Below are 72,089 nucleotides of genomic sequence, written 5' to 3'. Positions count from 1 at the left end.
CCTTTAATCACAATTAAATCGTTTGACCAACCAAAACACCTCCAAATTTGGCGTGGTTGGACTTTCTGAAAACTAGACTCAGAGTACTACCTTGTAGACTCATAATTTGCTCAGTTTGCTTTTATATTCAACAAGTTACACATCATTCAATCTTAACAATCACTGCTGTCAAAAACTCAGCAAGCCTAAACAATCATCTAACATGCATCCTAAGCATACGACATAACCCAAAACATGTAATACACATAATTAATCATAGAAAATCAGTAGCAACCCTCTAGGGTTTACAAACAATCAACGATTCATCAATCTTTCACCGTTCAAAATCACATATGATCCTCAATATCAACAACCAATACATAATCAATCATCCTCTAGCAATAATCAATCATAAGAACACTTAATATGATATTCAATAGTTAGGGTTTCATATTTATACCTTAAAACGCAGAAATAAACCAAGGGAAACGTGAGGGGTGCTTAGAAACGAGTGTAGGATGCTCCGATTATGAAGAATCAAGCTTAAACGAGTGTGATATGTGTGTGTGTGAGGCTGCCGTCGCAAGAGGGAGGGGAGAAAGGGGCTGGCCGATCGGTTTTGTGAGGGAGAGAAGGAGGTTAGGGTTTTAATATTATTAATAATAATATATTACACTTTGGTCCCTCAACTTCTAACTTGTACTTTTCTAGCCTAAATTAACTAGTTTGCATCTTGAGTTAGCGTTTTATACTATGTTATCACATAACACATAAGTCTAACACATAATTATCACATAATTATTGTTTTGACGTTTTTCGTTTATTCACCAATCGTTTGCGTCAACTCGTTTGCGTTTCGGTGCAATTCCCGAAAGACTACACATGTAATAAGTGTTAAGCGTCATTTAAACCCTAGTTTAAATGTAATGAGGTGTGCGTTATAGATTCAGTGATCTTTAAGTTTGAATTGACGGAGTTGAGTTAACGGAGTTAACCTGAAATTGACGATTGTCACAGGCAAAGACCTTTTAGCCATACATTTAAGCCGAAGTGTGGCAAATCGCCCAGACCACATGTGTGGCTAAAAGTCGATATTCACGTAGTGCTATCTCAACTTGCAAATCATCATATTCATTGTCAGTAACAGCATTGAGAGTGAGTGTAGTGGGCTCAGGATCTTCATGTGTAACTTCAATGTTATCTGAATTATCTGTTTCATAACCACATTCTCTTGGAGTTTTCACAAATGAAGTTGTGCTTTGGCAATCAACCATTGCACTGTTGCACTCTTGAACAACATAGTCCTTTTTGCTTGAATAGTCACTCACATCAGTATTCTTCTCCTCCTTAGCTTCAACCTTAGGTTTCCAAAGAAATCCTTGAGGTTCAAAACCATGTTTCAGCAGAAACTTTTCAATACCAGTTAGTTCAGTTGGTTTCTTTCTAGGAAAGACACCTTTGATTCTTATCTTTTCTCTACTTGGTGATCCTTGAGAATCATCGGTCTTAACTAATTTTGTGTCTTGTTTGGGGATAATTCTCAAGGGTTGAAAATTCTTTTTGACAACTGTTTCAAATTTCTTGGGAGATATACTTCTTTTGACTGGTTCAGCCACATGTTTCTTTGGTTTTACATCAACTTTCTTTTCCTTCTTAATTTTCTCTACAGCTTTCTGAACATTTTCACTCACAGATTACTTTCCACACACCTTTCCTTTGCCCAAGTATTCATCATACATTTGTTTGTACAAAGCAAAATCTTGACCAAATTTTGTCTCATCTCTTACATGAAAGGGCTCGAATTTGAATCTTTCATTACAAGAGTCAGTGTGGTGACCATATTCATCACATTTCTTGCACCACGCCTTTCCTTTCAAACTTTCATGAGTACTTCTTTTCTTGAATCTCTCACATGGTCTTGTTGGTTTAACACCAAGTGTTTTCTAAGTTTTCAAATTATCAAAGTCAATTGAGAAAGGAACAAACTCTTCAATCTTGATATCTTTTCTTTCAGTCTTGCTCTTAAAAAAGATGATTTTCTTCATATTCATAGGCTCTTCATCTAGGCTTCCCTTATGCCTTGACTGCCTCTTCTCATACTCCTCCATGGTTTCAACTTCACCAATGTCAAATACTTCATGACTTGAGAAAACTGGGTATACTGGAATGAAGTTGTCACTAACAATTGTTTCATCTACCTTTTTCTTGTTCTTCTCTTCCAATCTCTTCAACAAAGTTTTGCTTGGCGGTTTGACAGCATTGTAACTTACTTTTGATATTTCACATATGTCAAAAGACATATGCTCTCTTCTCATTTTTTCATTTATCTTTGCCATCTTGGGAGTCAGTTGTAACATCCATTATTTTTCAACCCCGGATTTTGACCCGTTTAAATTTTTATTAACCAGACGTTTGTTTATTTATTAAAACCAATAAGTTATTAGTTTAGTTGGTCATTGATTATTTATTTAAATTACACCACTCGTATATGTGTCGTTTAATTAATAGAATATTAGAACTATCCAAATTGTACAAAAATCACCCTTTTTTTTCATGTTCTATCCTAACTTGCTAACCACCCAAACCCGAAGGACCATTCTGAAAATTATTAAATTATTATTTTTTAAATTCATCATTTTCTTCCCCTATCATCACCATCGAGCTATACCCCCCCCCCCTTTTTGCTTGTTCCTCAATCTTCGACGTAATTGATCATTACCAAATCAATCCTTGATCCTAAACGCGTTCCACCGACACCCTAATTGTGGTAAACATCAACTAATTAACAGCTAACCACTACCTTAACAAACAGCGGATCAAACCGACTCTAAAACACTATATATACTCAGCCATAATTCAATTAAATTACACCACATACTCCTCACCGTATAACGACTCTAGGCCCTAAACTAATTTCAGCAAACGAAGCCACCAGGTAGGTTTTGATAAGGAATTTGAGCCGCAAACCCTAGCTCGTCGACCTATACCCATTCGTCACCTATTACGGTAATTAAAACATGCATTTGTTTCGTTTTTAGCAAAGGAACGTTAACTGTAAACAAATTTTAATCACCATCGCCGTATTGTTGATCAATTGGAGCGAAATGCATTTAGGGTTTATCCTTTAAGCTGGGTTATGTATTTGGCCGCCTGTTCTTATTTGTTTTCTGTTAATATATTTCACAAGTGACACCCCAGCACAGTTGGTCTGGGGTGTGGGTGTTAAAACAATTAGAACCGGTCCAGGCGCAAGTTCGAACCCCCTGGACCCGGTTTTGAGTTTCTATTTTTTATTTTTCTTTTTATTAATATTATTTGATAATATTATAATTAGATGTCACTAAATAAACACTATCTTGTTAAATCAAACCTCCCGCTTTGTGTTATTTTGTACTTTTGAACTTTTGATTCGTAATTAATCTATATATATATATATTATATACCAAATCTATTTTATTCATTTAAGTATCTAACGTAAATAATAGTAATAATAATAATAACAACAATAATAATAATAGTATTAATAACAATAATAATCATAAAAATGGCAAGAACGTAAACTATAAAAGACTCCAAAATTCTTTTAAACGGATTTGTAACCGTTATGTCATGTCTTCTTATTTCTTTTTAACTATTTCTACCCTCTAGTTATATTATTTACAAATTTGTGAAGATTGTATTTAAATCCTATCAAAGCCCATATCCGTCATATGCCTTGTTATTGTTTCTTTAATCTTAATTAGTTATATTAATATTAACTAGGAATTTTGTCAACGTATTCTGAGGACTCTATCTTATCTTCTTACCGCCGTCTCATCATTTATTTTCACTCGTTAAGGTGAGTTTACATACCCCCTTTTTTCAATCTTTTATATTTTGGGGTAGCATGTATACCTTATTCAATCTTTTTATTGTTTTATTTCTACATCTACTTCAAACACAATTCGTTATATGTTCATGTGTGATGATTGCAATATCAATGACCATGCTTTATGTGTTTAAGTGTTTATTTTATATTTGGTGGTTGGTATCTCATCTCATTTATTCTCATCTAGTATGATCATACATTTACCCAAATACTTTGATTCTGTATCAATAAGAACGAGTCCACATCTATTTAGTTGTTTACATTTTCATAAGAATTGTAATACCCATCATTTACATATGAATTATGGTTTTTATCTATATATGTATCTCAACTAAAACTTATGTATTCTCATCAACATTCGTGTTGACAAACTCTATTTTTATACATGCTACAGGTACAAGTAATTTACATTGATCAAGATTGAAGATATTAGTTTTTACCTTAGGATATATATTCAAACAATAAATATGATGTATTTGTTTTGATTATTATATTTATGTACCTGTTTAATGTTAATGAAGTTAAATAATTGTTAACGCTTTAATTATTGTCTTCTGAGCTACTGTCCAATCAATACGTTACGCCCCGGCATGTTCCGCCTTTGGTCGGGGTGTGAAAGATTGGTATCAGAGTCGAAGGCTATAAGATAGGTGGTTAGATTTAACGGCCTAGTAGCATGCTTAGATACTACTATTGAGCTATTGTCCAATCATACGTGATATGCCTTTACGTGTTTGCACCCTGAATTATACTATTGATTGCAGTAGCTTAAATACTATTTAATGATTTAATATTATTCTTGTACACAAAAGCACACACTTAATCCGAGGCTATGCCTCACTCTCAAAATTGTTTTTAAAACTTTAGGACGTTTGAACAAAAAATGGGAAATTCCTTAAGAAATCCCACCTTTTCACTCCCTTCTCTTTGAGGATGATTCGTGGGACAGATATGTTGTAACTGTAAGAGGGACGCACTTGTTAACCGAACTCTTGACACCAAGGCTTGCGAGCCTAAGGAAGTGCAATGCGCATAAATCTCAATCAACCGCGAGACCTGGTTGCCTTCCTAGAGTGTTCGGTAAGGGTGTGGAACTTATTAGGCCAAAGAATATCACACCAAACGTACCCGAATCTGCTACCCTCATTGTATCAAACGTGGTCATGTGACGATCACACTCTTAAATCAATGATGATATTTTTTTCCCCAAAATTGTTTTTTTTAATTTTATTAAGCATGAATATTCTCTCAAATTATCAATTTCATCATTAAGCTAAGTTAAGGTTATTAAAATTTTATTTTGTATTCTCATGAATTTTCACAAAACTTGAAATTTCACATAGTTATACAATTTTTTTTCCAAAACATAATAAAATTTTTTTCACGTGTCGTCATTATAGCATGTCTTTTTCCCGCCTTATCAATCGTAACCGTCGCACTGACAACTTAGGATGTAGCATGTCATCCCGCATCGCTAAGGGAATCGTGGAAGCCCTCCCAACGATTATCTCTCAACTCCAAACTCTGAATGTCCCTACATCATCCACAACACCGAACCTAATTACTTAACCCCTCAAACAATTCAAGAGTGCCAACTCGCCTGAATACTTCGGTATCGACGGTGCTACCATTCTCCTCCAATGGTGCGGAGAAATTGAGAGCATATTCCTCCATTGTGAATGTCACGAGGACAAGAAAACCACTTACGCCTCGAGCATGCTCAAGAAGAATATCCTCAATTGGTGGAACGGTGAGAAGCGCACGCTTGGCGCTGAGGTTGCCATGGCCTTGCCATGGGATGACCTCAAGAAACTCATGCTCAAGAAGTTTTGCCCGAAACATGAGCTTCGGAAGTTGGAATAAGAGTTTTGGAATTTGAAACAAAAAGTGGAAATGACGCCGTCTACAATGATCGTTTCCATGAACTGAGCCTTCCCATCCCTCACATGGTCACTCCCCTTGAACGTTCAATTGACAAGTACATATCGGGTTTGCCTATGCAAATCCAAGATTCCGTCCTAATTCGTAACCCTCAAACCCTCCATGATGCCATCACCTTAGCCGGTACCCTCACCGAAAACCACGTTAAGGCCGGGACCTTGACGCGGAAAAAATCCAAAAAGCCCAATGATAAGCCTGCATCCGAGCCCACCAATGAACCCAAGCCGGAATCTCCCAAACCCGAGTCTTCTAATAACAATAACTCTCCCCACTACCGCAACAATAAAAGAAAGTCCAATTCTCAAAACTATGTTCTGGCCCAATCGCAAGCCCAACCCACCAAGAAGACCTACACAGGACCCCACCCATTATGTGATATGTGTAACTTTCACCATTCGCCTAACCTCAAGTGTCGACAATGCACCCATTGCAATCGATTTGGTCACCTCTTTACCACATGTCGTGAATGCAACCAACTTTTGATGCAACCATTTACCTCACCTCTTACCCAACCCCAAACTTTATCTTATGCTCAACCATTTACTCAATCACCCTCAACTATTGGAGCTTGCTACAATTGTGGAGACCCTAGCCATTGTCGCAATTCATGCCCAAGACTCGCACACATGAACCAAATTCAATCCTACCCGACCCAAACCGCTTAATATCAAGCTTACCAAGCCCAAGTAAATCAGCTTCAACCAATCCAAGCTCAACCCATCCAAGAAATTCAAGCCCAACCAATTCAATTCAACCAAATCTCAATCAACCAACCAACCTCAAGTGACCAAGCAACTCAAGGACAAGTGTGTTACATCAACGGTTCCCGAGTCTAAGCCTAACCCTTCACGAAGACATGCTACGCAAAAGACGTTTCTTTCATTTAGTTCTTTTCATTTAAATCTAATGTATTGACTTCCTTATTTCCCCAGTTTTGTTATGAATGAGAATTATGGTTATTTATAATAGTATTCAATCCCCCATTTATTCCTATTTTGTCGTTTAATGCACTATTTATTGTTACAAAATTTATTATCATGATTTAAGTGGTCTATGACCGGTTATTTTCCGGGACTATGTGCACGGTGATGTGCATAGTTATCTAATGGTACCGTATTTGTAACATAAACTACCGATTTCCTACAAACGTTTTGGAAATTGGGACTATGAACATGTGTTGTACATAGTTATCTAATAGGAGTCACATGTACAAATTTTATTTCGATATTTTAATACATGGCTACCTAAACTCCTCCAAACTCACCTCATCCTCATGGTACTCTTACCTCATCCCATCGATTTTATAATCTTGATTTCAACCCTCAAGTATTATTATATTCATAAGTCATGTGATTTACATCGTATGTGTAAGTTACTTATATAATTTTCCTCTATCTATTTATTCCATTTTGTTGTTATCACTTTCGATGGTTAACTTCAACAATTTTGTCAATTCTTATTTTATTTATTTATTTATTTATTATTATTATTCTTAAGACTATTTACTAGTTATTTATGATCATTAAATTTTCCATATTTACATATATGTTCATTGCTCTCGATCAAATGATTCTATAAAAAAAGGTTTTATTTTACCCATGCTTTCAAACCCGCACAATGGGACGAACCATGTGCATCGTGCGACGATCTAAATAATTATGAGTGCACGCATAATTATTGAAATCCTCGCATGGAACTCATGGTGACTATGGTTGTGTGCCATAACTCGGAACCTAGAGTGATTTTGGGTAACGATACAACTATTGATGTGATAAGGGCATGGTGGATACGCCGCTGGTACATCCTATATATAAGTGTCCTTATCATATTTTCCGTTTGTAACGTTATTCGGGTCACTCGAAAGTCTGTGTTATTTTTATATATGTAAAAAAAGGGGTTAATCTTGGTACTTATTTCTTCTTTTATGTTATGGTTTTACTTAAATTTCGGGACGAAATTTCCTAAAAGTTGTAAATACTGTAACATTCGTTATTTTTCAAGCCCGGATTTTGACCCGTTTGAATTTTTATTAACAAGACGTTTGTTTATTTATTAAAACCAATAAGTTATTAGTTTGGTTGGTCATTGATCATTTATTTAAATTACACCACTCGTATATGTGTCGTTTATTTTATAAAATATTAGAACTATCCAACTTGTACAAAAATCACCCTTTATTTCATGTTCTATCCTAACTTGTTAACCATCCAAACCCGAAGGACCATTTTGAAAAATATTAAATTATTAATTTTTAAATTCATCTTCTGTAGGTTCCCAGCCGGATCTACACGGAAATATCTCGTATTACGTAGGTGCGGAATCCCTACGTAAGACGATACGAGTGTTAGATGCGATATACGTTAAACCCAAGTACAAAGACACGTTACAATACTCAATAGACACGTTGTATTGCAACTCCTTTAACACGTGATAGCCAAATCACAATTACACGTACTGAACCACTGTATCCAAAACAAGCCGTAGCCTAAACATATATACCCTTCGACAACTTCGCCTAACATGCTAGGCGAAGTTGTCAATAACTTCGCTTGTTCCACAAGTTCGCTTATAACAGGCGAACTTGTGAGACAACTTAACTAAAACAAAACAAAACCAACTAACACGATTACAGACACTAGATACTGAACTACTGACATCATGTACCAACAGACTCCCCCTTGGCAGTAGCTTCATATCTCTAACTTCAATCACGTGTCTTGTAACCCCAAAACTCGAGTCACCCGTCTTCAAGCATGAACTCCTTCTCTAACACAAACGGAAACTACTCTCTGATATTTCTTGCCTTCTTCTTTCCATGCCGGAATATAGAATATCTTTTTCTCATTCAGCACCTGCAAGTCAGCTTGAGAAAAATTCACCAAGTACATTGGATCATACACTCTCAGCAACTCTTGTTCATCTTCATCCTCCATCACCGCTTCAGCTGTTTCACTATCAACATACCACCATTTCAGATTCTTTAAGACATCCTTGGGCATTTGTTTCATCGGCACTTCTATTAAACACCGGATCGGCTTATACTTCATTATCATCCAAGGTTTGCCATCAGCTCTCATACCTCTGTCTTTATCTTCAACGAGCTTTCCTTTCTGCGGCTTTAATAACTCGAACTTTTTCTCTTTGATGCTTTCTTTCCACACGATCTTTCCAATAATCCTAGCCATATTGTCATCACTCCTATTTATCAACCCCAACTTGGCTAAGTCCTTCACCTCACACTCCGGCAAGGTATTCAACGATCTCAACAATCTCTTGAAATACTGAACTCCGTCAAAACGTTTAATCACAAACAGCCTCAACTGCTCATCGTATAACCAGCATATAATCCCCTTCTTCGATTCAGCATATCCTTTGATGTTATAACTCTTCTTGAACATAGTAGGAACCGCCGGTTTCTTTGTCTTTAGGAACCATTGAGCGTAGCCTTCTTTCCATTTCGGCTGCTCTTCCCATTCAGTCTCATCGCTTCCCATATCTTGGCCCATATCTGACTTATCAACTTCGGGAATTTCATGCTCAACGTTTTCTTCCACAATCTCTCCCTCTTCAACCTCACTGTCAATCACAATCTCAGCCCCTATCTTTTCAATCTCTTCAATCGGTAACACATCGTTGTCACCTGCAATATCAACATCCAAACTTTCCTCATCATCTACTACCACCACGTCATCACCGCCCGATTCACCAGTTGCACCAGTAGACTCCCCCTGAGATGTGGAAGTCCCAAGAGCTTGTTTAGTTCTTGGCAACTCACCACCTGCACCTTTCGATGCATTGGGATCATCGTCTCGATCATTCCTCTTCTTCGTCCTCAACTCGTCGCCTTTGCAGCTCGTCTCCCCCTGAGATGCCAAGAACTGTTTCAAGGCATCAAAAAGTTTACTGTGCTCAATCAGGAGGGACGACTGAGTTTGATTCTCTGCAACAAGGCACTGAATAGCGTGAGTCTGGATCAGATTTATTCTCGACTGTTCCGCCACGACCCTTTCAAGAGCTGCTATTTTGTCCGAGTCAGATAAGGTTGCATCAAAATCAAAACTCATATGAGAGGTGTCTTGAGCATACGGTGAAGGGATCCCCAAAGTAGCTGGGACATCAGAAACAGGTTGAAACGTAACCGCATGTGGTATTGTAACAGATAACCCTGCGGTGGCAACCAGCGTCGACTCTACGAATCTTGCAACAACCTCCGATGGAGTAAGTGTAGGAGGTGGCAGGGAAACAATTTCTGGGGGCGTAAGCTGAAATGTGGTCGGTGGAATGCCAAAAGAAGATGATGTTGTCAACACGAGGGCACCTGAGGTGATTGGTCCTGTCACAGACACCGATGCAGGGACCATGGTCATTCCAGATAGAGCAGGTGGTGAGAAACGAACCACCCTCGAGCTTTCACCAACTCCTGAACCTTCACCAGTTCTAACCCTCTTAGATCGACGAATCAAACGACCCAACTCCTCCTCAAAATCGGACTCACTGTCATCTGTATCTTTCTTTCTTTTCCCATGAATCCTTTCTTGAGCGACCAGTATTTGTCTTGCTTCAGCAACATCATCAGCTGAGGAGTCAGAGTCGGTTCTTTCAGAATCAGCTACCGACGTAGCTACCAACAGCACATCAGCACTAGAAACTTTCGCAACTGAGACCTGAACTTCTTCCTCAGGATCAACTCGTTCCATGTCAAAAAATCCTTGGCCGCCAAAAGCAGCTTCAAGGTCTACGTGTTCCTCCGGTGCCACAACAGGGGCAGCAGGCAAAGCTTGTTGTACCACAGGTGGTGGTTGAGGTGCTTCAGCCTGTTGTGGTGCCGGATCCTGAAACTCGTCCCCACGAGGAGCAACATATGCTGGGTTGATCAAATAACCAAATAGCGGAGTATGTCGTGGACGTAGCTCTGGTTTACTTCGAGCACTCGATGCTCTGCATTGTGTAAATATTCTCTTGCTGACACTCTCTATATAACGAATCGGTCGGCGCTGAGGTAGCGTAGGAGCTACGTGATTCAAGATCATTTGTAAAAATCTTGGATACATCAAGAATCTTTCGCGAGCCACCGCACGTCTCTGACGGTCTATCTCATAAAACACCATCTGACTGAAGCTGTAACGCTTGTTGTAAGTCAGTGCTGTCATTGCCGATTGCATCGTGGCACCCATACCGTCCGTTCCAGCCTTACGGCCCGACATGCATACGATCATCACATGCATTAGAAAACGCCATTGGTCCAACAAAAATCCCTTACATCTCTGAGTGTCACACAAAGGACCAGAATATCCCATTCTTAAATATGCACCGTCTCTGAATGGAGCAACAAAGTCTGTAGGATCATCTCTTGTTTCATTCCCAAACTGCAAAGCGACCCTTATCTGTTCCGATGAGAATTGCACCACCTGATTGTTAACGGTGGCGCGCATTACTAGGGGCTCAACTCTGCAATCATACTCAACCATCTGCCAGAAGTCTTCTATGTTTGGCAGAGAAATGGGCAGGGTTGTAGTAATAGCATGGAAGATACGCGAGCGGATCAGAAAAGTGATGATCTCGCGATAATCATCAACACCGCTAGCATCCGGGTCCAGTGTTATGTACATATTGTGCCCCGGAAAGAATTGGCGGTTGTTATCACCACCTTCGTCACCACCAGCACCACCGGCGCCTGCTACAGCTGCCATATCTGCACCACAAACGGTCTAAGTTAGAGAATCGTCAAGGCAGATCGTAACTTCGCTTATTACCATGAGCGAAGTTAAGATAAACATTGGTGTGCGAGCGAAGTTAGACATAGGGCGAAGTTGAGCACAACTTCGCCTATACAGTAACTTCGCCTGACAACAGATTAACTTTTAAATAATATTTAAATCATCAGGCAAAGTTAAGCCTAAGGCGAAGTTAAGGATAACTTCGCCTAATCATAACTTCGCCCCTTGAACAACTTCGCCCCTGATTAATTAAAATTTAAAGTAACAGGCGAAGTTAAGCCTTAGGCGAAGTTGAGAACAACTTCGCCTAAACTATAACTTCGCCTGAACTGAAACGGCAAAGGTTTAGACGGCCAAACGATGTGAATTTGGTGAATTTGGTGATTGTGGACAATAAAGACATGATACTAATGTTGGAATTACGTATGCCCGAGACACGTATTTAGATTAATGTGGCTAACTGTGCTTGATCCAAGTCGGGTCATACCCAATAACGAGCTAGATAGACACCGGATTGTATTTGTTTAAGATATGATCTTTAAACGAATACCGAACACAAAGTTTAGGAAATCGGTTTTTCTAAAATTGCACTTGAAAGATTAAAATAAATAATTTGGATTATTTATTTATTTATTTATTTAATTATTTAATTGGTTAAATAATTAAGAAAAGATTATAAAATAGTTTTATAATAGTGTAGGCTAGTTTTATATATGTGATATATATAAATATATAAATCAAAAAAAAAAAAAAAAAAAAAAAAAAAAAAAAAAGGAGATGGGTGGCCGGTTTTGGGTGGGACCCATCACCACCCCAACAAGCCAATATGATCAAAGTCTCTTGGTTATATTTTTGGTTAAAATCCCACTAGCCTACACATGCATTGGTGCACCTTTCATTTCATTTTTCAAGTGCAAGAAAACTCCCACTCTCCCTCTCTTTTTCCTCTCGGCCGAAACAAGCAAGGAAGGAGGGCTCGGGTGCTCGGTTTTCTAGTGTTCTTGTCCTAACACTCATCCGGTGTTGCTCGTGGGTATCACCTCTTGAGGCATCCTACTCTTGGAGGCTAGTCCATCTTCCTCTTCATATCATCCTACTCTTTTGAGGTAAAAGAGTTATTGTTATTATTAATTTTGTAAGCCTTTTGTTCTTGTAGATTGATCCTATTTCGGGTTTTAGCCTTGTTACATATTGGTATGTTTCATAAAATTAACAATGGGTTGTTGATATTATCATGCTTCCGTTGCTAGATTAGTAAAAATGTTTCAACTAATACTCTAAAATAGATACTAAAACCCAACAATTGGCATCAAGAGCCGGTTACAAGGACATAGGTTTACTTTTAGTTTTTCCCCTTTGGTTTTATAAAATTAACATGCATGAGATTTTATAAAACCCAAGATCTTAACATATGGATGTTAAAGTTCAAAAAAAAAAATTTGGTTTTTGGCCAAATGGGCCGAAACCCATTTGGGCCGTGAGGTTAAAATGGGCCGAAGCCCTTTGGGCCGGTTTTTTTTTTTTATTGGGCCGAAGCCCAATAACTTTTGTTGGGCCGAAGCCCAATAACCACCGTGAGGGGTTTTTTAGTCTTTAAATATATATTTGGATATGTATTTATTTGTAAGTTAGTCCCTAAACCGAGCCTAGACCGATGTGGATGTTGTGATTGTGTGTTGTGATTTATCTATATTATTACTCATTTGGAATGTAATAGTAATTAGGGCTTGTATTTATTTTTTTACAAATGGTTGTAATAGTAAATAGGTTGTTTGTAATTTTCTTTATTTTTAGACCAAATGTATTAGGATATATTTGTTGTAAATTGAAGAATTACAAGGTTTTGGTGGATTGGGCCTATTGGGCTTATTTGGGTTAATTGGGCCTCACAAGCCCAATTTGGGATTCAAAGCCCATTAAAGCCCAAATTCACATTTTGGGCTCAAGGAAGCTTATGGAAGTCCAAGGCCCACTAAGAAGCCCAAGTTGAAATCACAACAAATTAAAGAGGAGACACTTGAAGCATTGGATGCAAGATCAAGTGGGAGCATATCACTCATCCTTGTGTCATGTTTTGTCCCTTAGGATAAGACTAGGACACACACTTGTTTCGGCCAACAAGTGTGGTCCGCTTAGAGGCTCGTGTTTATGGTTGACCTTATGATGTTTGTATGCTTGTATGATTATGTTTGATTGTGTTTGAATGGTAGATATAGGATATCAATCCGTCACATAGATCTTTTAAAACAAACATATAAAATGGGTTCTAATAATTATTGGTAATTGACGTGACACGTAGTATTTATAAAATAATTAAATAGCCGTCTCACGCCTATAATAAAAATGGTTTTATTATAATTAGAACCGGTGAAAATCGTTTTCATATAACCGTGTTACTAAATGCATGTTAGAACATGGTAAATAGTTTCCTAAATCTAGAATATTGGAAAACTTAAATCCCTTTTTTCATAATTACCAAGGAAACAAGTCTAACACCATCCTTTTGTAAGACACTTAACGTATTAGGAAACTTTAAATGGGATAAAGGTCACCTAACCATTTTAGAGCAAACTAATATACTTAAGGTAATATTAACATATTTGTGGGATAAAGGTCACCTAACCACTTGTATGTTAATCTTACACGTTTATACAAGTAGGATGACTTGAATTGGAAACCATGTGATAAAGGTCACCTAAGCATGGGGTCCAATGGTGTTGATGGGATAAACATGCCAACACGAAATAAGGATTTCGAATGGTCCCATACCTCTAGAAGTTGCAAAGGGTTGCAATTGTCAAGGTTGACTACCTTGTTAAATCAAATAACGGGATAAAGGTCACCTAACCGAAATTTGATTTATCGTTGGATTCTAGAATTTAATTATTATTTTAAAATTTGGAATAAAAGGGTATTAATAATTAAATTGTTTATAATACTAAAAGGAACTTTGTTAAATTTTGTAGATGGCCGCTAACAATGCAAACACCTCTACCCATAACACCCGTAACCTATCCTTAAGAACCATCCTTGAAAAGGATCGTCTAAACCATAATAACTTTATGGATTGGTATCGCAACTTGAGAATAGTTCTCAAGCAAGAAGAGATATCATATGTCTTAGACGATCCCATTCCCGACGAGCCTAACGTGGAAGATGAGGAGGCTTATAACGATTGGGTCAACTACACCAAAGATTCGGTGCAAGCCTCTTGCCTCATGTTAGCGACTATGATTCCCGAAATTCAAAAGGATTTCGAGCATCATGGGGCATACGACATGATAACTCAATTGAAGGAAATGTTCCTTCAACAAGCTAGAGCGGAACGTTTCGAAACGGTTCGAGCGTTTCATGCATGTCGTATGGAGGAAACCCAAAGCGTCTCATCTTATGTCCTAAAGATGAAAAGCTACATTGAAAAGCTTCGTAGGTTGAATTGTCCCGTCTCAAATGAGTTGGCTACGGATTTGATCCTCAACTCTTTGACCAAAAGGTTTGAAACCTTTGTCATGAACTATAACATGAACGGGTGGGACAAAAGCATTGGTGAGCTTCACGCAATGCTAAGAACGGCCGAAGCGGGAATGGGTAAAAGGGTTTTACCCGTTCTAACAATCAATGAAGGAAAAAGGGGACATAACTCCAACCCCAAAGCAAGTGTTGCTAAGGGCAAGGGCCACGTCCAAGGAAAGGGAAAGAGGAAAGCCATCACGCCCACCAAACCGAAGGAAAAGAAGCAAAAGGTTGCGGCGCAAGATCCATGCTTTGAGTGTGGAGAGATAGGTCATTGGAAAAGGAATTGTCCGACCTATCTCAATGCGTTAAAAGATAAGAGGGATGCGGGGCATACCTCAGGTATTATCTTTACTATACATATTGAACTAAATGTTATTTCTTCAAATACATGGGTACTTGATACCGGATGTGGAACTCACATTTGCAATTTGTTGCAGGGGTTCAAAAGAAGTAAACAACTCAACAAAGGGGACATTAGTCTCTTTATGGGCAATGGAGCAAGAGTTGAAGTCCAAGCCCAAGGAGACTACTTGTTAAAGCTTCCAAGTGGTTTGGAAGTAATTTTGAAGAATGTTTTGTATGCTCCTAAGTTAAGGAGAAACATTATTTCCGTGTCTCTTTTAAAACAATGTGGCTTTGATCTTAAATTTATAAATTGTGATATTCATGTTTTGATGAATGGCATGTTTTATTTTAAAGCTATACCCATGAATGGTATATATGAAATAGATCAAAGTGGTATGTCACATAGTAGTTCAATGTACAATGTCAACACCAAAAAACTCAAGAAGGACTTGGGTGATTCCTATCTTTGGCATTGTCGCCTTGGACATATAAACAAGAATCGCATGCAAACTCTTCGCAAGAGTGGTATTCTAGAAACCAATGAGTTTGATTCATTTGATGTATGTGAATCTTGTTTACAAGGCAAAATGACAAAGCAACCCTTTAATAAAACTTTTGAAGGGTCAAAAGAATTATTGGGTATCATACATTCGGATGTATGTGGTCCTTTTAGACCAATGACTAGGAATGGTGAAAGATACTTCATTACCTTTATTGACGATTATAGTCGATATGGTTATGTGTACTTAATGAAACACAAAGATGAAGCTTTTGAAATGTTCAAAGACTTCAAAGCTGAAGTAGAAAGACAACTCAAGACCACAATCAAAGTACTTCGTAGTGATAGAGGAGGTGAATACCTAAGTGGTATTTTTCAAGATCATCTTAAGAGTTGTGGAATTATTTCACAACTTACTCCACCTGGAACACCGCAACATAATGGTGTGTCTGAAAGGAGAAATCGTACCCTATTAGATATGGTTCGATCGATGATGGCTAGAAGCACTTTACCTCTATCATTTTGGGGCTATGCTTTACTTTCCGCTGTTCGCATATTGAATATGGCTCCAACCAAGAAAGTGGAGAAGACACCTTTTGAAGTATGGCATGGAAAGGCTCCATCGCTATCATTCTTAAAAGTTTGGGGTTGTGAAGCTTATGTAAAGCAATACACCCCAAACAAATTAGAAGTCCGATCCACTAAGTGTATCTTTATAGGTTATCCTAAAGATGATTTAGGATATTACTTTTACGATCCTAGTGAGCAAAATGTTATTATTGCTCGAAAGGGTAAGTTCTTGGAAACTAAGTTCCTTGAGGAAGGAACTAATAGTAGAACAGTGAAATTTGATGAGGATCAAGAATCACAAGATGATACACAATTGGTTGATACTAGCACTCAACAAGAGGTTGTTGAAAGTGATCAAGTGGTTGATCAAAACACACAAAACGTTCGCAGATCTGGTAGAATTAGCAATCCACCTGAAAAATATGGATTTTTTGTAGAAGGTTGCTACGTGGTAGATTCGGATGAACCGACCACATACCGTGATGCAATGTCCAAGAATGATTGTGACAAATGGCTTGAAGCCATGAACGTTGAGATGCAATCCATGTATGACAACCAAGTTTGGGAATTGGTTGAACCACCACTCAACTCCAAAGCTGTTGGAAGTAAGTGGGTTTTCAAAAGGAAAACTGATATGCATGGAAACTTGGATACTTATAAAGCAAGACTTGTAGCTAAAGGTTTCACTCAAACTCAAGGGGTTGATTATGATGAAACTTTTTCGCCTGTGGCAATGCTAAAGTCTATTAGGATATTATTTGCCATAGCTGCACATTATGATTATGAAATCTGGCAAATGGATGTCAAGACCGCTTTCCTAAATGGATATCTTGAGGAAGATGTCTATATGGTTCAGCCTGAAGGTTTTGTCGATCCAAAACATCCTAATAAAGTATGCAAGTTAAAGAAATCAATCTATGGATTGAAACAAGCATCTAGAACTTGGAATCATCGTTTTGATGAAGAAATCAAAAGTTTTGGATTCATCAAGAACGCTGATGAGGCTTGTGTGTATAAGAAAGCTAGTGGGAGTATAATTACCTTCTTAGTATTGTATGTCGATGACATTCTACTATTTGGAAATGACATTCCAACCATGGAAAGCGTTAAGGCTTGGCTTGGAAGTAGATTTTCCATCAAGGATCTAGGTGAAGCTGCCTATATTTTGGGAATAAAGATCTATAGGGATAGGTCAAGGCGCTTGATAGGTTTGAACCAAAGTACATACATTGATAAAATCTTGAAAAGGTTCAAGATGGAAAACTCCAAGAAAGGTTTTGTACCTATTCAAAGAGGGACCATATTGAGTTCAGCTCAATGTCCAAGCTCAAAGGGTGAGCAAGACATGATGAAACAAATCCCATATGCTTCTGCTATAGGATCCATCATGTATGCGATGATATGTACTAGACCGGATGTGTCATGCGCTTTGAGCATGACAAGCAGATACCAACAGAATCCAGGAGACAGTCATTGGATGGCTGTTAAGAGCATATTGAAATACCTTAGGAGAACTAAGGATATGTTTCTGATATATGGATCTGGTGAGGAGGAACTCGCTATAAAAGGTTACACAGATGCGAGCTTCCAAACTGATCGAGATGATTCTCGATCACAATCTGGGTATGTGTTCACTCTTAATGGAGGAGCTGTCTCTTGGAAGAGCTCAAAACAGGAAGTGGTAGCATTGTCCACTACAGAATCAGAATACATCGCCGCTTCATTGGCAGCTCAAGAAGCTGCATGGTTGAAGAAGTTCATTTCTGATCTAGGGGTGGTCTCTTCCATTCAAGACCCCCTAGAAATCTTTTGTGACAACGAGGGTGCGATTGCACAAATCAAGGAACCTCGTTCGCACCAAAAGACAAGGCACATAGAGCGGAGATTCAACTACATAAGGGATGAAGTTGAAAAAGGAAAGATATGTATTCGCAAAGTTGGAACTGATCAAAATCTTGCGGATCCATTCACGAAGCTCCTAGAAAGACCGAAACATGAGCGTCATGCGAGTGGCTTAGGACTTCGATATTCTAGTAATTGGATTTGATCTATTTTGTATTAAAGTTTAAAAGACTTTTGTAATTTAACTCTTTTATATGATTATGGAATCTTGAGTTAAATTCTAATTTTGCATGTTTAATCCATGAATAAGTTATCTTATTCTAAAAGTCCGTAGTCGATCACATTTGTGGGAACAAATATGAAGCAAGACTATTATGAACTAGGATTGGTGGATATTCATAAGGAATGAATATGGAGCATAGGTTTGCTGCCAAAGTTCATAGATATTTGTGGGATACAAATATTGGACTGACCCGCTCTCAATATTACTACATGGAGTCGATTGACTTGATCATTAGTAATTTTGAGTAAAGGAGAATTTCATATTATCCTTAGACCTGAGATGTATACTGGGTCTTGATTTTCACCAAGTATTACACTTTGACTCTCCCCTTTGCTATTCGTAAAAGATGGTACATAAGGATGAGCTCAGGTGGAGTATAAAAGTGATAGTGAGAGGCGTATACAGTCAAGAAGGAATTTGTTCCTCTTATGTGTTGAGAGTTTAGATGTCTAAGGCCTGATAAAGTTGAATTGAAAAGAGAATGATCACCTATGTCTCTTAGATCCAACATGACATCTAGTAACAAAGAGATATAATGATAGATTCACCTAAATCATATCAAGTAAGGGACTTGAAGGGATGATGTTATTGAATGGCACTTCGTCAAACACATTAGGGGTGGTGAACTGTTGTTAGGCGGTATTCACCACTTGCATTAATTTTCTATGTATCTCGTGCAAGTGGGAGATTGTTGGAATTACGTATGCCCGAGACACGTATTTAGATTAATGTGGCTAACTGTGCTTGATCCAAGTCGGGTCATACCCAATAACGAGCTAGATAGACACCGGATTGTATTTGTTTAAGATATGATCTTTAAACGAATACCGAACACAAAGTTTAGGAAATCGGTTTTTCTAAAATTGCACTTGAAAGATTAAAATAAATAATTTGGATTATTTATTTATTTATTTATTTAATTATTTAATTGGTTAAATAATTAAGAAAAGATTATAAAATAGTTTTATAATAGTGTAGGCTAGTTTTATATATGTGATATATATAAATATATAAATCAAAAAAAAAAAAAAAAAAAAAAAAAAAAAAAAGGAGATGGGTGGCCGGTTTTGGGTGGGACCCATCACCACCCCAACAAGCCAATATGATCAAAGTCTCTTGGTTATATTTTTGGTTAAAATCCCACTAGCCTACACATGCATTGGTGCACCTTTCATTTCATTTTTCAAGTGCAAGAAAACTCCCACTCTCCCTCTCTTTTTCCTCTCGGCCGAAACAAGCAAGGAAGGAGGGCTCGGGTGCTCGGTTTTCTAGTGTTCTTGTCCTAACACTCATCCGGTGTTGCTCGTGGGTATCACCTCTTGAGGCATCCTACTCTTGGAGGCTAGTCCATCTTCCTCTTCATATCATCCTACTCTTTTGAGGTAAAAGAGTTATTGTTATTATTAATTTTGTAAGCCTTTTGTTCTTGTAGATTGATCCTATTTCGGGTTTTAGCCTTGTTACATATTGGTATGTTTCATAAAATTAACAATGGGTTGTTGATATTATCATGCTTCCGTTGCTAGATTAGTAAAAATGTTTCAACTAATACTCTAAAATAGATACTAAAACCCAACAACTAAAGAGATCTAGATGATCACATTAGTTACGAACACGTTAAAATAAGTTTGAAGAGTGGGTGTTTAAAAGTTTTGCAAGAACGAGATCTCGAATCGGACCGAAACGGCATCTTATTAACGTGATTAACATTGATTATACATTATCCCGACCCTACACACCTTTAATACGGATTGAAATTGAGAAAAAATAACAGGTGTTGATTCGAGTAAACAAGTTCGCTGAGGATAATGATAATTCGCCTGAATTTTGAGAATATGAAAGGTTTGACTAAGTTGACCCTTATATAGGATTTAAATTATACAGGCAAAGTTAGGGTTAACTTCGCTTACCCCTTAACTTCGCCTGTTATCAACTTCGCTTAGTTTTAGAATTTACACAACAATCCTTATAAATTTGAACATTATTCAATTGTCCTTTAAAAACTTCCTTTAAAGAGTTAAATGTTACGATCAAAGACCAAGTAACCAAGTTTTCAACCATAAAACAAAATATGCAATGAAAATTTTAGAAGTAAAATACACGGGATCAAATTTCAGTCTTGACAGGGACTAACATGTTTTAGAAAAGATCTGAACAGGAATCATACTAATTAGATGGCTGTTACATAGATCCATGTTCAGCTGTATTATGACATAAAGAAACAGGTTGTAAGCAGATAAACAACTTAGTATGGTTTTCATCGCTTCTGTAATACGGGTTGGGTTCAATTAAGCTCAAAATATAAATGGACACCACATCAGAGATTGTGATGCCTCCTATCTATTCTCAAAGTGTATTTGGCTTTCCCCAAGTCATCCCGAGTTGACCTCGACCCGTAGTGTCTGATTAAGCTGTAAATACATCTTGATCTTTTAGAGTCTTCGTCTCGTTCTCGTTCTTGCCTCTTGATTGATAAGTATAACAAAATAGACTTCAGAAGGCTTAATACATTTTTTTTAATAACGATTTACATAGCTTCAAACAGTAGACTACTGCAAGTCCCGAATCTGGATCACTGCAGTCTCTTGACGCACTATCTTCTCGGGAATCAGAACACTCACGGGCTCGTGTATGACTGGGTAATCACTTTTCTGCCTATCATTCGGAAAGATATATATGGAGACATACACAACTCTTAATGAGTTGTCTCTTTAAATCGAGAATATTTAGTTAGTATCACTTCTACTTTTACGCACCATAAAAAGCTACCATAATATACAATGACTGTTCTAGAGTCTTTTAGGCCTAATAACTTCACTAGTTAAGCACACAGAAATAGTTTGTGAATCATTCTCCAAGGTTGGATCAATTTTCTTGTAAACATAGTATTGAAACTTCTTACGAAGTTATAGACTTGAAAAATTATTTCATCTCCTCAAAAAAAAATTCAAATTCTATCGCCCCGATCAAGTCAAAGTCATCAGGTAAACGGCTACCCTGAAGATCCAATGGATCAGCTGGAATGACCACATACGAATATGCGTCCTTTTAACTAAGTATGAACGACTACTTTTCAGCGAAAGAATAAAAACACATCATAAACCGCCCCAGTCGCTTTCAGTCATCTGGTTAATGGCTATCCTCATAATCTACTAGTAGAAGTGAGGACCAAACACATCCGAAGATATGTCCTTCAAACTGAAGCAACCGACATAATTCTAAGCGATAGTGACGTTTTTTTTAAGTAAAAACTAAAAATACGGTTACTCGGGATTGATCATCCCATTAAACTCAACAAGGTTTTGAAAACGAGTTCTGTCAAACGCATTAGTAAAAAGATCAGCGAAATTATCTAACGAATCAACTTTTTCGAGCACTATTAATTTCTTCTCAGCACAATCCCGTATAAAATGATGACGAATGTCAATGTGTTTAGTTTTGCTGTGCTTTACGGGATTGTTAGTTACTGAGATCGCTGCAGTGTTATCAATGCAAATAGGAGTTTGAGTGAAATTCATACCGTAATCGCGCAATTGCTGTTGTATCCAAAGAACCTGGGAGCAGCAGTTTGATGCTGCCATGTACTCTGCTTCACGGGTAGAAATGGCTACAGAGGTCTGCTTCTTGCACTGCCACGAAACCAATCTTCCTCCGAGAAACTGACATCCACCAGTCGTCGACTTCCTGTTCTGATTGCAACCTCCATAGTCAGAATCTGTATAAGCGACCAAATCCAAGTCTCCCCCTTTCGTATACCACAATCCCAGCTTAGGCTTGCCTTTGAGATACAGCAGTATTCTCTTCACTCCCTTCATGTGAGATTCCTTTGGGCTTGCCTGAAATCGAGCACAGAGACAAACTGCAAACATAATGTCAGGTCTAGATGCAGTTAAATACATTAAAGAACCTATGATTGCTCGATATTGGGTGGGGTCCACATGTGCGTCACAGTCTGAATCAGCACCCAGCTTATGGTTGACGCAAACCGGAGTATCAAATGGAGTGTTGTCCTCCATCTTGAAGCTTTTGAGAACGTCTTGGACATATTTAGTTTGATGGATGAATATCCCCTCCTTCTTCTGATCAACCTGCAATCCTAAAAAGAAAGTTAATTCACCCATTGCACTCATTTCAAACCTCCTTTTCATGACTTCCTCAAATTCCTGACACATGGCGACTTTTGAAGCAGCAAAGATGATGTCGTCCACGTAGACTTGAACTAGGAGAAAGTCTCCCCCCTTATTCTTGACAAACAGCGTGCTGTCGATCTTTCCTCTTTCGAACCCATTCTCAAGTAAGTAATCAGACAAGGTTGCGACCAGGCACGAGGGGCCTGATGTAGTCCATATAGCGCTTTACTTAACTTGTACACGTGATCAGGAAAGTTTGGGTCAGGAAAACCTGGAGGCTGCTCAACGTACACAACCTCATCGACTTTACCGTTAAGAAACGCACTTTTCATATCTAACTGGAACACCTTCAACTCATTGTGTGCAGCAAATGCCAAAAACAAACGAATCGCTTCCAATCTTGCCACAGGAGCAAATACTTCATTGTAGTCGATCCCTTCTTGCTGATTAAACCCTTTTACGACCAGCCTCGCCTTGTTCCTGATGATTATTCCTTTCTCATCTCTCTTACATTTGAAAACCCATTTGGTGCCAATCGCATGCACATTCTTCGGTTTTGCAACCAATTTCCATACCCCATCTTCTCGAACTGGGCTAACTCTTCTTGCATGGCTTCGACCCACGAGCTGTCTTTTAGAGCCATTTGATAGTTCTTTGGTTCAATCTGGCTGATGAAGCAGGTGTACAAGCACTCGTTAATGATACCTGTTTCTTTAATGCTTGCGTAAACACAGGTGTGCTCCTTCAAGCTTCGTCTTGTTTGTACACTGTCAGATAGATCACTTATCACGTTCTCTAAAGGGTGATTTTTGTGAACTCCAGTAGTCGGAACCAAACTGACTTGCAGATTGTCTTCCAGGTTCGAAGAGAGTTCATCAATGGGCGATTGTTGTTGAGAGTGAAAAGGGTTGTAAAATTCTTCTTCAGTAGAGGTGGCAGGAGCATTAACGGCACTTGACGTGGAAGGTTGACTTTCATCGTGTCGTGGACGTTGCACAATGTTTTCCTCGTCGTCATACATGATCTGTGAAGCAATTTTCTCATCAACTTCTGCAAAATCCAAGTAAGGCATATTAAAGGATTTGAACAGTTTATTATAGTCAAAAACTTCAGCGGGTCCCGTGCTGGGCATTGGTGGTTTGTAACTCGTGATGTCGGTGTTACATACCACTTCAACCTTGCTGTTCGATAAATTAAAGACGCTTCTGTTGGGTGTCCCAACAACATATCCGACTAAAATACCTTCGTCGGCTGTACATGGGGACCCGAATGGTTCGAGACCATTCAAGTTTGGCTTTCGACCATGCATAAGTTCATAACAAGTTTTATTTAGCCTTTTAACAGTTAAAACACGATTAAGGATATAACAGGCTGTGGCAACTGCTTCAGCCCAGAACACCACGGGATATTTAGCATCAGCCAGCATGGTTATGGCTCCTTCAATTAGCGTCCTGTTCTTCCTCTCAGCCACCCCATTTTGTTGCGGAGTATACGGGGCGCTGTACTGGTGGTCTATCCCTTTCTGTAAGCAAAACATCTCCATCTGGTAGTTTTTGAACTCTGTCCCATTATCACTCCTAATGTATTTAACCTTTCTCCCCATAATATTCTCAACCTTGGTAATCAAGTTCATTACCAACTGTACCGTCTCATCTTTTGTCTTCAGAAAATATACCCAAGAATATCGAGAGTAATCATCAGTTATTACCAAGCAGTACGATGTTCCACCTAGACTTTTTACATTCACGGGACCGAAGAGATCCATGTGAAGCAGGTCTAGGGTACCGACAATTGAATTAACCTTCTTGGTGTGATGAGGTTTCTTGTGTTGATTTCCCTTCTTACACGATAAGCATTGGCCTTCAAAGTTGAAATTCTTCAAGGGGACACCAAGCACCAGCCCATTCTTGACAATGTAGTTCATTTTTCGAAGATGTATATGCCCCATTCTTCGATGCCATAATTCGGACTTCGATTCAGTTGCCTTTGACAGAAGACATGATTCTTCTGTTGCCATCTCAGTTGACCTCATATCCATGACGTATGTGTTCTTTTCTCTTGGAGCTTTCATCACCACCCATGCCTCTGGTATCTTGAAACCAGGATACAGAACAATTGCTTCATCTTTAGTAAAGTGCACTGTGTACTCTTTGTCACAAATCTGAGATACGCTCAACAAATTATGCTTCAACTCTTCTACAAAATTCACCTTCTCCAATTTCATTTTTCCATTTGTTACGGTTCCAATACCGGTGATTCTACCTCCGCTCTCTCCAGCGAAACTAACTCTTCCTCCTTGAACAGGTTTCCATTCATGTAACAAATTCTTGTTACCAGTCATGTGCCGGGAACAGCCACTATCCACAACCCACCGATTGTTTACAGTCCTGTTCTACTGTTCCTGCACGATTAAAGCAAAGGATTAAAATCTGGGGACCCTAGACCTATTGGTCTTGGGTCGATTAAATCTGTTAAACGGCATCCCGTACATTGGCTGTTCAAAGTCAGTTTGAGAATAATTTCTGTAAGTTCTATAAGGATACCTTCTTGAGAATTGACTATGAGGCCATCCAAACCTTAGTGAATTAACTGAATTATAATTGTTGGTTCGGTTGTTTACTGGGAAAAATTGAGATCGGTTTCTTTGAAATCTTGGATTAGTCCAATGTCTGAATTTTGGAGAGTTAGCATTCTTACCATTATAGTAATTACTATTAGTTTTATTCTCAGTTTTCGGAGGCCTCATACCTCTGAATCTCTGATTCAGAGGGCAATTAGCAATTAGGTGTCCGATTTGATTGCATCTGAAATAACTCCTGTGTTCAACTTTCGTCTCAACAGTTGTTTCAGATGTTGAGGTTGCATTACTATTCGTTTGTCTAACATATGGTGGGACAAACGGGTTTAGGGGAGAAATCTTTTCAGTTGGCTTATATTCCTCCCCACGTTTTAGTAATACTACCTCTTCTTTTATCTCACTAGATTCTGATGTCTTGTCCGAATTTGATGAGACAGAACTAGGAACAGAAATCTTAACATTCGAAACAGGCTTACTTGTTTCGCTTTGACTAACTTCAGGTTCTTTAATCGAAACTTTGACAGGAACTGTCTGACTAATCTCATCATCAACAGATTTCTGATTACTAGGATTATACGTATAGTTATGATTATATGGTGGTGGAACTTCAGAATATCCAATTCCCCCTTTTTTAACTGGGGAACGTTGAACACTTACGATGTGATCAAGCATTGCTGAGGGGTTTCTAAATTGTTCAATTTTTCTGTTTAATTCCACCACTTTTACCTGGTAATCAGCTATCTGTTTATCCCTCTCAGCAATTAGTTTGGTTTTCTCTTCTAAGACTTCATAACTAAGATCAATTACTTGTATTTTCTCAGCTAGACTAGCTTTAAGACTCCTGATATCTTTTTCACTAGCTTTTATTTTTACCTTGTAACTGTTTTCTCTAGTTTTAGTGTAATGATGATCTTCTTTTAATGTTTTAAATTGAGCATCCAAACTAATAAACTGATCAGTTACGGTTTTCAATTGTTCAGACAGATTTTCGCATTGCATACAAGGGAGTTCAGAACTTACCTCAGAAAGCTGATCGTTCACTTCTGCCATGTAAGCTTGATTTTCCCCCTTCTCCCTCTCGCTTCCTCCAGTTTCGATGTTAACTAAATTTGCCTGTTCGAAGACTTCCTCAACCTGTAGATTCCAGTTATACCCACTATTGTGTCTAGATACCATAGCCTTATTCTTACTATCTCCCTCATTCTGTTATGCAGGCCTAGTCTGGCTGCGTTCGACTCTCTCATTTGTACATTCCTTGGCAAAGTGACCATTTTGTTGACAGTTATAGCACCGAACCTTTGACTTGTCAAACCCTGGTCTTTCACCAACGAACTTTCTACCCGTTTTCTTCATGAACCTTTTAACTCTTCTTACTATCATCGCCATCTACCACTGCAGATCCATCTCTTCCAGATCATCAGCATCGATCTGATCATAGTCTTCATCAAAGGTTGCAGGGTCGACTATTTTACCCTTTATGTAATTCTCATAAGATGCAATGAAAGATGCATAGAGAGCAAACTGTTGTTCAGCTGATTTAACGCTCATGGGCATCTGTGAGTAATTGTAGGTCGGAACATTTGAGAATACATTACCAGTTGTTGATTGAGGTTTTGAAGAACTACTACCTCCAGCTACGAAGCATACGTCGCCATCCATATTGAGAATCACATGACCATCTCGAGTTGAGTTGGAGTTTGATTCTCCCTTTGAGTAGTAGGCAGACGATTCTGATTTTGAACTTGAACTTGGAGAGACCTTCGCACCATACATTCCCGGATCCTGAACCTGATCAGTCGGTGTCTCCTTTCGAACCATGTTGAGCTCAAAATTTCGTAACTTATTGACAGCTGTTTCAAGATCAATATCAGCAAATTCTTTATCCTCTCTCATTAAAACCGTATACATTTCCCATTTCGGTGGAAGAGCATCAAGAATCTTCTCTACTATCTCCTCCTCTTTGTATACAATGGAGTAATTGCTGAGTTCGGTCATCAAATGATAATATCTGGTGATGATATCGTCAAGTGATTCATTTTTTAGATACTTGAACACAGAGAATTGGGTTTTTAGTAGCTTTGTTTTGGAGGCACGTATTCCCACATTACCCTCATATTGATTTTTAAGTGCTTCCCAAAGCTCTCTAGCAGTTTTGTATTTCTTGAAGGTGTGTAGAATTTCTTGTGGAAGAGCCATGGTGATTGCTGCATGAGCTTTACTCTCTGCCTCATACATCTTCTTTTCTTCCTCTTCCATCTTATTGTACTTCTTAATCTGATCACGGCCCTCAAACAAGGCCGTTGGTGGAATGTATCCATCTTGAATGCACACCCACATCTTAGCATCTTGATATTTAACATACTGCTCAAACCGATCTTTCCAAGCCACGAAATCGGTACCCTTTAGCATTTTTGGGGCCTTAGTTGCTGAACCGGCCTTAACTTCCATTTTCACCAATTCCGTAATGTTTATCGAAGTCATCGCTGAAAGAAACACAACTCAAAATACGAGGAAAGTATAAAATAATTTTTTATTATTTTGAACAGTGCCCAGTAGGCGAAGTTAAGTATAACTTCGCTTAAGCTTAACTTCGCTAAACCTTAACTTCGCTTGCTTCTTAACTTCGCCTGATGTTAACTTCGCTTAATGACAACTTCGCTTAATTCAAGAGAACATGTGAGACAGGCGAAGTTAATGATAACTTCGCTTAAACTTATATCTTCGCCTAAACCCTACAAACAGTGGCGGCAACTTCGCCTGATGAACACAAGATTTTTGCAGGTTTGATTTTGACGTATTGCGAGGTATGCGAAGGTGTAATGGGTTATTCTTGATGGTGGGAGATGGGTAGGACACAAAAACTCGATATTTCAACGTAAACTCGTCCCGCGAATAGTCGAACGGAACGATTTCTACACTCGTGTGATAATCCCGAACCACACAATCACGAGCAAAAGCTCTGATACCAATTGTAGGTTCCCAGCCGGATCTACACGGAAATATCTCGTATTACGTAGGTGCGGTATCCCTACATAAGACGATACGAGTGTTAGATGCGATATACGTTAAACCCAAGTACAAAGACACGTTACAATACTCAATAGACACGTTGTAATGCAACTCCTTTAACACGTGATAGCCAAATCACAATTACACGTACTGAACCACTGTATCCAAAACAAGCCGTAGCCTAAACATATATACCCTTCGACAACTTCGCCTAACATGCTAGGAGAAGTTGTCAATAACTTCGCTTGTTCCACAAGTTCGCTTATAACAGGCGAACTTGTGAGACAACTTAACTAAAAATAAACAAAACCAACTAACACGATTACAGACACTAGATACTGAACTACTGACATCATGTACCAACATCTTCTTCTTCCCCCATCATCACCATCGAGCTATACCCCCCCCCCCTTTGCTTGTTCCTCAATTTTCGGCGTAATTGATCATTACCAAATCAATCCTTGATCCTAAACGCGTTCCACCGACACCCTTTGTGGTAAACATCAACTAATTGACAGCTAACCACTTCCTTAACAAACCGCGGATCAAACCGACTCTAAAACACTATATATACTCAGCCATAATGCAATTTAATTACACCACATACTCCTCACCATATAACGACTCTAGGCCCTAAACTAATTTCAGCAAACGAAGCCACCAAGGTCAGTTTTGATAAGGAATTTGAGCCGCAAACCCTAGCCCGTCGATCTATACCCATTCATCACCTATTACGGTAATTAAAACATGCATTTGTTTCGTTTTTAGCTAAGGAACGTTAACCCTAAACAAATTTTAATCACCATCGCCGTATTGTTGATCAATTTGAGCGAAATGGATTTAGGGTTTATCCTTTAAGCTGGGTTATGTATTTGGCCACCTATTCTTATTTGTTTTCTGTTAATATCTTTCACAGGTGACACCCCAGCACAGTTGGCCTGGGTGTGGGTGTTAAAACAGTTAGAACCGGTCCAGGCACAGGTTCGAACCCCCTGGACCCGGTTTTGAGTTTCTACTTTTTATTTTTCTTTTTATTAATATTATTTGATAATATTATAATTACATGTCACTAAATAAACACTATCTTGTTAAATCGAACCTCCCGCTTTGTGTTATTTTGTACTTTTGAACTTTCGATTCGTAATTAATCTATATATATATATATATTATACAAAATCTATTTTATTCATTTAAGTATCTAACGTAAATAATAATAATAATAATAATAATAGTATTAATAACAATAATAATCATAAAAAGGCAAGAACGTAAACTATAAAAGACTCCAAAATTCTTTTAAACGGATTTGTAACCGTTATGTCGTGTCTTATTATTTCTTTCTAACTATTTCTACCCTCTAGTTATATTATTTACAAATTTGTGAAGATTGTATTTAAATCCTATCAAAGCCCATATCCGTCATATGCCTTGTTATTGTTTCTTTAATCTTAATTAATTATATTAATATTAACTAGGAATTTTGTCAACGTATTCCGAGGACTCTATCTTATCTTCTTACCGCCGTCTCATCCTTTATTTACAATCGTTAAGGTGAGTTTACATACCCCTTTTTTCCATCTTTTATATTTGGGGGTAGCATGTATACCTTATTCAATCTTTTTATTGTTTTATTTCTACATCTATTTCAAACACAATTCGTTATATGTTCATGTGTGATGATTGCAATATCTATAACCATGCTCTATGTGTTTAAGTGTTTATTTTATGTTTGGTAGTTGGTATCTCATCCTCATATATCCTCATCTAGTATGATCATACATTTACCCAAGTACTTTGATTTCGTATCAATAAGAACAGGTCCACATCTATTTAGTTGTTTACATTTTCATAAGAATTGTAATACTCATCATTTACATATGAATTATGATTTTTGTCTATATATGTATCTCAACTAAAACTTATGTATTCTCATCAACTTCCAACCCAGCTAGGGGACGCGCGTTCGTTATGGGATCTGGTGAAGCACGAAATGACACGAACGTAGTAACAGGTACATTCTTAGTTTCCGGTCAGTATACTTCAGTTTTGTTTGATACGGGAGTCGATAGGAGTTTTGTATCTGTTAAATTTTTAGCCTTAGAAAATATGTCGGTTAGTGAACTAATAGATTCTTATACTATAGAGCTCGCTAACGCTGAGTCTATAATTGTTAACCAAATAATCTGAAATTGCTCCCTTATCCTAAACGATCGACCTTTCCTTATCGATTTACTCCCTGTAGAACTAGGAAGCTTTGATATGACAGCCGGTATGGACTGGCTATCTAAGTATAAGGCATAAATCTTTTGTAAGGATAAAACTATTATAATTCCCATATCGGATGACGAAGCGATCATTGTACAAGGAGAGAAATTTGGTAACGTATTGCCTCTCGTATTCCAACTTAAGGCACTAAAGTATTTGCGCCAAGTTTGTATGTTTTATTTGGTGAGTGTAACAATTAAGGACCTTGATGAAAAACGTGTAGAAAACATCCCAATGGTACAAGAGTATTCTGATGTGTTTCCTGATGAGTTGCTTGGTTTACCACCAAACCGACAAGTCGAATTCCACACTGACCTAATACCAGGAGCAGCTCCCATTGCTAAGTCACCTTACCGACTTGCACCTTCTGAAATACAATAACTGTCCAATTAATTGCAAGAGTTACTAGATGGGGGCTTTATACGACCTATGTTTGGAGCATAATGTCCGGTCCTTCCACACTTGTGACACATTACAATTTTACATTCACCCACATGATGAAGGTTACATTTCCCACATTTTGGTAACGTCATTTTATAGATTTCTTGTTTCACATCTGAACTCGTCATGGCATAGTTTCTGGTTGTCGGATGGGCTCGTTAATTTTGAGGGTTGCCTTGCATCCTATTCCCATAATTAGATAGTTTAAACTTGATGATTCCCCTGGCATCTTTATTACTCCACTCATTGTCAGATCAAAAGTAACTACACCGGCCTGGGAGACAGCACTTTCCAAGGTTGGGTGGGCTACTGAGTTTACTATACTCTTACTGTCACACCCGGCCCTGAACGGCGGAAACAGCCGGGCGCGCGCGAGTGGGGATTGATACTTAAGCACGGGCCATTGCAAACATTCAAGATAAGACTTTCATTGCGCATGAAATGTTTAATACAAACACATTACATTGTTTAAAAATTACATAAGATCATCCAAGTATAAAAACTGTTGAAGATTTCCACGCCATATCCCTTTGCGCGGCGAGAACAACCACGCGCACCGAAGGGATAGAACTAAAATCTTCCAAAAAGCTAGTTTTAGATGTTCAGCGTGAGGTGCTCTAAGTGTGACTCCATGCGTTACCTAGTTATCTCCTGAAAGACACGTAAAACATTTGAATCAGTATAAACTGAGTGAGTTCACAAGTTTTAGTAACTTGATAAATCGTATTGCATCATAATCTTGATAAAAATCATTCTGAAACATAATTCTGATAGCATCATTAAAACACATGCTTGGTAAAACATAGTTCTATCAACACATTCTGATAAAATCGTTCCGCGGGTTACGCGCGAACATTTCTGGGAACTGTGCTCGTCTGTGTAAGTGGCGCTGCCACTACGAGCGAAATAATACCGTCCCGCGGGTTGCGCGTGGACATTTCTGGAAAGCCGTGCTCGTCTGTGTAAGTGGCGCTGCCACTACGAGCGAATAATACTGTAATACCGTCCCGCGGGTTACGCGCGGACGTTGTGCCGGAAAACAAGGCGCTCGTCTGCGTAAGTGGAGCGACCTCTACGAGCGGGCTCAAACCCATAGTACTGCCCCATGACCATACTAGGCACTCGTCTGCGTAAGAGGTGCGACCCCTACGAGTGGGCGGATCAAACCAGCAGTCCCTACCCTTAGAGTTCCAATGGTAAAGTGATCACTTACTCGAGTTCTGGCGCACATACATCGTAAATCTTAGATAACCGTTTGCATTGCTCATCACGAAACATAATTTTAAACACATAATCGCTTGCATAGCTTGTAAGTATACCATGATAAAACATTATTTAAGTACGTGTCCCTCGCCCCGAAAACAGTTTAGGAATAGTGAAAGCAGTGAGAATAGGGGCTGTGAGACTCACCTGTGGTTCTTGTTAAGGGATTAATCGAGATTCGGGTTTTCTTGGTGTTGGCCTTTGAATTGAAGGTCTAGAATACGATTAAATAACAAGAAGTATATAAGAAATAGGAGAATATAAGGTTTGGAAAGTAGATCTCAAGTTTATAATCTCGGCTTACCTAGTAACTGGAACGGAATTGAAAATAACGGATGCTTGGGAGATGTTTAGTGCAAGTTTGTAGTTCTTAAGAGAGAAGTTTGAAGTGTGTTTGGGTGATAATTTAGGTTACATATTTATAGGCAAACTCAAGGGAACACAATCCCTTGCTTTAGGGGATTGTAATCTTTTCATATCTAGGTGTAATGATGATAAAGTATGGAAATTATTATTATTTATTTAAAAGTGGAGTAGTGGATAAAAGATTTTGATTTGATTTGGTCAGGACATGCAGGTCTATGGTTGGTGGGAGTAGGGTGGCTGACAGTTGACTTTTCATGTTACAGTGTGCTTTTTCAGGTACTTTTGTCAGTGTACAGTAAAAAGTGGAAAATCTCTGAAACACGCTACTGTTTCCTTTTGGGCGGGAGTAATCTCCTTACATCTGGAGAATAGACTAAGTGTTCTGTGCGTATCACTTTGTGCGCATAGCTTTCTGCGTGAAGGACATTTCTTTGCTGCGGGTAGGTGCGTAACCTTCTCGCAGTTAGGGACATTGAGTTTCATTTGTAGATTCTCCAGGTGGTCTTGGTATTTCAACATAGTGATCAGTCATGTTGAAGTCAATTCCATCTTGGAGCTTCAGACAAACTAGCTCTCAATGTTCCCGCCATGCGGGGAGGTTAGTTCCCTTCCGCACGCGCATAAACGATTTAGGATGCACCCGCCTTAGCATCATGCGGGATGGTCAACCCATTAGACAACATAAAACATAAAGCCAAAACATTCGCGCATGGCGCATATAACATATGCCCACGCTGGTTCTTAACATGGTGCGCTCGCGCAGGGCGCACATAATATGCCCGCGCTGACTAACATGGCGCGCTCGCGCAGGGCGCACATAACAAATGCACGCGCTGATTAACATGGCACGCTCGCGCAGGGCGCACATAACAAATGCACGCGCTGATTCTAATATGGCGCGCTCGCGCAAGGCGCATATAACATAATTACCTAATATTTAGGTTGATTACTTGGTTTAAGGGGTTGGGAATTTACCGGGTGTCACATTCTCCCCCTGTTAAGCGAATTTCGTCCCGAAATTTAGGAGACGTTGCTGGCAGAAGCCATACTCTGAAAGAGGTGTGGGTATTTCATGCGCATCTGGTCTTCTCTTTCCCAAGTGAATTCAGGCCCACGCCTCGAGTTCCATTGAACCTTTACCAACTTGATTCTGCTTCTGCGTAACTTTTGTTCTTTCCAATCGGTTACTGCTATAGGTTCTTCTACGAAGTGCAGTTGTTTGTCGATGTGAATCTCTTCCAACGGCAAAATCAACGTTTCGTCAGCTAAGCACTTTTTGAGGTTGGATACATGGAACGTATCATGAACTCCACTGAGTTCGGCGGGTAAACGGAGTTTATAAGCAACCGGACCGATCCTCTCCAGGATCTCAAATGGTCCAATGTAGCGCTGATTCAACTTTCCTCGCTTGCCGAAACGGGGGACTCCTTTCCATGGAGAGACTTTCAAAAGTACTCTATCCCCTACTTGAAACTCCAACGGTTTCCTTCGCACATCTGCGTAGCTCTTCTGTCTGTCGCGCGCTGTCTTAAGGCGATCCCGTATCTGAAAAATCTTGTCTGTTGTTTCTTGGATCAATTCTGGACCAGTCATTTGCTTGTCACCCACTTCAGCCCAGCACAGTGGGGATCTACACTTGCGCCCATACAAAGCTTCAAACGGCGCAGCCTTGAGGCTTGTGTGATAACTGTTGTTGTAAGAAAATTCAACCAATGGGAGGTGAGTATCCCAGCTACCTCCGAAATTGATTGCGCAAGCGCGCAGCATATCTTCCAATGTCTGGATTGTTCGCTCGCTTTGTCCATCTGTTTGGGGATGATATGCCGTACTCATGTCAAGACGAGTACCTAAAGCCCCTTGTAACGATCTCCAAAATCTTGAGGTGAACCGACTATCTCTATCAGAAATGATGGACACTGGGACTCCATGCTTTGAAACTACTTCTCGAATATACAATCGGGCTAACTTTTCCATCTTATCGGTTTCCTTGATCGGCAGGAAGTGCGCTGACTTAGTTAGCCGATCCACAATAACCCAGATCGTGTCGTAACCCCCAGGTGTCCTTGGCAGTTTGGTGATGAAGTCCATAGAGATTTGTTCCCACTTCCACATGGGAATTTCTGGCTGTTGAAGCAACCCTGATGGTTTCTGGTATTCAGCCTTTACCTTCGAACACGTCAGGCACTTACTGACATACGTCGCGATGGCGCCTTTAAGATTGGGCCACCAATACAGCGTTTTAACATCTTGGTACATCTTGTCTGCGCCAGGATGTACGGAATACCGTGTCTTGTGAGCTTCGTTTAATACTTGCTCGCGCAATCCTCCCTTGAGAGGGACCCATATGCGGTTAGCGAAATATAGATTGCCGTTCTCTTTAAGTTCCAAACTCTTAATCATACCCCCAAGGCATTCGTTTTTAACAAACTCTGGTTTCAAGGCTTCTTGCTGAGCGTCTCGGATGCGGGTAGAGAGATCTGCGTGAATGGTCAACCTTAGAGCCTTGACTCGTAGCGTTTTTATTCGCTCCTTCCTACTTAGCGCGTCTGCTACCACATTCGCCTTTCCAGGGTGGTACTTAATTTCACAATCATAATCATTCAACAACTCCACCCATCTTCGTTGCCTCATGTTTAAATCCTTTTGATCAAATATATGTTGAAGGCTCTTGTGATCCGTAAAGATTATACACTTTGTACCATAGAGGTAATGGCGCCAAATCTTTAGCGCGAAGACAACCGCTCCAAGTTCCAGATCATGCGTTGTGTAGTTCTTTTCATTGGTCTTGAGTTGGCGCGAGGCATACGCTATGACTTTGTCTCGCTGCATAAGGACACATCCGAGTCCCTGATGTGAAGCGTCGCAGTAAACGACGATGTCATCCGTCCCCTCGGGCAGAGACAGAATTGGCGCACTACATAACTTCTGTTTTAACATTTGAAATGTTGTTTCCTGATTTGCGCCCCAAACAAACTTCTTGTCTTTCTGAGTTAGCGCGGTCAGTGGTAGAGCTATCTTGGAGAAGTTCTCAATGAAGCGTCGATAGTAGCCAGCTAGTCCTAGGAATTGCCTCACCTCAGTTGGGGTTTTTGGCGCTTCCCAGTTTTCGATGGCCTTGACTTTGGAAGGATCAACGTGTATTCCTTTCTCGTTTACAACGTGACCGAGAAAGTGAACTTCTCTAAGCCAAAACTCACATTTGGAAAACTTCGCATACAACTTTTCTTTCCTCAACAATTCCAAAATCAATCTCAGGTGTTGCTCATGCTCGGCCTTGGTCCGAGAGTAAATCAGAATATCATCTATAAACACAATCACAAACTTGTCCAAGTATGGTTTGCACACGCGGTTCATCAGATCCATGAACACAGCCGGCGCATTAGTTAGCCCGAAAGGCATCACTAAGAACTCATAATGGCCGTATCTAGTTCGGAAGGCTGTTTTCGGCACATCTTCCTCATGGACCCTAAGTTGGTGGTATCCTGACCGTAGATCTATCTTCGAATAATAACTGGATCCCTGCAACTGGTCAAATAAGTCGTCAATCCTCGGTAAGGGGTACCGATTCTTGACTGTCAGCTTGTTCAGCTCCCTGTAGTCAATACACATCCGGAAGGAACCATCCTTCTTCTTAACAAACAGTACTGGAGCTCCCCAAGGTGAAAAGCTTGGGCGTATGAAACCCTTATCCAATAGTTCCTGTAACTGATTGGATAGCTCTTGCATCTCAGATGGAGCTAATCGATAAGGCGCTCGAGCTACTGGCGCAGCTCCTGGGACTAAATCAATACGAAATTCTACTTGTCGCGGCTGCGGTAATCCGGGCAAATCTTCAGGAAAAACTTCTGGAAATTCGCGCACTACCGGTAAGTCTTCAATTCTTCGCTCATCTCCTTTCTTCTCTACTACATGCGCCAGGAAGGCGTAGCACCCTTTCCTTAGGCACTTGCGCGCCTTTAGGCACGAAATCAGTTTTGTCGCAACTCCCCTTCTTTCCCCTTGAATTACCAAGGTTTCTTCGTTCAACAGTGGGATCCGAACCTGCTTCTCATGGCAAATAACTTCCGCGCGGTTCTCGACTAACTAATCCATACCTACCACAATGTCAAAACTTCCCAAGTCTATTGGTAACAAGTTAATATTGAACCCGTGACCTCCCATGACTATAACACATTGTTCAGTTCTTTCGTTCGCGCATAACTGCCTACCATTGGCTAGTTCTATAGTATAAGGCGTGTCTAGCCTACTGGTTGCTAAGCCTAGGGAGTTTTTAAACTCAGCAGATATAAAACTTAGGTCAGCGCCAGTATCAAATAAGACAGATGCAAAATGGCCATTAAGCAAAAACGTACCGGTTACCACATTCGGCTCTTCTTTAGCTTCACCCGCGCCGATCACAAAAGCTCTCCCGCGAGCTTGGTTTCCCCTTTGCGGGCAATCCCGACTGAAATGCCCTGGCTTTCCGCATGCGTAGCAGTTGTCACTGGCTCCAGCTTCTTTAGCACGGCAATTCACCGTCTTGTGCCCTGGCCTGCTACATTTGGCGCACGTGACGCTCGCGCATTCACCCTCGTGGTGAAACTTGCATTTGTTGCACCATGGGTAAGGCCCGCTGTATCCTTTCCTTGATGGCTCCGCGGCTTGGATCGCGTAAACCCTTGCGCTTTCCTGCTTCTTGAACGGTGGCTGCTTGGAGTCGGACCCTCGGTGGTGAGAGTTCCATTTCCTCTTGGAGTCAGAGGTTCGCTGCTCGCTTCCGCGCGTAGTCAACATACCCGCACGGACCGTATCCCTTGTAAGGGTGATGGCCCTCGCTACCGCCTCATCAAAGGTTGGAGGCGCTGCGGCGTTGAGCGGAACCCTAACAACAGGAGGTAACCCAAAAATATACCTCTCGATCTTCTTTTCCTCCGTGTTTGCCATGTCTGGTACCAACTGGCAAAGCTCGTTGAACCGGTTGTTGTAGGCGTCGATATCCGTTCCTACCATGGTGTGGTTCCAGAATTCCTGCTGCAGACTCTGGATTTCTGCGCGAGAGCAGAACTTTCTCATCATCATTCCCTTCAGTTCTTCCCAGGTCTTGTGAAGAGCAACTTCTCGCCCCAAAGTCTTCACTTGAAGCTTCCACCAAGACGAAGCTGCTTCTTGGAACATGCAGGTCGCGTAAAGGACCTTCTGGTTCTCACTACATCTGCTAATGGAGAGAACTGTCTCCATCTTGTCAATCCAGTTGTAGAGCCCAATGGCCCCTTCGGTACCCTTGAATGGCCAAGGCCTACAGGCCATAAATGTCTTATAGGGGCACCCTTTGTCCAAGGCTCCTAATTCGGGTTCTGGGGTCTCGTTCTGACGACCCTGACTTGATTCGGCCTTGCTGGCCTCATGTGTCACGATCGCCTGCGCGATTATTTCCGCGAGTTCCTCGGGTGTCATGGTGATTCCCTTGGCTCTAGTTGGAGGCATTCTCGCTTTAAAAGAGAACGAAAATATATTAAACTTAGCGCATTTACTCTGAGCACATAATGTTCTTTATCTTTATTCACTAGACACTGTGTGACCCGTGTTCCTAAGTGTGTGTATAGTTTCTTTTGAAAATATTTTCTTTGAAAAAATATTTCATGCGATTCCCCAACGGTTATAGTCTAGGTTAAAACTTCTTTTCCTAGTTCGCTATAACCAGTGCTCTGATACCAATCTGTCACACCCGGCCCTGAACGGCGGAAACAGCCGGGCGCGCGCGAGTGGGGATTGATACTTAGCACGGGCCATTGCAAACATTCAAGATAAGACTTTCATTGCGCATGAAATGTTTAATACAAACACATTACATTGTTTAAAAATTACATAAGATCATCCAAGTATAAAAACTGTTGAAGATTTCCACGCCATATCCCTTTGCGCGGCGAGAACAACCACGCGCACCGAAGGGATAGAACTAAAATCTTCCAAAAAGCTAGTTTTAGATGTTCAGCGTGAGGTGCTCTAAGTGTGACTCCATGCGTTACCTAGTTATCTCCTGAAAGACACGTAAAACATTTGAATCAGTATAAACTGAGTGAGTTCACAAGTTTTAGTAACTTGATAAATCGTATTGCATCATAATCTTGATAAAAATCATTCTGAAACATAATTCTGATAGCATCATTAAAACACATGCTTGGTAAAACATAGTTCTATCAACACATTCTGATAAAATCGTGTTGGAATTACGTATGCCCGAGACACATACTTATACTAATGTGGCTAACTGTGTTTGATCCAAGTCGGGTCATACCCAATAACAAGCTAGACGACACCAAATGTATTCTTTTAATGATTTGATCATTTAAACGAATACCGAACACTACGTGTTTAGAAAATTGGTTATCTAAACAAACACACTTGAGGATTTAAATGAATTATCTGGATAATTTGTTTATATAAATTAATTATTTAATTGGTTAAATAATTATATAAATGTATGAACATTTTATAAAAATGAGTTTTATAAAATGAATGGAGATGTTTTAAATGGTTAAAACAAAACAAAAAAAAAAAAATAATAATAATAATAATAAGTATAACCGGCCACCCCATGTGGGTGGGGGTTTTTGGTCCAATTAAATTGCATGCTTCCTTTGCATGTTAGGTGATCTTTTTTTAAAAAACTCTCCATACAAATTACATGCATTTTGGTCCTACTCTTGGCATCTTTATCAAGTGTTTTACAAGCTTCAAACTCTCTCTCTCCCTCTCCATAAACTCACGGCAGCAGCAGCAGCAGGAAAAAGGAGAGCTTTTTGAGCTTGTTTTGGTGTTCCTAATCCTAGCAAAACAACTTGGTGTTGTCACAAATAGCTTGGGGTATCACACTCTTGAGGTCTTCTTCTTTGGAGGCTTGTCATTCATCCACCATCCCTTCAACAATCCACTTGTTCTTCTAAAGGTAGAAGAAGGTACTATTTACATTTTGTGAGCATATTGTTCTTGTAATTTTGATCCTTGTTCTTTGGGTTTTAGTTTTAACATAATGGTATGTTCATAACAAGTTTTAAAATCTAAGCTTCCGTTGCGTTTTCTAGTTAAATATGGTTAACTTGAACTTTGATAATCTTGTATAAAACCCAACAATGGCATCAAGAGCCGGTTACAAGGACTTATGCTTCTTTTGTGTTCATAGATTTCGGGTTTTTTCATGGGTGAAAAGGGGTCCGAAATTTTGGTGGATTTTACCCCTCATGGATTTGTAAGATCTTGACATGCATGAAAGATCTTAGGAAACCATTATTAACATTTGGATGTTGAAAATAAAAAAAAATAATAAAAAGATTTTGGGCCGTAGCCTCTTGGGGGGGGGGGGGCCGATTTTATTTGGTGATTTTGGGCATTGGTTGCTTAGGTTGCATGCTTAGAACATTTGGTATGTTTGGATGTGTCATAACCGAAACCTAGACCTTGGATGTGTTGATTATGTTTATTATTCAATATGGTTGTAATAATTCATAATCTTAGGCTTGTGTAATTTATTTATTCATAAGTTGGTTTGTAATAAATAGATTAGTTGCATTTTCTTTTTTTTAGAAAAATATGTATTAGGATACATTTTGTAAAAATTGAAGATGCAAGAATTGGTGGATTTGGGCCTTGGACCGAAATTTTGGGCTTGTTGGGCCTCACCGGCCCATCATGGGATTCAAGCCCATTAGGCCCATAAATTTCACTCTTGGGCCCAAGAAGACTTTTGGAAGTTTGGAGCCCATTAACAAGCCCAACAAGAACACAACAACTTGGAAAGGATACTTGAAGCATTTGGATGCAAGGTCAAGTGGGAGTCAACATTCCATCCTTGTGTCATGTTTTGTCCCTTAGGTGTGACTTATGACCTATACTTGTTTCGGCTAACAAGTATGGTCAAACTTAGCGGTTCTCGGTTATGACTATATTTTGCATATGTATGCTTGGTTGTTTGTTTTACTTTATGTAATGTGTGGTTGATAGATATTAGGATATCCAAACCGTCACATAGGAACGACAACAAGCATGAAACGGGTTCTAATATATATTTGGTAATATCGCGTCAATTAGTTTAATTAAATGGGTTTATTAAAACTAAGCGATTACTCACATATAATAAAATTGGTTTTATTATAACTTGAACCTTGAAAATTGGTTTTCAAAATCGCCATATTACTAAATGCATGTTAGGATATGGCAAAATGTTTTCCAAACTAGAATATTGGAAAACTTAAAAATCCCTTTTTCATAATTACCAAGGAAACAAGTCTAACACCATCCTTTTGTATGACACTTAACGTATTAGGGAACTTTAAATGGGATAAAGGTCACCTAACCATTTTGAGCAAACTAATATACTTAGGGTAATATTAACATATTTGTGGGATAAAGGTCACCTAACCACTTGTATGTTAATCTTACATGTTTATACAAGTAGGACGACTTGAATTGGAAACCATGTGATAAAGGTCACCTAAGCATGGGGTCCAATGGTGTTGATGGGATAAACATGCCAACACGAAATAAGGATTTCGAATGGTCCCATACCTCTAGAAGTTGCAAAGGGTTGCAATTGTCAAGATTGACTACCTTGTTAAATCAAATAACGGGATAAAGGTCACCTAACCGAAATTTGATTTATCGTTGGATTCTAGAATTTAATTATTATTTTAAAATTTGGAATAAAAGGGTATTAATAATTAAATTGTTTATAATACTAAAATAAAACTTTGTTAAATTTTGTAGATGGCCGCTAACAATGCTAACACCTCTACCCATAACACCCGTAACCTATCCTTAAGAACCATCCTTGAAAAGGATCGTCTAAACCATAATAACTTTATGGATTGGTATCGCAACTTGAGAATAGTTCTCAAACAAGAAGAGATATCATATGTCTTAGACGATCCCATTCCCGACGAGCCTAACGTGGAAGATGAGGAGGCTTATAACGATTGGGTCAACTACACCAAAGATTCGGTGCAAGCCTCTTGCCTCATGTTAGCGACTATGATTCCCGAAATCCAAAAGGATTTCGAGCATCATGGGGCATACGACATGATAACTCAATTGAAGGAAATGTTCCTTCAACAAGCTAGAGCCGAACGTTTCGAAACGGTTCGAGCGTTTCATGCATGTCGTATGGAGGAAACCCAAAGCGTCTCATCTTATGTCCTAAAGATGAAAAGCTACATCGAAAAGCTTCGTAGGTTGAATTGTCCCGTGTCTAATGAGTTGGCTACGGATTTGATCCTCAACTCTTTGACCAAAAGGTTTGAAACCTTTGTCATGAATTATAACATGAATGGATGGGACAAAAGCATTGGTGAGCTTCACGCAATGCTAAGAACGGCCGAAGCGGGAATGGGTAAAAAGGTTTTACCCGTTCTAACAATCAATGAAGGGAAAAGGGGACATAACTCCAAACCCAAAGCAAGTGTTGCTAAGGGCAAGGGCCACGTCCAAGGAAAGGGAAAGAGGAAAGCCATCACGCCCTACAAACCGAAGGAAAAGAAGCAAAAGGTTGCGACGCAAGATCCATGCTTTGAGTGTGGAGAGATAGGTCATTGGAAAAGGAATTGTCCGACCTATCTCAATGCATTAAAAGATAAGAGGGATGCGGGGCATACCTCAGGTATTATCTTTACTATATATGTTGAACTGAATGTTATTTCTTCAAATACATGGGTACTTGATACCGGATGTGGAACTCACATTTGCAATTTGTTGCAGGGGTTCAAAAGAAGTAAACAACTCAACAAAGGGGACATTAGTCTCTTTATGGGCAATGGAGCAAGAGTTGAAGTCCAAGCCCAAGGAGACTACTTGTTAAAGCTTCCAAGTGGTTTGGAAGTAATTTTGAAGAATGTTTTGTATGCTCCTAAGTTAAGAAGAAACATTATTTCCGTGTCCCTTTTAAAACAATGTGGCTTTGATTTTAAATTTATGGATTATGATATTCATGTTTTGATGAATGGCATATTTTATTTTAAAGCTATACCCATGAATGGTATATATGAAATAGATCAAAGTGGTATGTCACATAGTAGTTCAATGTACAATGTCAACACCAAGAAACTCAAGAAGGACTTGGGTGATCCCTATCTTTGGCATTGTCGCCTTGGACATATAAGCAAGAATCGCATGCAAACTCTTCGCAAGAGTGGTATTCTAGAAACAAATGAGTATGATTCATTTGATGTATGTGAATCTTGTTTACAAGGCAAAATGACAAAGCAACCCTTTAATAAAACTTTTGAAAGGTCAAAAGAATTATTGGGTATCATACATTCGGATGTATGTGGTCCTTTTAGACCAATGACTAGGAATGGTGAAAGATACTTCATTACCTTTATTGACGATTATAGTCGATATGGTTATGTGTACTTAATGAAACACAAAGATGAAGCTTTTGAAATGTTCAAAGACTTCAAAACTGAAGTAGAAAGACAACTCAAGACCACAATCAAAGTACTTCGTAGTGATAGAGGAGGTGAATACCTAAGTGGTGTTTTTCAAGATCATCTTAAGAGTTGTGGAATTATTTCACAACTTACTCCACCTGGAACACCACAACATAATGGTGTGTCTGAAAGGAGAAATCGTACCCTATTAGATATGGTTCGATCGATGATGGCTAGAAGCACTTTACCTCTATCATTTTGGGGCTATGCTTTACTTTCCGCTGTTCGCATATTGAATATGGCTCCAACCAAGAAAGTGGAGAAGACACCTTTTGAAGTATGGCATGGAAAGGCTCCATCGCTATCATTCTTAAGAGTTTGGGGTTGTGAAGCTTATGTAAAGCAATACACCCCAAACAAATTAGAAGTCCGATCCACTAAGTGTATCTTTATAGGTTATCCTAAAGATGATTTAGGATATTACTTTTATGATCCTAGTGAGCAAAATGTTATTATTGCTCGAAAGGGTAAGTTCTTGGAAACTAAGTTCCTTGAGGAAGGAACTAATAGTAGAACAGTGAAATTTGATGAGGATCAAGAATCACAAGATGATACACAATTGGTTGATACTAGCACTCAACAAGAGGTTGTTGAAAGTGATCAAGTGGTTGATCAAAACACACAAAACGTTCGCAGATCTGGTAGAGTTAGCAATCCACCTGAAAGATATGGATTTTTTGTAGAAGGTTGCTACGTGGTAGATTCTGATGAACCAACCACATACCGTGATGCAATGTCCAAGAATGATTGTGACAAATGGCTTGAAGCCATGAACGTTGAGATGCAATCCATGTATGACAACCAAGTTTGGGAATTGGTTGAACTACCACTCAACTCCAAAGCTGTTGGAAGTAAGTGGGTTTTCAAAAGAAAAACTGATATGCATGGAAACTTGGATACTTATAAAGCAAGACTTGTAGCTAAAGGTTTCACTCAAACTCAAGGGGTTGATTATGATGAAACTTTTTCGCCTGTGGCAATGCTAAAGTCTATTAGGATATTATTTGCCATAGCTGCATATTATGATTATGAAATTTGGCAAATGGATGTCAAGACCGCTTTCCTAAATGGATATCTTGAGGAAGATGTCTATATGGTTCAGCCTGAAGGTTTTGTCGATCCGAAACATCCTAATAAAGTATGCAAGTTAAAGAAATCAATCTATGGATTGAAACAAGCATCTAGAACTTGGAATCATCGTTTTGATGAAGAAATCAAAAATTTTGGATTCATCAAGAACGCTGATGAGGCTTGTGTGTATAAAAAGGCTAGTGGGAGTATAATTACCTTCTTAGTATTGTATGTCGATGACATTCTACTATTTGGAAATGACATTCCAACCATGGAAAGCGTTAAGGCTTGGCTTGGAAGTAGATTTTCCATCAAGGATCTTGGTGAAGCTGCCTATATTTTGGGAATAAAGATCTATAGGGATAGGTCAAGGCGCTTGATAGGTTTGAACCAAAGTACATACATTGATAAAATCTTGAAAAGGTTCAAGATGGAAAACTCCAAGAAAGGTTTTGTACCTATTCAAAGAGGGACTATATTGAGTTCAGCTCAATGTCCAAGCTCAAAGGGTGAGCAAGAAACAATGAAACAAATCCCATATGCTTCTGCTATAGGATCCATCATGTATGCGATGATATGTACTAGACCGGATGTGTCATGCGCTTTGAGCATGACAAGCAGATACCAACAGAATCCAGGAAACAGTCATTGGATGGCTGTTAAGAACATATTGAAATACCTTAGGAGAACTAAGGATATGTTTCTGATATATGGATCTGGTGAGGAGGAACTCGCTATAAAAGGTTACACGGATGCGAGCTTCCAAACTGATCGAGATGATTCTCGATCACAGTCTGGGTATGTGTTCACTCTTAATGGAGGAGCTGTCTCTTGGAAGAGCTCAAAACAGGAAGTGGTAGCATTGTCCACTACAGAATCAGAATACATCGCCGCTTCATTGGCAGCTCAGGAAGCTGCATGGTTGAAGAAATTCATTACTGATCTAGGGGTAGTCTCTTCCATTCAAGACCCCCTAGAAATCTTTTGTGACAACGAGGGTGCGATTGCACAAATCAAGGAACCTTGTTCGCACCAAAAGACAAGGCACATAGAGCGGAGATTCAACTACATAAGGGATGAAGTTGAAAAAGGAAAGATATGTATTCGCAAAGTTGGAACTGATCAAAATCTTGCGGATCCATTCACAAAGCTCCTAGAAAGACCGAAACATGAGCGTCATGCGAGTGGCTTAGGACTCCGATATTCTAGTAATTGGATTTGATCTATTTTGTATTTACGTTTAAAAGACTTTTGTAATTTAACTCTTTTATATGATTATGGAATCTTGAGTTAAATTCTAATTTTGCATGTTTAATCCATGAATAAGTTATCTTATTCTAAAAGTCCGTAGTCGATCACATTTGTGGGAACAAATATGAAGCAAGACTATTATGAACTAGGATTGGTGGATATTCATAAGGAATGAATATGGAGCATAGGTTTGCTGCCAAGGTTCATAGATATTTGTGGGATACGAATATTGGACTGACCCGCTCTCAATATTACTACATGGAGTCAATGGACCTGATCATTAGTAATTTTGAGTAAAGGAGAATTTCATATTATCCTTAAACCTGAGATGTATACTGGGTCTTGATTTTCACCAAGTATTACACTTTGACTCTCCCCTTCGCTATTCGTAAAAGATGGTACATAAGGATGAGCTCAGGTGGAGTATAAAGTGATAGTGAGAGGCGTATACAGTCAAGATGGAATTTGTTCCTCTTATGTGTTGAGAGTTTAGATGTCTAAGGCCTGATAAAGTTGAATTGTAAAGAGAATGATCGCCTATGTCTCTTAGATCCAACATGACATCTAGTAACAAAGGGATATAATGATAGATTCACCTAAATCATATCAAGTAAGGGACTTGAAGGGATGATGTTATTGAATGGCACTTCGTCAAACACATTAGGGGTGGTGAACTGTTGTTAGGCGGTATTCACCACTTACATTAATTTTCTATGTATCTCGTGCAAGTGGGAGATTGTTGGAATTACGTATGCCCGAGACACATACTTATACTAATGTGGCTAACTGTGTTTGATCCAAGTCGGGTCATACCCAATAACAAGCTAGACGACACCAAATGTATTCTTTTAATGATTTGATCATTTAAACGAATACCGAACACTACGTGTTTAGAAAATTGGTTATCTAAACAAACACACTTGAGGATTTAAATGAATTATCTGGATAATTTGTTTATATAAATTAATTATTTAATTGGTTAAATAATTATATAAATGTATGAACATTTTATAAAAATGAGTTTTATAAAATGAATGGAGATGTTTTAAATGGTTAAAACAAAACAAAAAAAAAAAAATAATAATAATAATAATAATAATAAGTATAACCGGCCACCCCATGTGGGTGGGGGTTTTTGGTCCAATTAAATTGCATGCTTCCTTTGCATGTTAGGTGATCTTTTTTTTAAAAACTCTCCATACAAATTACATGCATTTTGGTCCTACTCTTGGCATCTTTATCAAGTGTTTTACAAGCTTCAAACTCTCTCTCTCCCTCTCCATAAACTCACGGCAGCAGCAGCAGCAGGAAAAAGGAGAGCTTTTTGAGCTTGTTTTGGTGTTCCTAATCCTAGCAAAACAACTTGGTGTTGTCACAAATAGCTTGGGGTATCACACTCTTGAGGTCTTCTTCTTTGGAGGCTTGTCATTCATCCACCATCCCTTCAACAATCCACTTGTTCTTCTAAAGGTAGAAGAAGGTACTATTTACATTTTGTGAGCATATTGTTCTTGTAATTTTGATCCTTGTTCTTTGGGTTTTAGTTTTAACATAATGGTATGTTCATAACAAGTTTTAAAATCTAAGCTTCCGTTGCGTTTTCTAGTTAAATATGGTTAACTTGAACTTTGATAATCTTGTATAAAACCCAACAAATCGTTCCGCGGGTTACGCGCGAACATTTCTGGGAACTGTGCTCGTCTGTGTAAGTGGCGCTGCCACTACGAGCGAAATAATACCGTCCCGCGGGTTGCGCGTGGACATTTCTGGAAAGCCGTGCTCGTCTGTGTAAGTGGCGCTGCCACTACAAGCGAATAATACTGTAATACCGTCCCGCGGGTTACGCGCGGACGTTGTGCCGGAAAACAAGGCGCTCGTCTGCGTAAGTGGAGCGACCTCTACGAGCGGGCTCAAACCCATAGTACTGCCCCATGACCATACTAGGAACTCGTCTGCGTAAGAGGTGCGACCCCTACGAGTGGGCGGATCAAACCAGCAGTCCCTACCCTTAGAGTTCCAATGGTAAAGTGATCACTTACTCGAGTTCTGGCGCACATACATCGTAAATCTTAGATAACCGTTTGCATTGCTCATCACGAAACATAATTTTAAACACATAATCGCTTGCATAGCTTGTAAGTATACCATGATAAAACATTATTTAAGTACGTGTCCCTCGCCCCGAAAACAGTTTAGGAATAGTGAAAGCAGTGAGAATAGGGGCTGTGAGACTCACCTGTGGTTCTTGTTAAGGGATTAATCGAGATTCGGGTTTTCTTGGTGTTGGCCTTTGAATTGAAGGTCTAGAATACGATTAAATAACAAGAAGTATATAAGAAATAGGAGAATATAAGGTTTGGAAAGTAGATCTCAAGTTTATAATCTCGGCTTACCTAGTAACTGGAACGGAATTGAAAATAACGGATGCTTGGGAGATGTTTAGTGCAAGTTTGTAGTTCTTAAGAGAGAAGTTTGAAGTGTGTTTGGGTGATAATTTAGGTTACATATTTATAGGCAAACTCAAGGGAACACAATCCCTTGCTTTAGGGGATTGTAATCTTTTCATATCTAGGTGTAATGATGATAAAGTATGGAAATTATTATTATTTATTTAAAAGTGGAGTTGTGGATAAAAGATTTTGATTTGATTTGGTCAGGACATGCAGGTCTGTGGTTGGTGGGAGTAGGGTGGCTGACAGTTGACTTTTCATGTTACAGTGTGCTTTTTCAGGTACTTTTGTCAGTGTACAGTAAAAAGTGGAAAATCTCTGAAACACGCTACTGTTTCCTTTTGGGCGGGAGTAATCTCCTTACATCTGGAGAATAGACTAAGTGTTTTGTGCGTATCACTTTGTGCGCATAGCTTTCTGCGTGAAGGACATTTCTTTGCTGCGGGTAGGTGCGTAACCTTCTCGCAGTTAGGGACATTGAGTTTCATTTGTAGATTCTCCAGGTGGTCTTGGTATTTCAACATAGTGATCAGTCATGTTGAAGTCAATTCCATCTTGGAGCTTCAGACAAACTAGCTCTCAATGTTCCCGCCATGCGGGGAGGTTAGTTCCCTTCCGCACGCGCATAAACGATTTAGGATGCACCCGCCTTAGCATCATGCGGGATGGTCAACCCATTAGACAACATAAAACATAAAGCCAAAACATTCGCGCATGGCGCATATAACATATGCCCACGCTGGTTCTTAACATGGTGCGCTCGCGCAGGGCGCACATAATATGCCCGCGCTGACTAACATGGCGCGCTCGCGCAGGGCGCACATAACAAATGCACGCGCTGATTAACATGGCGCGCTCGCGCAGGGCGCACATAACAAATGCACGCGCTGATTCTAATATGGCGCGCTCGCGCAAGGCGCATATAACATAATTACCTAATATTTAGGTTGATTACTTGGTTTAAGGGGTTGGGAATTTACCGGGTGTCACACTTACAGCAGTGGTTAATCCCCAAATATAGCGCTCGATACGTTTAGATTCGGGAGTAACTAGCCATGATAACGAGACAGTTCGTTAAAACGGTTGGTGTACCCTACATGGTCAGCACCTTTCATCTCTAAATTCCACAATTTGTGTTATAACTTTTGAATTTCACTTTTTTGGCAAAAATGTTCCAGTAAAAGGGTCTTGAGTTCGGCCCATAACATACGGTTTATAGCTTCTTGTCCCCTTATCTGAACAATCATGTTCCACCACATCAATGCGTGATCCACAAACATACGGATAGCGAACTTGACTATACGGTCTGGTGGACATTCACTAATGTTAATTACAGACTTGGTCTTTTCAATCCATTTAACCAATCCGTTAGGTCCCTAAGTACCTTTGAATTCAGTAAGTTCACAGGATGTAAATTGCTTAAACGAATATTCCTGACGCGGGCGTTCTTGATTGTTACGATTGTTACTGGTATTTGGTTGAGCTTACGTTTGTAGTTATGTTGGTATTCGGTGTGGGAGTTGCATTCGTGACATTATTGGTGTTCAAAACAGGTTCAGGGTTCCCAGCGATATTAACAGTCGGGCGAGTATTATTATTGTTTATAACAATATCAGTAGTCAGCGGGGTAGTAACGCCCGAGGCTAAATTAGTATTCGGCGGAGGTATATTATCAGTGGCCGTAGTGGTGCTCGAGGGTTGGTTAACAATGTTATTGGCACGTATGCCAGCAGTGACTTGTGTTACAATAGTCGGTATCACTGCTTGCAGTTGGCGAGCAATCATTGCGGCCACGTCCGCCTCAGATATAGGGTTAGCCTTCTTCGGGGCTATTTTATAACAAAAATCAAATATTTTAATTAACACCGGTTCCACCATAATAAGCACATTATCACGATAATCTAAATCACAAGCACACAATTATGCAAAGAATACCTTTGTATTACCCACAATCATTACTATCTAAATTATATTCAAAAGTTTTGGCCTATAAATAGAACCTCTCATTTTCATTATTTATCACACTAAACCTCATTCTTTAGATTCTCTAACATAATGAAGTAATTACATGTTTTTTTTGTTGTTCTTCAAATATCTTTGATTTTGATCTTATTTTTATGTATTTCTTTTAGTTTATTCTTATGTTTTAGAATTTTCTTTTGAATCTTCATAGTTGTTCATATACTCTCACCATAGTCATCATAAATTGTTAATAAAACTTTACTTTTTGGTTTAGAATATTATGATGATCATGTTATTCCAAAAAACTACAATCATTTTCTCAAGATCTTGGATCAAAGTATTTTTCTCTAAACAACTATGAATATTCTTATGATCTTCAAAAACTCATAATGTTATAGTACCTAAAAACTATAATATTTATACATTAAACCCTATACTTTCAAAAATGTCAATAGATATCCTAAATTATAATATTTACAATTTAAACGTTATACTTTCTTAAATGTCAATAAACACTCAAACTATATGATATTACACTTTTAACCTCGTACTCTCTTATTTATCAAAACCACTCTAAAATATTTTGAGTTAGTATACAAATAGAGTACAAACCGGATATGTATGTATCGTACAAGCAAACGATTATGTCGAAGCAAAAGTGACGTAAATAATCCCATTGGACCAGTGACTCTTACCAGGGAATCAACTTGATGGAGGTCTTGCTCTTGGTTTAGAACATTCTAGTATGCGACATTCTAACTAATTTAAAAATCAAAACTTAATGTAGGGCATCCCGTGACCGGTTCAACAAACTATAGTATTTACATATTAAACCCTATACTTTCATAAATGTCAATAGATATCCTTTACGCTTTAAACCTTTTACTTTCCTAAATGTCAATAAACACCTAAACTATATGATATTTACACTTTAACCTCATACTTTCTTATTTATCAAAACCATTCTAAAATATTTTGAGTTAGTATACAAATAAAGTATAAACCGGTATGTATGTATCTGACAAGCAAACGATTCTATCAAAGGCAAGAATGGCGTAAATAATCTCATTGGACCCGTCACTCTTACCTAGGAATCAACCTGTTGGAGGTCATGCTATTCGTATAGAACATTCTAGTATGCGACACTCTTAACTAATTTAAAGATCAAAATTTTATCTAAGACATCCTGTGACCGGTTCAATAAACTCTTGCTCAGGTTCGTGTTCATCCATCAAGGTGAGTTCATAGCCCTTTTACATGCTTTTAAACGTTTTATACTTTGGGGGTTGATTCACATGCTATTTGATTCAAGCTTTATATTTCATATTATATTTTATGTGTGATCATTACAAGTGTATACAAATTCGCATTGACAACCATTAACCTGTTAAGCCCGTGGTAGTATGATGATAGATTTATGGCACGACCCGCCCACTCAGGCCTCGGGTAGAGGCCTGTGTGTTCAGAATCCGACGATCGATAAACATTAATAGTCTAATCGTGGATTAGACGACTTGCTAAACGTGTCAGAGGTTTGGTTGTAATCACTAAAGTATACAAAGTAACTTAACACGTATGGTATGTTTTCAACATAATACATATTTTTATATTATTATAAATTTAAAACCCATGTTCTCACCAACTATTTTTAGTTGACACTATCGCATGTTTTGCTGGTGATGAAAATTAAATTATAAAGATTCATGAAGTGTCAACTTAGTGATGTATCAAACTTGAAAGTTTAAATAAATCAAGTAATCTTGTTATTTGAATTTTTTTGGACTAAACAAAGTGTTGGTCTATTTTAATAATTTAATACCATGTACATGATTTAAATCTACGCACATCTCGACGTTTTGGCCTTAGCCAGGGGTGTGGCAGTACTCGACTGGATATTTTGGTTAAACCTCATTACTTGAAGAGACGATTTTAAATCTAAAAGAACTTAAGCGAGAGAGAACTCCAAATCAGATTTTAAAATAATTATAACTTAAATAAATAATTATAACTTAAATGTGAGTACGATAGGCTTTGAGAAGATAAAAAAAACAAAGTGAACGCGTTTTTGTTGTCATAAATCCTAAACTCCAAACTATCAACCAATGTTTCTAATAGAATTTCACAAAAAATTATCTAAAGTATCAACCAATGTTTCTAATAGAATTTCACAAAAAATTATCTAAACTATCAACCAATGTTTCTAATAGAATTTCACATAAAAATTATCTATTTCATTTACTGCTCTTTTTATTGACATTCCTAAGGCTATAGTAATGGACGTGTTATAAATTAGAGCATTTTATGCCATGTAGTGGTGTTGTAAAACAATATATATACTACACACACAAAAATATAATAATAATATTAATCAAGCAATAACCCGGCTACAAACCCCCCCCCCCCCCATTTATCGCCTGTGAGAGCGGTGTTCAAACAAAAAATCGCCCCAATCTTGGGCAATTTATCGCCCACTACACTTGCCCCAAGAGCCACAAAGCAATGAAGCATCATAACAAATTTTCATCAATGAACATAATTCAATTATAAGAATCAGCATAAACCCACAAGTAAAAACAAGCATACCAACCACTCTACTAAGGAGGTGTTTGGGAATGCTTTTTAAAAGTGCTTTTTGCTTTTTGAAGAGACAAAATGTCCAAAATGTCCCTCCAAAAGCACCTAAAGCACACCAAATTGGTGCTTTTAGAGTGGCATTTTGAAGTGCTTTTAGGTGCTTTTAAAGGGGCATTTTTGACATTTTGCCTCTTCAAAAAGCATGTTTAAGAAACAATCCCAAACATGCACTAAATGTCTATAAGCCGGTACTGTTTAATTATCGGGTTGGCAGTGAGAGAAAATATAACACCAAAACACCTTTATAGTGGCCTTAACGCATAGTCTGGTACGCAATGACCTTCCATAAATTGTACTTGAAAATCCAAAGTACAAAAAGACAGTCGACACAACATTTACCAGACTCGACCCGACCCGACCCACCAGAGTTTAAAATTTTTACCTAACGATAAATGAAAAAACGAATTTTTCAGTGAAAAATAAAAGGAGGGATCATATATAATCACCCGTGTACCGAAAACACACGACCAATCATCCCTTGGGTCCAGGTGGCAGTCTCCTTCAATTCTTCATCTTCTGATTGTAGACATTCTCCCAAAAACTCACTACAAAACGCCATATCTTTAAATAGAACCTTCACATTTGAACCAAGTGCATCTGCAAGATCTCCCAACACTGCAACCGCGGCTCGTACCACCCCCAAATCCCTACAATAACAATAATATTAATTCAAATGCATATTATAATCCAATTTACTTTAACAAGGAACTGCATGAGCAAACTATTTTTAAAGGAGCATGATTTATATAGAAAAGTTGAGTTGTTCAACACAAACAATATCTACAGTTAATCATGTCAAAAACATCAACCCTAGGAGTGTAATCAAGCAGCTCATAAGCCACTCAAAACCGGCTTGTTAAAAATTGAGCCGAGCTTAAACGAGCTCAAGCCCAAGCCATAAAATAAGCTTGTTTAACCGAGCTTGGGCCGGAGAACGAGCTTTACTTATCAAGCTCGAGCTGGCTCAAGAGCCTAAACTAACATATTATTTATATATTTTATCAATGTATGAAAAAAAGACTCAGGAGCGAAGCTTGACCTCTAGTAACCCGCACACATTTATAATCATGTAACCAAAACACCATGACCCTGTTCAACCAATTTATCTAAACTGGCTATCAATTTTGCAGGTAGTAATTAATTTGTAAACGTGTTAACGGGTTGGTGGGATGTACATATGCTGGTAGGTCGGCCAAGTTACTGGTCAACCCAAACACGACCTATTTATTAAAATATCAATTAACATAACTTATTCAAAAGAAATGATAATTCATACCTATGAGGATCCTTAACAACAACTTCGACGAACTTCAAAAGATGTGAAGCATGAGGTAACATAATCTCAGCCTTTGACAATTTAAACCCTTGTAAAATACCCGAATACGCCTCAAAAATACTTCGCTTCAACTGATTTCCGTAGTCCACCATTTCCTCATCATTAACATCAATCTGTGCACACACTTCAGCAGCCCCTTGCATCATAGGCATTGCATACGAAACATACTTTTCGAAATGTGGACCAATTGCGAGCGCCATGTCACCAAAACACGAAAAAATTGGAGGCTTAACTGACCTATGTAAATCCCCACTGGAGAGATCCTTAAGAAGCAGTGTCATAATATTATCACAAAAAGGTAGAATCTTGTCGTCTAACGCCCGACATATATCACCAACCACCCCAACCGAAATAGAACAAACCTGGTATTCATCAAAATTCTGAAGACCCATTTCCAAATATTTATAAAACTCTTGCATGTACTTCTCAAACGTGGGTCCGGTCGCGTAAGCAAGAGCACCAATGGCAAGCATAGCTTCTTCATGAACGGTTGAGCTTCTACAATCAAACACTTTTAAAAACAACGTCATAATATTATCAGCAGCTTGAAATATTATAGCTTTAGTTTCTTCAGTACTGCTAAATTTCTGAATAATAACTTGCATGACACCACAAAGCAAAGCTTGCAAGTCGCCTTGTTTTTCTCTATCATCTGATGAAAGAATTTGAAGCTCAATAGTTTGTCCCAATTTGTTCATGATAACAGGCAAAAGGTGTGCTATTATTTGAGATGATTCAGAAAGATTAGAACATCTAACAACCTCGTTCAAAGTTTCATAAGCAGCAGACCTTAGTCTAGTATCACTTGCATCGGTTCGTTGCGCGGTTGTAATAAGAGACAATATAATATCAGGAAGATAAGGTGTAAGAACCGATGAGCCGGTTTCAAAACCTTCATACCCTTGAGCAAGAAAATAAACAGCTCCACATACTTTCTCTGCAACATGAGGAGAATCTTTGATACTTTCAAGAAGTACCGCTAAAACCTTTTGAAGGTTAGCAGGTGAAATTACAGAAAAGCCCGTGACGGGACTGTGTAACAGCTCAAAGATACGACTCAGAGTCCACGCAGTCGTGTCTTTCACATGACTGTTTTGATCCTTCATGGCGTTAAGCAGGAATTCAAGTGCAGAACTAACCATTGGTGATAACTTTTCGACACTCGGGCCTTCAAGAATTGATCCAAACGCATACGTGGCGGCTTCACGAGACCGCCAATCGGGCTTTGATATATTTTCTTGCACAAAAGGCATAACTAAAGGCACGATATCATCGCCCACGGTTCTAGCAACAAGACCTAAGCATGTTCCACCAGCCATTGCAAGATTCCAGATATCATCTTCCTGATCTTGATCTTCATCTTGTTTCAATAAAGTTTCAAGCAACATAGGAACCAATAAAGGTAACACCTTTTCAATGAAACGAGAATACGGGTAGGAGTCACCCGATTCACCTGTTTCAAAATCTTGAAGCTCGATTTCTTCATCACAAATAGAACTCCAAAACTCAATTGCTTGAAGAGCAACACCTTCTTCATCTCCTTTAACAGCATTTGCAGTAAGTTCAAATAGTTTCGGCATGTACGGCTCTAAAACGTTATAGTACGTTGACGCGATCGAAACAAGACACTCAAAGGCAGCTTGTCGAATGCCGGCTTCTTTAGCCATGGCGGTTTCACACACAACTTTCATAATGTAGTTCCGTTCATGCTCGTTTTCAAAATTCGTCTGTGCAAAATCAAGAGCATTGTATAGCGCGGTGGTTGCTGCAAGACGAACCGAACTCTGTTCGGTTACATTCATACCTTGAACCACAGCTGTCAGAACAGAGTTAACCTCATCTTGAACCAGATCATTGTGAGATATCTCCTCACAAACATACCCGAGTGCTTCTAAAGTCGCCTGCTTCAATGAAGCTGGTTTATCTTGCTGGGTCATGTTTTCAAGCAAAGAAGAAACAAGTGTCGGCCATTCTTTTCTAGGGATTTCGATGGAAGCAATTTTGGCAATGACTTGTGCAGCAGTGTGTCCTGCTTCAGAGACAGATGAACCAAGAGTGTTTAACAACAGCCCTTTAATTTGGGATCTTAATGATGCATCATTTGACATCCATCTATGTGATAAATGTTCTTTAGTTGTGGAATCTTTAGCATCCAAAGAATTCTTAAGCACAATACCAGCCAATCTACGGGACTCGATAGGTTTACCATCATTAGAGAGCTCAAGTGATAAAGAGAGAAGAAATCCAGGAAGATTTTGCTCTTGAAACTGCCTAAGACTGCTCTCTGCTTCAGTTCGGACTTTTGGATCTGGTGATTGAGCAGATAATAAGAACTGTGTAATCTCCACTGCCATTTTTTTCTGTTCAAACACACAAGAGTTGATATAAATTTCACAGATTAACAAGCATATTTAGAACTCCGTTGCAAACACCATTAATAAAAAATATCACATCATAAATTTATAGCATAAACATTATGTGATGCAACAGCCAAGAAGTAGATAAAGCAACTCAACAAACTAAGATGTTTATTTTATCAGTACAACAGTCTACAAACATATATCAGATTGTAAATGCTTTTAAAGAATACAAACTAGTAAAGCAACACCACAATGCAAAACAAAAAAATCAAATGTCAAAGATACGTTTGAAACCATAAATCAAGAATAACAATAGATAGGTTTTTAATCCAGAATGCCATTTTTTAACGATAACTTCATTTTCATCCCGTTTTCCCAATTAAATTTTGAGAACTTGAAAATGTAACCATACACATTTGAAACAAATCGTATCGTTTGTCAATAAAATGTTACCCTTCCATTAAATTTAGTGGTTCACAAGTATAACATTTTTATAATAACAATCCCTAAAGAACCAAAATCTAGAAAAAGCATATTGAGCCACAGAAATAATCATCAGCGAAGAAAAAATCATTCAAACACCGAATCGATTTAATCAGTAAACGTAGAAGCAACAGCATAAACAATGATCAAGTAATAATTGAAGATCTGCAATAAACCCCTAAAGTTAGATCTAGAGTTCAAAATGAAAACCTAACTGAAGGGAGAAGAAATTATACCTTACGTGAAGCAAAATCCGATGCAGTTTGAAGTGAGAGTCGAGAGAGAGAGAGTGTGTGTGTGTAAATGTAAATACGGGCAGCTGGCCGAACACGCCGCCTCCTAAAACCCTTCCCTTCCTTCTTTTTGTTCAAATGAAACGTCGCACGTGAGAGGAGCGTGGTTGGCTGGATGTCAATTTAATTTAAAAAATAGAATAAAATAAAATCGTGATATTTCTAAATCTCCCTAATTTTCACTAAAATTCTTTAAATTGCCACGTGTCTTTCTTAGCCTCCTTTTTTTTTTTTTCTGTTTTTTAGTTCTCAACGTTTACGTAGTGTTCCCGAGTACAATTAAGAATAGAAAGTTTCATTTCTTTTCTTTTATTTCACCTTTCTCTTTTCCTTTCTTTTCTTTCCACTTTCCTTCTATTTTCTTTTTTCTTCCTCACCTTTTCTTTTCATTTCTCCTCTTAAATGAATCTTTGGAACACAACTCATAATTCATTTCTTTCCTTTCTTTTCCTTTCTTCTCTTAAATGAGACTCGGGAACACAGCGATAATTTGTTCAACAACCCGTTTCCTAATTTTTCCTTTCAGTTTTCTTTTTCAAAATCAAACTTCGCGGTATTCATCGTTCAGGCTTATAACCCTAATAACAATCACACTATCCGACTCTTCTGGTGACAATACGAATTGCTTTGAAATCGTTCCATATTAAACTATAAAGGTAATCCTCGAACCTATTTCCATGAAATCAATCGGAACATCTGATGTCGATTGGATTCTACCCTGATGTAATTCGATTGGAGATTTAGCATACTCGATCGAAAATCTATCTTTTTCAATTTACAGATTCAATTATCTAATGTCGATTGTTAAACACATTCTCACGTAATCCCATTGGAGTATACATGTTCAAAATTCAATTTAATGGTAGTATGTTATTGTTGTTGGTGATTTGAATTTTTGTAAGTAAAAAAGAAATCATGATGGAGCTGATTCACTCATGTAAGCTTTAAGTTTTTCAATTTCGAACTTTGTTTTTTATCTTGTCGAAATCAATCTGCAAGTGATGTTTGAATGAAGATTTAGGTTCAATTGAGCATTTTGACTTTTGAGGTAAATATTATACTGATGTAACAAAATCAACATAAAACCCAAAAAATTTTGCTCTTTTTGTGTAAGGCCCCTTTCCCGGTAGCTCTACTTTAACGTTGGATTTACTAATAAACACAGTTCTTACAAATCAGAGTTAATTAAACTTTCACAGAAACGTTAACTTAAATCATTCATTACAAAACATTAAATCTTTTCTTTAAAACCATGACAATAAACATCATATTTAAAACACCATTTCTTTCATCTACAGATGCCAACTGTTCAATCCATGTCATGTGTCATCCTCATGCTTAACTCTTCAGTCTGATCACCTGCGTGCATACTAAAAGTCAGCTACGCTGAGCGAGTTCTAGTTAATCAGGTGACATCCAATACATACACATATCATACATACACACATATTTTAACCTTGTATAAATATCCATGAGAGGAACGTCACATAATATCTATGAAAGAACCATGGCTATTGCCCATGCTATATATATTTCATAGAAGGACGCTCTGTATAAATTCTTCATAGAAGGACACTCTATATACTTCCATAGAAGGAACATCCTATATATTTCCATAGAAGGAACACTATGCTTTCCATTAAAGGAACACTACGCTTTCCATTAAAGGAACACTGTACTTTCCATTAAAGGAACACTATGTTTTCCATTAAAGGAACACTATGCTTTCCATTAAAGGAACACTATGCTTTCCATAGAAGGAACACTCTATATATATTATCCGTAGAAGGAACTCTGTACATAATTTATTATTTAATATCCGCATAAGGAGACAATCACTATTCTTGGCAATACATGCAATATCCGAAGATCGTTCACGTACCGACAAGCAATCATCTTTACATTACATACAATATTAAAATCTATATTTATAACCTGACAGTACGTACAATATCCGAAGATCGTTCACGTATCGACAAGTCCTTATCTTTACATTACATACAATATTCATATCTATTTTATTAACCTGACAGTACGTGCAATATCCGAAGATCGTTCACGTACCGACAAGCTTTCATTCTCATTCAAGACATATATAGATAACATATAAATCATACATGGCATACACTTACCAATTAAGATAAGTGTATTAACAACTATCACATCGAGTATGCACACAGCGCCGAAAACTTAACAAGGAATGGGGATAGAAACTCACCTGAACTCGGTTACTTCTTCCGTTAATGGTTACTCCTTTCTTTGGCTGTGCACAGCTAACTGTATAACAATTACGCGCATTGATTACTATCACTCTCCATATAGCGTTTCTAGTTTAATTACTACCCTCAACGAACGGGGGTCCGGGGGTAGCGCCCCTAGCAGCGGGGTCTACGGGCGGCAGCCCCTAGCAGGGTCCAAGGGGCAGAGCCCCTGACTGGGGTCGAGCTGCCAGGTCAGCTTGGAAAAATTTTATTTACCTTAACTGTCTTAACACAATTTTCATTAGAATTTTAAATTATTATTTTATTCGCCATCACATTTTCTATAACGAATTAAGCCTAATTCGTTATCATATCACACTCTAATTCGTTATCCGCTTCGCTGTCCTGATTCTAGCTTAATTCGTTAGTCTGGTTCGTCATTCTGATTCGTTATCTCAGTTCGCTAGCCTAATTCGTTATTTATCCTTAACGAATTACTTAGCGATATGTTTCTAGTTCGTCATCCCACCCTAACGAATTGCCATAACGAACTGATTATCCTTTATATAACGAATTACCGCTAATTCGTTACATTTCCGTAACGAATTAGGGTTAGGGTTTTGTCAGACGTCACATCTGATGTGACACAACCTCCGGCGCCGCCGTTGCCGGAATACGGGATCTCGCCGGAAAAGCGAGATCTCGCTCGTTTCACCACCATTTTCACCGTTTTTCGTCCCGTTCGATCCAGATCTGAGCTAGGGTGAACCCTAAGCTCATCTTAGGTTCGGTTTATACCCGATTCCACCCGGATCTCGTGACTTCAACGGTTTAACGGTGTCGGCTCGTCGTTTCGTCACTAAATCTAACGGGTTTGGATCTCTACAATATCATACTATCATTACCTCGGGTCGGAAACCGATTCTCCTTCTTCTTCTTCTTCTTCTTGGTTTCGGCTTAGAGAGAGAGAGTAGGATGAGAGAGAGCTAAGTGTGTGTTTTGGGTGGTGTATGGAATATGTGTAAATGAATGATTTAGGCATAAGAATGTATTTATATGATGGGTCATGGGCTTGAGCCCATGTTCTATCTTCCTTCCATTTTCATCCAAGTCTATTACCCATATTACTTAACCCAACACAAGCCCGACTCGTATCAACACCTACTTAATCTTATTATTTTCCCACTAACCCGAGTAAACTTTTCCCACCAATATTTAATAATATAATTAATATTACTTTGAAATTTTGGGATGTTACATTTTGGATGTCATGTTTTTTAGGATTTGGAAATACATTTCGTTTTATGGGTTTTGGATTGATCAATTTCATGTTAGTCAAGTAGAAGGGTGTTTCAAGATTTGTTTTATCGATCCATTTTAGGGTCTTCGATTTTATCATCTATATTTGGATTCATATTTGATGTACGCAATAATAAACTCATCTAATTTATGGTGTTTAATCTGTTAGTGAATGATAAATGCAATTGTTTCTTTTTGTTAAAATCTACTCATGATAAAGTTTCTAAAATATTTTTGCTTTGTAGTATCACATATTTATGTCTTTTGAACTCATGAGTCAGAATCTGTTACTTTATCCTGGTTTTTATTGATTCTAGGACTCCTCATTGAAAGTCATGGTAACAATTAAATTTAAAGTTTCTTAACTATATATTGTGAATTATTATTATTATTTGAAGAGCATATAACAAAGAACAAGAAGTGTCTTAACTTTGACTCTTTCACTTACAGGTTTCTTTATCTTATATACACTCTTATATGTGTTGTTGCTGCATCGGTCATAGAAAGTTTTCCTTATTTTTTTTATGAGCATTATAGTATCGAACAATTTCTACTCTACAAGGTAAATCATAACTCTATATTTCGTAAGTTGTGTATCATGGATTTATTAACAGTTACTCTTGCATATATACCACCACTTATTATTGGTCTCATTATGATGTGTTTCTCACTCTAATACATCTTCTTTCATAAACGGTTGTTCTGCTCTGCTATAGATTTACAAGCATCTTGAACATCATCATGATGTTAGAACAGGTATGAACCATTTGCTGCAGGCGTGTCAAAACGGGTCTGAAGAGGTAGGTCCCAGCAGAGGCGGTTAGGACCCGCAAGACTTCCTTAAAAGGAGACGTCTGCGTAGTTGAACACGCAAGACTCCTTAAACGGACGTCTGCGCAGTTGAACCCGCAGACTTCACCATAGGGACGTCTGCGCCGCGACCTACCAAACCTGCAGGACTCACCACGCTCAGAGTTGTGACGACCTCACATGCGGTACGCAAGCTGGTCCCGCAGGAAATGCCTCCCTATGGTTTCCAAGTATCCCCTGTTCCCGCAGGTGCGGATACCCGCCATTAGGGACTGGCCACCCGCGCAGCATGGCTACACGCATAAAGGCTCCAACTCGTAATAATTCAGTAGTCACCTGAAGAAGGAATGAGCAAAGCCGGGAACATTCCCGCATAAAGGCGGGAGGGGGAAAACTCCCGCCTAAATGAGCCAGTCCGTATAATAATGGAGGATCTTTTGTATGATACCTGACGAGGTATGGACAAAAGAACTGACTAACGATACGACAGCTCACTGACAGCAGCATGGCAGACAACACGCCACAGCACTGTGACCATTAGCCGCCGCCTGCTCACCAACTCCTGCCATACCACGTGCCTAGCCTGTAGTTGGTGGAAAAGGAAAAGTGAACAGCACGCCTGGTCACTGTCAGCCGCTACCTATCCACCAATTACCAGCAGAGCACGTGCGTAGGCCACAGTTGGCAGAGTAATAGGCCGGCTAAACCTCCTTGGAAACCCACCTTCGGCTATAAAAGACATCAAATGGTAATATCATTTCATCATCTAATATCTTGTATAATTTACCTGATAACTGCTCTAGTATTAATAATATACTTTTATATTCAAAGAGTAATATAGACTGATTCTCACGCCGGAGGGTGGTCACAAGGAGGAACCCCCCCCCTTTCTTAGTGACGAGCTCACGGTGTTTGTTTTGCAGGTTATCGGAAGAACCATCTTGCCGGAATTAACCCCTCGTGGGAAACGTCTATCTAACCCTCAGGTTACTCGTAATCTGTCGGGGTTCGACTGGTGTTTCTTTAGGGTCAGTTTGACCGAACAATGTTTTGTTGACTGCGGGTGTAGTGATGTGTGCGGGAAGTGAGTGGAATTGATTTCCATCTTCGTTTTTTATTCCAGATTATCCACGGGTGGTACATATGGTCGGTCCCGTCTTCTTCCACGCCGCCTGTGGCTGGTCACTCCAATTCCTTCGTGTTCATCGGTACTAACTTTTTCTCCAAATTATATATATTTTATTTCCGTGTGTTTGTATATTATATAAATCTTCTTGATTGTCATATTTTTTGAGTATTTTTTTTTGTAAATTAGCATAATATTGAATGATATTATTACTCCGAGATGGTTGTACGGGAATTTATTACTCCGAATGGAACATATGTGCACAATCTAAAATCAGTTTAATGATGCCGCTTTACTTGTGGAGGTTCAAAAATCATGAGTTGATTTTTGAGATTTTTGTTGCAAATTTATAAGACTCCTCAATTGTAATGGGTAAAGTTGTTATGGTGGAGCCTCAAACTTACTGTTTCTCTAACACCTATGGGCCTCAAACTAATTTACTATGATTGTTGTAAAGAAAAAACTCAGCTTTTGTAGATAGAATAATGATTTGAACGTTTATTGGTAAAATTATGTGTTTCGGGGGATGAACTAATTAAAAATTCGTTTTACTACATTAGATATAATATGTGTATACCACAAGCTGGATGAAATGCACGTGAGAAAATTTGAGGTGATTTTGGTTCTTGCCATGTTCATATTGTGTCCATAAATTGCCTGTAAATTATTACATTTGTTTGGTACTTTTGAAGAGGTATAGTTCAATACAAATCTTAACATTTGATACAACATACAATAGTTTACATAACAGATTTTGAAGGAGCTTCACAAATCTTGTCAATTCGTTATTGTTTTTTTAATGGGACTGGCCAAAGATATTCATGTCTTCGATTTAGTAAGTTACACGGGATGTTCTTGAAGGTATAACTCAACTAGAAAACTACCGTAACAAACAAATGAGTCAAACCAATATTTTCTTGCTGAGCTGCTATGTTACTTTTGTGTTTAGACAGTTTGTCCTTGATTTTGTGCTGATTTTAGTGCAGATAAGTTGTTGTTGACCTGCTATTTTACTGTTGTCTTTCGAAAGTTTATTCTTGATTATATGCTGAATTATTTTGCATAAATGTTGTTGAGCATGCTATTTTGACTGCACATGAAATGGGTTATGTCACTGGATATTAGTTTATTAATTTTTCGTGCAAAAGAGGGGACAGTTAGGGGCGTGTCACTTCTCTAACTGTGAGGTTAAGGAGTTTGTTAAGCACACTTTATAATTTAAATTCATAATTATGTTCCATTAACGTTGACACCTTTTATATGTAAGCGACGATTTCATTTTCATTGTATTATAGTGAATACCCGGTCAGTGCATGGGTCGAAACGAGTCTGGTTGGTTTCAACTGTTTTATCGAATTGGTATACTGTAATGGGCCCACGATAGACTTGGGTGGCAAGCTTGAATAAAAAATTGTTCGCTTTTGTCTTGCTGGGTCATGAAAATTAAAGCCACATTAAACTGGGATAATGGCATTGAAGGTTGGAGTGGGCCAAGCTATATCATGTATTTTGGAATGCTATTTCGAATATGATTCAATTATTATGGGCTAACCAGTTACCATATTAAAGCCAAGCAAGAGATTAAAGACCATTGAAGATGGTTTAGTTTAGCCCTTAAATTTAAGCCATATCATCAATATTCTCTTTTACATTATTGGCGTGTGTATTGGTAGGCTAGGCTGTATACCCATTTGTTAGGGTCCATGATCGTAATAGATGGCAAGTGATTATCCTTACTCGGGTATTCTTTCAACGTAACATTCTATCATTAGTTATTATCTATATAGTATTTGATTGTTTTTTTTAATTTAAATGTGCAGAGCTATATGTTCAGCAAAATAAATGTGACATTAATATGTAAATTGCCAATGTAATGAATCAAGTATAATATAATATGTATTTATTTATTATTAGATTTTCTTAATTTAGAATTTTTTTGGTATCCAACCCCGTTTATCACATGGGTTATAACCTAGTATATATATATATATACACACATACACACACACACGTTGGCACATCTTAGATGTATATAAACAAACTTTTAAAAGTATTCTAAGTATTTTTAAAAGTTTAAGAAAACATATAGATTTATCGTCAAATTTATTACAGATTTAAATTTTTGACTTAAAATTGTCAAACAAATGAAAGTTATAATTCTAAACTTGATTTGAGTTTCGAAATTATTTTCAATGAAATTTTTGGAAATAATGAAAAAATTCGAGATTTGGCAAATTGACTATTTTTTTCACGACTATTAAAATTTAAGAAAAGATGGTGAATACTTCCAACATGTCACCTCCAGGCCTATTAATGCTTTTAACTTCTATCATTGAAACATTTGTGTCAGCATTGACTTTTCCTTTAATGGTGATCAGAACAGAATGTTGTTTTTGAAGCATGCCATACAAAATTACACTCAAGTGAAGCAAGACATCCAAAAAATTGAACGGGTTAATGTGTATTTTTTATTGTGTTGTGATTATGGCAAAGTCGAGTAGCCCCCTCAAACTTATCAAAAATAAATTTTACAATGTAGCTCAGAACTATTATTTTATGAGAAGTTGTAACATTCTACTTTTGATAATAAATAAATGAATTTTGTCTATTAAATGGTGTGTTATTATTTAATTAGGATAAGTAATAGTAAGTTGAGTTGTGGACATGGAAATAAAATATGGAATAAGGGATGGTGATAGACCTTAAATCAATGGGCTTAAGGGTATTTAAACACCCTTAAACTTAAAACCCTCATTCCACACTTGCCTCCACACACTCAAAAACACACACAAACACTCCCTCTTCAAAGACGGATCCAGATCTAAACTAACGAGGAATAGATTTCGTGTTCTAGCATCATCGTCAAACAAGAAACACGTCTAGATCCACGTGTTGGTCCAGATCCGAACCAAAACCGAAACCCAAAAATGTACATTTTTGGTGTAAAGGGGGTTTAGATGTCGGTTTGTCTTAAAGTTTGATACAAAGGCAAATATGGTCATATCATGTAAGAAAATCCCAAACGTTTTGATAAACGGGTTGTTGGGTGCGATTTGGGACGAACGGGTGATGTTGGGACCGTGTTAAAGCAAGAAAATGAAGTTGTTATGGCCCAGAACTCATTTTATTTTCAAAACGGATATGAGGGGATGTATGAAAACGATTAAAATGAAAAGATATGAAAAAACAGCTTTTCAATCGAATTTTTGAGAATTCGATTCATTTGAAGAAAACTCAATTCGATTTGTTTGAATAAAACACAATTCGATTCTTTGAAGAAAACTCGATTCGATTTGTTTCGGAATTCGATTTGATTCGTTTAAGAATTCGATTCGTTTGTAAAACTGGACTTGATTCGTTTAAATATGCATTTTTCTATAAGTTTTAACCCTAGCTAGAGGCTCTTCCCCTTGGACCCTGCTAGGGGTTGCCACCCATAGGACCACTCAGCCAGGGGCATTGCCCCCGGACCCCCGTTCGTTAGGGGTTTCACTTACTTAGATTATGATATTGTTAGGGGTAGTTAATTGATACTATAACTGTTACATAGTTAGCCGTGCGCAACTAAGGAGGGGTGTTATAGTTAACTCCGAACAGGATCCTTGTGATTTACTAGTCCCACTTTCTTGTTATGTTTTCAGGGTTATGTGCATACTCGATGTGATTAGTTAATATACTTACCTTAAGTGGTAAGTGTATAATATGTGTATGTTTTATGAATGATATATATATATATATATATATATATATATATATATATATATATATATATATATATATATATATTGGGATCATGAATTGATCAAAGAAGATTGGAAGCTTCTCAACCTCCTCAAGAAATGGCTACGTATGGAATTCGAGCAAACTTGGCACCTCGAGCAAGCCTAGAACTTATTCGAGCAAGGTATCTTACTTATGAGCAAGGTTATCTTCTGGAATTCTTTTAAGTGTTAGTTCAAGCAAACTACACTTCATCAAGCAAGGTTGTTCTTTAGTCGAGCAAGGTTTGTTTTAGAGCAAACCTTTGACATAACCACACTTAAACCAAGTAAATTGGTGGGTCGAGCAAGGTTTCAATTAACAGTGATCTCAAGCACACTTGTAGGAAGTTGATGGAATTATACTAAGGACTTCTACGAGCAGTGTTCAACCTCGAGCAAGATACAGTGTCACCAGCAGACTTAGTATTGTTTGAATAAGTTTAAAACAAAATGTTGAAGGGATCAAGAAGAACATGTTTGCTCGTAGGATATTATCAAGTAAAGTTTGATATTATCATGAAGATTGAAGTCTACATATTCTAAGTAAAGCTTGCTTGGAGAAATGTTCCAGCACACTTATGGTTTGCAAGGTCTGCTCGACAAAGACAAAGCTTACTCGAATACATGTTTACACTTGTAATATTTTGAATACGTTTAAATATCTTATGTAACAATCATTAGGGTTTCTAGAAGGTGTTAGGTGTGACTATTTAAGGAATGTTTAGGTCACATTTGTAAAAGAGCGTAGAGTGTGTGATTTGATGGCTGATTACACTTTCTTAGCAAACGAAATATTTCATTTGGAAAGTTGCCATCACTGACATCCCACCTAGAAACCCTAGAAATTTTCCATGTATTCTGAGTTAATACTAATGGAAATCTTTTGAGTGACCTGTGTGTGTTGGGCTAGGCTTATTAGATGGGTTATACTTGTTTTTCTGGGCTGAAGCAATTAATACTGCATTTATGTCCAGACTCGGGTGTTGATCAACAAATCACAAATGAAGACTCCGTACGAGATAGTATATGGTCACAAGACCAAAGTGGCGCACTTCCGTGCATTTGGTTGCCCGTGCACTCTCTTGACTCTTGAGTCAATTCCGAAGTTTAGGCCCAAAGCTGCTGACTGCTACTTTGTAGGATATGTCGGTCGCACTGCCTACAAAGTTTTTACAAGGCAACGAAGCAGATTGTGGAATCTTATGATGTGCGCTAGCTAGAGGAGAATGAAACCGATGCTTGTGTCGGTCCTGACTGGTTATTTGATTATAATGAATTGTTTAAGTCGTTTAATGTGTTTCCAGTTTTTGATGCATGGAATTCAGGTGCAGGGACTTCGGGTGATGTTGATGAAGAAGAAGACATCTCTGTTGGTTTCGAAAAGTCTACGGTGCTGGGTATAGATTCGTCAAAATTGTATGATACTGCACAGCCTTCGTCTTCGAGTTCATAGGAACATGTTCCTGAGACTGATTCTTCACAAAAGTTTCTCGAAGAGTGTGAAATTCATACACCTGAGATACCTGCAACTGATGTTTCGTCAGCAAAGGGGGGAAGTACCATTTGTCAAATATTTGATAGCACTCTATTCCCAGATGTCATACCAAACGAATACATTGCTAGTACCTCGTACTCTCACAGTACCTCGACATCTGGATGGAGGAACCCGCTCTCTGAACCCCTTGGAGACCCAACAAACTTACCGGCTACCAGTTTTGTTCCCAATCATTCTGTTCCAACAAGTATTCAACGGGATCATCCAATAGAGAATGTCATAGGTCCCCTTGAAACGAGGGTATCAACCAGAAGTCAGACATGAAACATCAACAATTGTCTGTATTCCTGTTTAGATTGAGCCAAAGTCCGTTGAAATGGTATTGCAAGAACCAAGTTGGGTGGAAGCTATGCATGAAGAGTTGAACCAGTTTGAGAAACTCAATGTTTGGATATTGGTTGAGTTACCCGTCGGGAAAGGCATTAGATACGAGATGGGTTTCCCGTAGCAAGCAAGATGACACTTGGGATATTGTTCAAAATTAGTCATGGCTTGTGGTTCGTGGTTTCCGTCAGGTTGAGGGTTTAGTTTACACCAAAGTGTATGCTCCAGTGGTTCGACTTGAGGCCATTCGAATTTTCTTGGCATATGCTTTCTACATGGGTTTCACGGTTTATTAGATGGATGTCAAGACGGAATTTTTGTATGGAGAGGTAAAGGAGGAGATATACGTGGATCATCCACCGATTTTTACTGATTTGAAGCATCCTAGTCGCGTATACAGGTTGGACAAGGCTCTTTATGGTCTTCATCAAGCTCCTAGGGCATGATATGCTACTTTGTCGGCTCATCTGCTGGAACATGGGTATAAACGAGAGACCATCGATCAGACAATATCCCTCACGACTGTTGGGAAAGATCTGATTTTGGTTCATATTTATGTGGACAACATCATTTTTAGTTCTACCAGCAATGTTCTATGTTATGAGGTTGAGGAGGTAATGAAGAAAAGGTTTGAGATGAGTTCGTTAGGGGAGATGACGACATTTCTGGGGCTACAGGTTCGTCAGAGTTCGAATGGAATTTTGCTACACCAAGGGAAATATGTCGAGGACATGTTGGAGAAGTTCGATTTCCTTGTTTCTAAGTGTGTGGCGACTCCCATGGTAGAAAGACCTCTCATTTCATCTGATCCTGAAGGGAAACCTGTAGATCCAATGTACTATCGATCAATGCTCGGATCCCTGATGTATCTCACTGCCAGTTGCCCGGACATCATGTTTGCAGTTTGTCAATGCGCGCGCTTCCAAAATAATCCCAAACTTTCTTACTTAACTGCTGTTAAACGTATTTTTCGATATCTGAAAGGGCAACCAAAGCTAGGTCTTTGGTATCCCAAACACTCAGATTTTGATTTATATGCTTTTGTTGACAACAACTATGGAGGTGATGATATTGACAGGAAATCTACGTCCGCTGGATGTCAATTCTTGGGAGATCGATTCATTTCATTGCAATGCAAGAAACAACAAACGGTGTCCACATCAACTGCTGAGGCTGAGTATGTTGCTGCTTTTGCGTGCTGCTCCCAGGTTATCTGGATGCAACACCAATTGCTGGTTTACAGTTTGGAATTTCTTGAAACCCCTATTTTTTGTGATAATGATGCCGCCATTGTCATTGTTAAACATCCGGTTCAGGATTCCAAAACCAAGCACATTGACATAAAAAATCATTTCATTCATGACTGCTACGACCGTAAATTAATTCATCTTGAACAAATCCACACAGATAATAATGTGGCGGACCTTTTCACAAAACCAGTTGGAACAGCCAGATTCAATGTGCTTGTAGGATTCCTTAAAATGCTGCGTTTCGACGATTGAGTTTTCTTGGGGTTAAATTTCTACATTAAAGGTTTTCTATTTGTTAAAATATTTGCACAAATTTTGGGGCAGAAAATACAAAATACAAAAACAGTACGCGTGTGTCTTTAAAAAAATAAAAATAAAAATAAAACAATTTGTGGCTTTTTTTTTCTCACAGGGAAGTGATATGATTATTCAGTTACAAGCTTTATAGAAGTTTAAAAGTTTTTTTAAAAAATGAAAATTTGATCCAACCTTTGGGAATTTATAGGTAAATTGATTTTGTGTGCCTAAGGTGTGAAATTTCTAGGCTAAAAAGGCTTTTGAACAGTCATTGATAAGTATCGTAGCTTTCCATGGTGTGTAAAAGTCTGAAGTAAAATAAACTAAATCTGCAAAGCTTACTGTGGAGGGTCATTTTGATGATTTATGTATGTCTCTAGCTAAATCTCTCAAAATGATAGGCACACAATCAATTACCAAGTCGTAAACAAGCCTGTTAGTGTGTTGATCACCAAAAATATTTTGTTCCTTAATTGTCGTTAATTTTTTTTGCTGTGATAGAACTATAAAATTTAGAAATCAAATTTGTTTCTAAAGCTTAAAGAGTCAAACTAGAACTACAAGGGTGGGGCAATCAAGTAAGTCTTAAACACTCTGAATGAAAGGCTTGTAAGTCCGGACGGCATGTAAGTCCAACGTTCAACCTTAAAGCTTAAATTTTTTGTCTGTATAGTCAAAGTCAAAATCTTTTGATCAAGCACTAGGGGGTTGAAGTCAAATTGGGGTGATCTGGAGAAAGCCAAATAAGCTATGAGAAGAGATAAGATGCATCATATGTCTATAAGTGATGTCCATCTAAGCTTTATGCCTTATTGAACCTAATGCATATCACTAATGTAGTGAAAATCATGCTAAGTATCTAAATACCTGCTATCAACATGTCCACGATGTCATAATAATGCTGAAAATGAATCATTGTGAAAACATATAAGCCAATATGATTCCATGATAGGATCTTTTCATAAAATTTTGCTCATGTGACAAAACTGAAATTTGATCCCAAAATATGTTAGAATGCTGAAAGCCTAATTGGGTGGTAGAACTTGGTGTTTTCAATTTTTTTTGTTTTTTATTTAATTTTATTTTTTACGTGATTAGTTTTACCTCATGTTTACTCTTGTCGAAACAAATGCGTTAAGGAATCGTTTTATCAAAAATGAAACAGTCTTTGGTGTTTATTTGTGTTCTTGGCCCATGGGGCCTGGTCCAGAAGATAATGGAGGTCCATTTGTTCTCGGCCCAAATCTTAATAATTTGCTAGAAGTTTTAAAAGGCACTAAAAAATCTTTGTGTGATAATTATTTCAAAACTCAATCGTCATTCAAAATAATTCTCTTTCTTGATCTCAAAGTAATACCCTATCTCCTCTTCGTTCTAATCCTAATCAGCTGCTTTGCTTTCGCTAATCATTAGAGGTAAATGAACATGATTTTGGATCTGTTCTCGGGTCACTGTTGAACATCTCAGGGCATAAATAAGTGTTTTGGTCTTATTGGGATATTTGATTGTGCAAATTGATTGTGGCGTGTGATCGTGATATGAAATGGTTATGTTATGAGTTTTGAGGTGTTATGGAAGTTCCAGGTTCTTGTTAATGGTGGATATGGAGTGTTTGGAAGACGACACAGTTTTCGATATGAATACAAAGGGTTTCTCTGCCCAAGATCGTCGAAGATCTCGGGGTTATTGGGTTCTCGGGTGTGGTTAACCGAAAACAAGTGGTCAACTAGAGAACCCCTGAGATTGACTGAAATCTCAAGGGTTCTTGGTCAGTCTTGACCGAGTGCTCATGAGTTGACCGAGAACCCATGGTTCTCGGTTGTCAAGGGCTTTTAAATTAACAGAAAAACATGGTTTTCGGTTGACCTAAGTTAACCGAGAACACAGGTTCTCGGCAAAAACTCATCAAAGTGATAGAAAACTCTATCCTTGATCGAAAACTATCATATTTTGACCAGAAAACCAGTTAAATAAATAAAAGACTATTATTGAGAAATAATTGGTTAAAATAAAATCTACCTTATACATATACTATTATATTAGATGTCTAACTTGACCTGTTTGTTGCAGTTATGGCTGATCAAGCACTACTCAAGTTTGTTGATTCACACAACATAGCAGGATGCCTATATGATCCACCCTAGCACATAAAGAATTCAAATCTATGATAGTAGGGCTGAACATGTGTCATATATCACATGCCTTACGGGAAAACCCGGTGATATGCAAGAAGATGGTGACTGATTTTTGGAACAATGCCTCCATAAATTAACGAGGTGCAGGGGGTGTCATCTCTATCGAGTCGACGATTCAGAGATGACTTGTGACGATTACTAAGGCAATAATATGTGATGTACTTCTGTTTGGTGATCAACTTGAACACCCTATAAAGTATTCAAGCGAAGCGGTGGCTGGAATTGCTAGAAGAAAGGATACAAGAAAGATTATCCACCAGCTATCAAGAAACTGTTTCATCCGTACCGGAGGTTTCTAATTCACACGTCCTTTATGTGTATTTCGGGAAGAAAAGGGGTGACGTGATGTCGAAGACTCACTC

The 72,089-nt window shown here is 38.4% G+C and overlaps 1 protein-coding gene across 1 annotated transcript; it reads right to left on the bottom strand.

The window, feature by feature from the left end:
- Window positions 1-52,690: 52,690 nt before the first annotated feature.
- Window positions 52,691-56,866, bottom strand: LOC143588199 (importin subunit beta-1-like). Its single transcript, XM_077069271.1, has 3 exons — window positions 56,853-56,866; window positions 53,714-56,133; window positions 52,691-53,084 (listed from the first exon to the last, which is right to left on the bottom strand). The coding sequence occupies exons 2-3, from the start codon at window positions 56,125-56,127 to the stop codon at window positions 52,880-52,882; spliced, it is 2,619 nt and encodes an 872-aa protein (XP_076925386.1). The 5' UTR covers window positions 56,128-56,133; window positions 56,853-56,866; the 3' UTR covers window positions 52,691-52,879.
- Between the last annotated feature and the right edge of the window lie 15,223 nt (window positions 56,867-72,089).

The sequence above is a fragment of the Bidens hawaiensis genome, unplaced genomic scaffold, assembly GCF_021521415.1.
Source record: "Bidens hawaiensis isolate Kalapana, Puna unplaced genomic scaffold, B.hawaiensis_p1.1 tig00036184_1, whole genome shotgun sequence".
Taxonomy (NCBI): Eukaryota; Viridiplantae; Streptophyta; class Magnoliopsida; order Asterales; family Asteraceae; genus Bidens; species Bidens hawaiensis.
The sequence above is the reverse complement of the archived record's forward strand: the minus strand, read 5'-3'. Positions and strand labels throughout refer to the sequence as shown.

Coding starts and splice junctions, on each gene's coding strand:
- LOC143588199 (XM_077069271.1), bottom strand. CDS start 56,127: ATGGCAGTGGAGATTACACAGTTCTTATTATCTGCTCAATCACCAGAT. Junction 53,085..53,713: donor GTTGTTAAGGATCCTCATAG/GTATGAATTATC, acceptor TTGTTATTGTAG/GGATTTGGGGGTGGTACGAG.